This window comes from Podarcis muralis, chromosome W (genome assembly GCF_964188315.1).
Source record: "Podarcis muralis chromosome W, rPodMur119.hap1.1, whole genome shotgun sequence".
In the NCBI taxonomy this organism is placed as follows: Eukaryota; Metazoa; Chordata; class Lepidosauria; order Squamata; family Lacertidae; genus Podarcis; species Podarcis muralis.
In genome coordinates, this window is record NC_135674.1 from 14,762,115 (window position 1) to 14,834,203 (window position 72,089).

General features: G+C 44.7%; 1 protein-coding gene across 2 annotated transcripts; it reads right to left on the reverse strand.

Moving 5' to 3' along the window:
- Positions 1-3,426: 3,426 nt before the first annotated feature.
- Positions 3,427-38,707, reverse strand: LOC144324863 (NF-kappa-B-repressing factor-like). Of its 2 annotated transcripts, none has more exons than XM_077922929.1 (3): positions 38,043-38,707; positions 16,004-16,143; positions 3,427-9,915 (listed from the first exon to the last, which is right to left on the reverse strand). In XM_077922929.1, the coding sequence occupies exons 1-3, from the start codon at positions 38,333-38,335 to the stop codon at positions 7,943-7,945; spliced, it is 2,406 nt and encodes an 801-aa protein (XP_077779055.1). In that variant the 5' UTR covers positions 38,336-38,707; the 3' UTR covers positions 3,427-7,942. The 2 variants fall into 2 exon arrangements, with proteins under 2 accessions (XP_077779055.1, XP_077779057.1); XM_077922931.1 differs by lacking the exon at positions 38,043-38,707 and adding an exon at positions 10,125-10,194 and having other exon boundaries at positions 16,004-16,140.
- Between the last annotated feature and the right edge of the window lie 33,382 nt (positions 38,708-72,089).

A 72,089-nucleotide genomic window follows, 5' to 3' on the forward strand; every position in this document is an offset into this window, starting at 1 on the left:
TCAGGAACTTTACCATTTATCAATATATTATTCATTACTTCCTTTAAAGGGGTTGTCAGTTGTTCTGTTAAAGCTTTATAATATTTTGCTGTAAATCTGTCAGGTCCCAGAGCTTTTCCAATTTTCAGTTGCTTTATAGCCATCTGTACTTCTGCATTGGTTACCAAGCAATTCAACTGTTCTTTCTTTTCTTTCATAATCTTCTGCAGTCCATTTCTCCCAAGGTACTCTATTTTCTCTTTACTAAATTTCTCTGCTTTATATAAATTTTTATATTTTTTTAGAAATTCTTCCTGATCTCTCTGATTTTCTATTAATTTCTCCTCAATTTAGTTATTGTATTTTGCTTTGCTCTTTTTTTAATTGCCACGCTAGTAGTTTACCAGGTTTATTGGCAAATTCAAAATTCCTTTGTTTTAGAAATTTTATCTTCCATTCAACTTCTTGATTTATCATTATTGAAAATTGGGCTTGCAACATTTTTATATTCTGCTTAACTTTATTCCCAGTTCTTTTTTGCTAACTACTTTCCACTTTCCATAATTTGTTTTAAAATCTCCTTTCTTCTTCTCTCTTATATTCCTTTTAAAAACATTTTGTCGTATTAGGAAGCTTCTCATAGCCGCTTTACACAGTATTCAAGTCCGTACCTTTACTTAAATTTATCTCAAAGTAATCTGCAAGTGCTTTCAGGGCCTTCTTTGTAACCTCCTGATCATCTAGGAAGCCGTCATTCATTCTGCACCTGAAGGAAGTTTCCTCAATACCTTTCAACTCCCAAATTATTGAATTATGAGCTGAGAGAGTTCTCGGAAGAACTTCAACTTTCATAACTCTTGGTGTCAAGTCCTTGGAAGTCCACATATAATCAATTCTTCCTGAACTTTAATTTGGTTCTGTAAAGTGAGTGAATTGCTTTTCTAATGGGTGCTTTAACCGCCATATATCAATCAAATCATAATTTTCTGCTAACATAAAGAATGAGTTGGGTAATCTCCCTTGATTTGTATCCCTTTTCATTTCCGTCCTGTCCATTTCCATTGAGACCACCCCGTTAAAATCACCCATCAATATAATTTTTTGGTCCATATGTTCAAATTCTCCTCTAATGATTTATAAAATTCTGATTTCCCTTCATTAGGTGCATAGATTCCTACTACAATCAACTTCTCATCCTGTAATGTGACCTGTACCGCAATTATCCTCCCATCCTCATTCTTGAAGATTTGCTGCGGATCATAATTCTCCCTTATATACAAAACTACACCTCTACTTTTATTAACATCTGATGAAATAAATTCTTTACCCAATCTCTTTATTTGTCAGAATTATTCTATGTTTCCTTGCAACATGAGTTTCCTGTAAACAAATTATATCTAAATTTTGCTTTTTTAATAAATGTTCAGTTTTATTTCTTTTCACTTTATTATTTAGTCCATTCACATTCCATGTTAAAATTTTCAGCCCCATTGTGATGTTGCTTAAATTTAAAATAATTTTTAATTTTTATGATTCTTCTTTTTCTTCATCCAAATCTTTTTCTTCTTCTTCTCCCAGTGCTAGTGTTTCGTTCTGCTTTTCCCCAAGCTCCTTTGCATACTTCCTCCAAATTTTTGCAATGTCCTGTGGGTTTTTCATTTTGAATTTCTTGTCTTTATAAAAGGAGATCCCCTCCGGGAACTCCCACTTATACATAATTTTGTTCTTCCTTAGAACATCAACCAAGTCCTTGTAAGCTTGGTGTTTATTCCTAAATCTTTGGGGGACTTCTTTATAAATTATGATAATCTTTTCATCTATGCAGAGTTTTTTTCTCTTGATTTGTCCTTAGAATTAAATCTTCCATTTCTCTAGAATTGGAAAAAAAAATAGACAGTCTCCTGAGATTCCCCCCCCCTTTAGTCGATTTCATTTTAATTCTAAATATTTTATTTTATTTTATCAATTGTAAATGCCACATTTTCATTTCATTTTTTACCATTTTGCAATTTCAATGATTAATCTGCTTTTACTATCTTCCCCCTCCTGTTCTGGCACGCCTGTGAATCTCAAATTCAATTCATTTCAAGCATAGCAAGAGTGTCCAAGGTCTCTTCATGCAGTTTTGTCAACTCTGCTACTTCTTGTTTGGTTTTGTCCCTATCTCTCCTTGTCTCCTTGATTTCTTTCTGAACTTTTAAAACTGAGTCATCCAAAGACTGTTTCTTGGTCCTCACTTAATTTATTTGTCCTTTTAATTCTGCAATAAAAAGGTAAAGGGACCCCTGACCATTAGGTCCAGTCGTGACCGACTCTGGGGTTTCGGCGCTCATCTTGCTTTATTGGCCGAGGAAGCCGGCGTACAGCTTCCGGGTCATGTGGCCAGCATGACTAAGCCGCTTCTGGCGAACCAGAGCAGCGCACAGAAACGCCGTTTACCTTCCCGCTGGAGCGGTACCTATTTATCTACTTGCACTTTGACATGCTTTCAAACTGCTAATACGACTGGACCTAATGGTCAGGGCTACCTTTACCTTTAAGCACTTTGTTGGATAAAAAAAAAAACCTCTTAAGACCGCTTTACTCACATCCCTAACTGTTTTTATATCCGTTCCTTGATTTAAATTAAATTTAAAATATTCTTCTAAATTTAAAATATTCTTCTAAAGTTTGCTTGGCCTTCTGTACTATCTTTTCATCGTTCAGCATGCTCTCATTAAGTCACCATCTTTTAGTTCTTTCCTCCTCTTCTTTAAACTTAGCCCATACTGGATTGTGATCTGAGATTGTTCTTGGGTGGATTTCAACTTTTATAATATTACACAATAATTCTTTAGAAGCCCAGATTGCGTTTATTCTTCTGTCTACTCATTACTCGGATTCCTCGGAGTACTCGGATTCCCAGAAATCAAACTCTTTCTCTATTGGATGTTTAAACCTCCAGGTATCATTCAAATTCAGGAGGTCTATTAAATGAAAGAAGGAGGCTTGGAGTTTATCTTGTCTCAATGGTTTTTTCCTTTGCTGTTCTGTCCATGCCCGGATTGACTACTCCATTGAAGTCACCTAGTAAAATGATTTTGTCCCCAAGGTATACTGCTTTTTCTTCCAGAGAGTGATCAAATTCCGCTTTCCTTTCGTTTGGTGCATATATTCCAATAAGTTATCTTTTCAGTTTTGATCTTTATCTCAACAATCACTATTCTACCTTCTTCATCGTTATAAAGTAGTTTAGGTTCCAACTGTGGTCTTACATAGATCACCACCCCTCACTTCCTTATTTGATGATATAAAATCTAGTCCTAATCTTTTATTGATTAATACTTTTATGTTTTTTCGCAACATGAGTCTCTTGGAGGCAAATAAAATCATATGTTTGCTTTACCAAAATATGTTCTACCTTATTCCTGTTTGATTTTTCATTTAGGACATTCATGTTCCAAGTAATAATTTTAAGATCCATACTTTATTTCCAACCAATAATACAGCAATTTAAAAAGAAAATATCAACGCAACCAAAATCCCCCCCCCCGAGTTGTCTCTTTCCTCCAAGCTCTCTCTTCTAGTGCCGACAGGCACTTTCTTCGTTTACCTTTGAAGAAAAAGATGCCTTCGGGGTACTACCATCTATAGTCCACTGCCTTTGCTTTCAAGGCCTCAGCTAGAGGTTTATAATTGTCTCTTTTTATCAATCAATTTGGGATAATTTTGTGAATAATAATGTTTCCTTCAATATTTAGTTTCATCTTGTTACTAGTTTGAATAACTTTATTTCTAAAGTCCATAGAATTAAAGGAAACTAAATAATCTGCCGGCCAGTTGTTCACTTTGGCTACACTTGACTCTAAAGGCTTTTTCTATTTTTGGTTTTACTTCTGATTCCTCCAGTTCTAACCATGCTGCTAGTTCTTTAGGAAATTTTTGTTCAATTATTTCCTCTGCATTCTCCGGTACGCCTCTAAATATCAGTGCATTCTCTCTCCTCTGCATCTGCAGCATTGCTATGGAATCCAAAGTTGTTTCCTGGATTGCCCTCAAGTCTGCTGGTTCTTTCTTTATTTTATCACATTCCCTTTTTATCTGTTTTCATTCTGTATTTTTTTTTTTTTTTGTGAGCTTCATCTAAATTTTGTGTTTTTCCCTTAAGGTCCTGCACTGTTTTGGTTAATTCAGAGTTTTTTTGAATCAAATTTTTCACCTGGGTTGATAGTTTTGTGATTTTCATCAATTTTGACCCCCCATCGAGACAAGGTTTCTTCTGTCATTTTTGCATTCTCATTTACATTGTTTTTTAAATCTTGGCTTCAATATTACCAGATCAATGAACTATTTAAGTTGGACAAGAAAAATGGTTTTGCAAAGGAAAAAACAAACTGGAAATGCAGTTGTTAGATACTAATGCTAAAAATCTGTCTAAAATGTATAATTTATTGTTGGAGTGGCATACAAAGGATGAACAAGTGAAATCTGTGATGATAGATTCGGCAAGGGTTCTTGGCCATAATATAATGATGGAAGATTAGGAAAAGTTGTGGAAGAAAGGGGTCAAGTTCACTGCATGCACCGTGTTCAAGGAAAATATTATGATGTATAGATGGTACTTAACCCCAGGAAAATTAGCAAAGATTTATCAAATGAGTGATAATCTATGTTGGAAATGTAAAGAAAAAGGAGGTACCTTTTACCATATGTGGTGGACGTGCCCAAAGGTGAAAGACTTCTGGGGAAAGATATATAATGAATTGAAAAAAATGTTGAAATATACATTTATTAAGAAACCAGAAGCCTTTCTACTTGGGATAATAGGAATGGAATTGCCAAAAAAAGATGTTAGATTGTTTTTCTATGCCACAACTGCAGTGAGAATTTTAGTAGCCGAAAACTGGAAATCACAAGAAATACCTATGGTGGAAGATTGGCAGATGAAAATGTTGGACTTTCTGGAGCTGGCAGACCTTACTGGAAGAATCCGCGATCAGAGGGAGGAGAAATATCAAGAAGATTGGAATAAATTTAAGGATTATTTAGCTAAAAATAATATTTTATAAGTAGACATATTTGCAAGTATTAAATTGGCTTAGGATTAAGAGATATGGAATTGTATAATATTATGGTTTGAGTGATGTATGGAAGTGAGAGCTGGACCATAAAGAAGGCTGATCGCCGAAGAATTGATGCTTTTGAATTATGGTGCTGGAGGAGACACTTGAGAGTCCCATGGACTGCAAGAAGATCAAACCTATCCATTCTTAAGGAAATCAGCCCTGAGTACTCACTGGAAGGACAGATCATGAAGCTGAGGCTCCAATACTTTGGCCACCTCATGAGAAGAGACGACTCCCTGGAAAAGACCCTGATGTTGGGAAAGATGGAGGGCACAAGGAGAAGGGGACAACAGAGGACGAGATGGTTGGATAGTGTCTTCGAAGCTACAAACATGAGTCTGACCAAACTGCGGGAGGCAGTGGAAGACAGTGCCTGGCGTGCTCTGGTCCATGGGGTCACGAAGAGTTGGACACGACTAAACGACTAAACAACATGGTTTGAGAACATGATGAAAAGTAAGGAAGTTAGTAATCTGAACTAGTTAATTATATTAGAAAATGTTTATTGAAAAATTGCTAAAATGAGTCTTAATGAAAATCAGTCAGGAAGGCTCTGAGGAAGTCACCTAACAATGGATATTAGGTTAGATTTGGACTGGAAGACATTTTCTATGTTTGTTTGTTTGTTTTCTATATGTTTTGCCCTTTTGTGTTATGTTGTATTTGTCAAAAATTTGGAAAATTAATTTAAAAAATTGAAAAAAACACCATTGTTTTTTAAATCTTGAATATCTTAAGCCTAAAATTAATTCTAATATCTAGCGTCGAGTCCAGATCATTGGCAGAACGTCTCCTAATTTGAGATGCTGAAACTACTGAAGGGCCAGGATGTGAAGGCTTTTTATTATTCATTACTGTTAATTTTCCCTAATGATTCAAAATAGATTACCCCGATTCACTAATTAACCTTAAAAATTGATTGCACCCTGGGTTTCAATTGATTTCCACCATTTTTCAATAAAAAACACACCATCAACCCTCTCTAATAATTCAAATTAATACCAATCTTACAATCACTGATTCTGTCTTAATTTAAACATTAGTATCAATTCTAGGCTTCGATTAAATACATGTTAGTAACTCCATAAGATGACTTTCATTCAAATATATAGAATAACACGCACTCCGTAGGGAACACCCTCTCTCTCTCTCTCTCTCTCTCTCTCTCTCTCTCACACACACACACACACACACACACACACGAATAGAAGGAGAAAGAAAGGAAGGAAGAGAGGAAGGAAGAGAAGGAAGAGAAGGAAGAGGGGAATTATAATAAATAGAATAAGCTGAGAAAGAGGTAATGGAGGCAAGTGGGGAATGTGGTTAAGAGTGAGGAGTATGTAAGGGTAATAGAGTAATAGAGAGACAGCAGAGGAGCACGTTCAGTTTGAAAAAGCACAGTGTAGTACTCTTGAGCAGCCACTGGGTGTCACTCTTCCAATAAGCTCAGTCTTAGATGTCGGTGAGGTGCAGATTTTTGTTCGATAAATGTTGCCCTTGGAAAATCACTCACTTGTCTACGTTTTCAATTTAAGCTTTCAGTGTCTCTTGATCCAGTTCATTTCCGTTTCGCGATGCAAAAAAGATGTCGGACTGCATGAGTCAGCAAATACACAATCAGTCCAGCCTAAACTTCAAAGTGACCAACAAGAGGAAACTGGGAATAGGGACTGCCTTGCACAGTAACTCTTGAGAGGGTGGATAGATGTTTGGCAAATTCCGGCTTTATAAGCCGCTCCACCACTCAGCCGTCAGTGTATCTTTGTGCAACCACCACAGGCTGCAAACAGCTTCTTATTTTTTGTTGCCTGGTGGATGGAATCCTGACCTTACTACCTCTTCTTAGTTGCTTTGTCCCCTTTTTTCCTAGTCAGCTACCGAGGATATATAAAAATGAAACGAAATTATGTATGTTCTGCAGAGTCTCTCTGCTTCTTGCTGGTCTCTTTTTTCCCCTTGTTGGGAATGTCTCTTTATCTCTTTTTGTCTCAGTTTGTTCCTCTCTGCATCTCTGTCGCACCACTAATATTTATATAAATTCATAAAGTGTCCATAGCATCAGTATAAGGCACAAATAATTTGGGTTTTTTAATGGAGTAGACGTCCTTCATCTCAAATCATTCCGTTGTAGCTCATTGTCAAATAAAAAAAAATTCCGGAAAGCCTTCATTTCTTCTAAGCACATTGTACTGCATAAATTCATTTATTAATCACTAGGTAGCAAATTCATTGATTGTGTAGGCTAATCAGTTAGGTGTGCTTCAGTCTGTCGGAAGTAAAGCCTCTTACATACCCGCGTACTTGGGCTTCTCGGCAGCAGAGGATCACTGGATCTAGTGCCTGAGAAGTTCTCCCTCTCCCTGCCGTTCAAGGGTCCTCTTCTCTGCACCACAGCAATTCCATTTCATCTCGGGATCCCCTCCCAAGACTTTGGGGTTCCCGTAGCCTTGGTCCCCCCCTTCTTAGCTCCGCTACCAAATGTGTTCTCCCCCAGTGCGGAAGAGTGGAGGAGATGCGTCTGTTCGTGAGTAGCGATCAACCGGAAGTCCTCATGCTTTTGTTTTTAAATGGTGTATGAACTTTCCTTCTGACTTGATTTTCTGCCATTACCACAAGCCATTTCCAATAAATTGCATAAAACAGGTAAACTGTACTAAAGTTATCCAGATTGCACTACATATATTTGGAAAGAACTATGATTTTAAAAGTTAAAGTGTTTAAAATAAAGCTTAAAAACTAAATGAGCAAGTAAAATAGTTTATAATCATTTTTCACATAATATGCAGCCTTTGCTGTGTTTAATGGAGAATTCAGCCTCAGTTTGGACATCCTCAGAAGAAACGGATGGCCCTCAGGGCTTATTTCTCCTGTGGCATAATGAGTTCATAATGTCCGACTTGGCCATCTTGCTTTAGCTGGTCTAGCAATTCTTCTTTGCGCCTCTTTCGGCTAACCACCAGGTATCTATCACGACCCTGGCCATGGGATTTGCTCTTAAGACCATATTTTTGGGCTATCTGATGTATCTGTTTGCGTTCATCATTGGTCAATTCTGTCGAGAAAGTCAGATCAATTTTACTGTCTGAGAAGGCATAATTCTGGATGATCTGTTCAATATCTTTCTTTGTGATTTTCAACTCCCTTTCAATGTCCAGCCCAAGCCCTTCCCTTTTGAACTGTTCCTTCACAGCAATCGGCTCCCGGATCCCTTCTCCACTTTTGCCCAAGCCGCCACCCGTCCAGCCCATTTTCCTTAAAATCTGATTCCCAATGTTATCTTCCTTGATCTGCTGCTTCAACGCTTCTTCTGCTGATCGCCCACAGATCTCATTCCTTGAGATTACATCTTCAATAGTGCCTTTTTTCAGGTTGTTGACAACTGTTGGCTGGGTTTTTTTCAGGATTTTGACAGCCTCTTCAGCTGCAACATGCTTGACAGTCTTCTTGACTCCAATTGATTCAGCTATTAATTCATTTTCCAGCAATACCTTGCACTTCCACCGCATCCCTGTCATCCTTTCAAAGACGTACTCCACAGTCATCTTGTTGAACTGAGCTGTGTCATTCAGCGTGCACACAGGGTTCATGGAGTTCTCATATACAACAAGGTCCTTCAGATCCTTCTTCTTGGCAGAATCTCGGGCAGCCTCACCAACTTTCTGAACATGGACTGCTTTGGTGACCCCAGCATTGGACTGGGTCTTCTGGAGAATTTTCAGTGCCTCGTCTGCCGCAGCATGCTTGCTGGTTTTCTTTGTGCCATACCCTTCAGCTAAAAAGTGGTCCTGTAGATAGACACTGCAGTGCCACAAGCGGTTTGGCATCAGGACATATTTGTATTCAATGGTCATTTTGTTAAAGGAAGCTGAATTGTTCAGAATCCCAATGGCATCACTGGCATTTTCTGTGAGAACAAAGTTAGTCCAATGTTTGGCTGAACTGGGACCCTGCTGTGTGTTGGTGGTTGGCTGCCCAGGTGTGCATTCTTTCATGGCAGCAATAAAGTCATCTAGCTGCTTGAGAGCTGGCGGGAATTCAAGGGGAGATGTGCCACTCTCACACAGCACTAAATCCTCCTGGGTGGTGTTCTTGAACTTCCGCTGGGCAACTTTAACCTCCACGGGCTTTTGCAGCAGCATCACTGCTAGTTCCGTTGCTCGGTCCCTGGATCCATTTTTGCTGCCAGCATACCCTGTGGTCAGATACACATTCTGGCACCTCACCTCACAAGCAAAGCCATCTTTTAGGAGCTTCTTGTTTTTGGGAAAATCCCCAGGGGAAAGATCTTTCAAGGGAGAATAAGTATACTCAGGGTTTGTCTTGCAAGCCTGTATGGACCGTGTCAAGAGGTAAGTGTAGTTAATTTTGTCTGTCCCACTGCTAACATCAAAGCTAGCAAGACTCTTGTGGACTGCCATTACAAGTTTGTTAATGAAAGACTGCTTGGCTGTTAGAACTGACTTGGGAAACATTTCAGAGGTGGCCTGGAGAAGAGAAGCCCCCACCGAAACCGCTGCAACACCACTACCAGAAGAGTCTTTGTTTTTAGAAACTACTTTGGCTTGTGTCTGGCTAGCCTGGCTACTTCCGTAACCTAAACTCATTGAACTGGAACAATGAGTGCCCCCATCCAGCATGTTGAAGCTGCTGAAAACCCGATCGGCATAGTTTTGTATTTGCTGGGTTGTGATGTTCTCACTGGCCACCTGCACTTGGTTCTTTGAAGGTGGCTCCATTCCTCCATCTTGAGTGTTGCTAGCTACAAAGTGTATGGGTTCAAAACGAGGCCTGACCCAGAATTTCGGAGGCTGCTTTCTCAGAGGTTCAACACCTATGCAATGCAAGAAGTTAAAAGATAATTTTTAATAGAAAAAAATTAAAAACATTGGTGAAATATAGCTTTTCTCTGCAGGCATGAGGACTTGTAACTTTGTCCCCCCCCCCCCAATGTTTGTTTCCCCCTTAATAATACTTCTACAATTTAAAGTTAACAGAAGCACATCTTGTTTGTTACTCAAAAGAAAGTGAAGTCAGACACACCATTTATTGATGAGAGGTGGAATAATGTCACCAACGTGACTGGCATCCAAACATCCCACCACTTTCAACCCTACGATGAAAATCATATACTGGTTAGCAAAACAGCAAATGCTGAAGTGCCACAAGTTAGCATCACACTTAACGAGACATCTAGGACTAATGAACATATGTACAGTGACCCTTCTGAAGATGGTAGTTCATCAAATGATGATCCAAGGCCACCATAACTGCTTCCATTCACACTAAGTTTAAAATAAATGTAATTATATGTTTAAGATAAATGATTTTGAAATAATAAAAAATTTCCTCACTCGTTAGCTTACATCAGACAATATTTTATGGTTCATATTTTTGTCAGTGTTTAATGCAACTTTTACTCAGTTTTTCTTTAAGGATAACTTATCTCTTGTTTTACAATGAATATTGATTGCTTGAGTAATAATAAAAGGTGAAAACTGGTATATTGCTTGTCATATCCGTTACGTAACAGTGCCACATCCGTTATAGAAAACACAAGCATTTTTTAAATTATTAGAAATCATTTCCTTTGCAAACAGTTCACATTGAAAATTTTATCAATCCTGCTGTATGAAAAAAAAAATACACTTACCTGTACTTACCTGAGATTTTTAATAAAGCATCAACAAAACTCCTAAGTGCAAATCATGTCGCATCCATTACAAGCATGACTGCAGATAGAAAACTTGTTCATAAAATTGAACAAAAATTTGCAGAAGTGTAAATGAGATACTAAACTCATTTACAGTAAACAGCCTTGGCCCAGTATACCTGAAGGAGTGCCTCCACCCCCATTGTTCAGCCTGGACACTGAGGTCCTCCTCCAAGGGTCTTCTGCTGGTTCCCTCACTGCAAGAAGCAAAATAACAGGGAACCAGGCAGAGGGCCTTCTCGATAGTGGCACCCTCCCTGTGGAACACCCTCTCTTCAGATGTCAAATAAAGAACTACATTAACTTTTAGAAGACATCTGAAGGCAGCCCTGTATTAGGAAGTTTTTAATGTTTGATGTTTTAGTATGTGTTTATATATGCTGTAATGTATATGTATGTTCCCACCCATTGTGGAGAAGGCACACGAAGAAAAGCCTCAGATTGCAGGGTCCGGGTAGGTTCATATGGGGAGAGGCAGTCCTTGAGATATTGACGTCCTGAGCCTTTTAAGACTTTATAAGTCAAAACCAGCACTTTAAATGGGTTTGACTGCAGTGTAATGCTTGGTTACACACTGGCTAGGCAGCCAGGCAGCCATTCTGTTTGCTCAGGGCTGCTTGCTGCCTGCCCATAACACTTACTCAGAAGTAAGATCCATTAATGTGAATAGGACTTACTCCAAATTAAGTGGGCTTAGGACAGCAGCAAACAATTGCTGCCTATATTGAGTTCTGAAGGTAGTAAAACGTTTTCAGATTTATTTTCTGTACATTTGATTTCTTTTTTATTATTTTATTGTTAAAATAGTTTATCATTAATACACATATATTACAGATATACAAGCATACAAACATACATTTCATACAATCATTAAAAATGTTCAAACATACCTACACTCAATCCCACAGATAATTCCTTTTCCCATCACTATCCACCACCCCTCACCCCACCTTTGTGTTAGACTTCCAATCTACTCAATTGCAATTTCTTTCCACTTCTATTACTTTCTTTCACACACCTTTAGCCTAATTTCATACTTCTTTTTCTATTACACATTGTTATCCATCTTATTCAGTATTTCTAACAGAACTTGTTTATTCTAATAGGAGTTCTGATTTTTCGATATGGTTTTGCAAGTATCTTTTAAACACCTTCCAGTCCCTATCTATCTTCTCTTTTGAGATCCTTCCAATTTCTCCCATTGTTTTGGATATATTGTAGTACTCCAATAATTTGGCAAGCCACTCTTTGTCGGTACAATACCAGTTTCCAGTTTTTCACAATCAATAGTCTTGCGGCTACTGTTGCGTATAAATATAAGGTCTTGTCTTCTTCCTTTAGGCTTCCTGGTACTATTCCCAATAGAAAACCTTCTGGTGCTTTCCTAAATGAATATCTAAACATTTTTTTCATTTCGTTATATATTATTTCCCAAAATTGTTTGATGTTTAAACAATTCCACCATATATGTATCATAGTACCTTTTCCAGTGTTGCATCGCCAGCAGACATCGCTACAATTTTTATTCATTTTTGTTATTCTTTCAGGTGTACATCTATGTTGTATTTTGAGGTAATTTTCTTTCAGTATATAACACATAGTGAATTTCATATCTTTTTCCACAATTTTTCCCATTGTTCAAACATAATATTTTCCCCAATATCTTGCGCCCATTTAATCATTGATGCTTTAACCAATTCATCCTTTGTTTCCCACTCTAAGATCAGATTATACAATTTAGATATATTTTTTATTTTTCTTGTATTAAATATTTATCGAATTTTGATATTTCTTTTTCAAATCCTAACTTTTTGTCTTTCGCTAATCTATACTTAATTTGAATACAGTGGTGCCTCGCAAGACGAAATTAATTCGTTCCGCAAGTTTTTTCTTCTTGCGAGTTTTTCGTCTTGCGAAGCACGGTTTCCCATAGGAATGCATTGAAAATCAATTAATGCGTTCCTATGGAAACCGCTTGCCAGGCTGGCGGTGCGGAGAAGGGCTTTTCTCCCCACCGCAAGCCTTCAGGACAGGTACAGGAACAGAGGGGAAGGCGCGCAGCGCTTTTCCTCTGTTCCCGGGGCTTGCGTGGGAGGAGGGTTTTTCCTCCCCACCGCCAACATTCAGAACAGCATTCTGAATGTTGGCGGTGGGAAGGAAAACCCTTCTCCCACCCCAAGTCTTCAGGACAGCCTTCCGAAGCCTGGCGGCGGGAGGAGGTCTCTCCGCCCCCCCCCCGCCAGGCTTCGGAGCATCCTTCCGAAGCCGGGCGGCGGGAGGAGGTGTCCCCGCCCCGCCGCCCGGCTTCGGAGCAGCCTTCCGAAGCCGGGCGGCGGGAGGAGGTGTCCCCGCCCCGCCGCCCGGCTTCGGAGCAGCCTTCCGAAGCCGGGCGGCGGGAGGAGGTGTCCCCGCCCCGCCGCCAGGCTTCGGAGGAGGTCCGAGGACAGTGGGGAAGACGCGCTGCGCTTCCCCGCTGTCCCGGAGATTTCCCTATGGGCTTTCGTCTTGCGAAGGAAGCCCATAGGGAAATTCGTTTTGCGAAGCGCCTCCAAAACGGAAAACCCTTTCGTCTAGCGGGTTTTCTGTCTTGCGAGGCGTTCGTCTTGCGGGGCACCACTGTATATTAGAACCAATCACTAATATGAGCTTTAATTTCTGTATAATCCTTTAATTCCAATTCTCCGTTTTCTTCCTTTAATACAGTTTTATAGGTAACCCAATTTTCTTTCATATTTAATTTTTTCACTGCAACAATTTCTGCTGGCGATGCCCACCAAGGAGTTTTCGGTTCTAGGAGTCTTTTATGTTTCTCCCATATTTTATATATAGACTTTCTGACAATATGCCCTAGGAAGCCATTATGTACTTTGACTTTTTCATCTATTAGATAGGCATTGCATCCAAATCTCGTCTCTACTCCCTCTAAATCCAATACAGTGGTGCCCCGCAAGACTCAACTTGCCAGCTTCTGCCCTCCTTTAATCCTCTCTTTCACTATTTTGTCTTCGTCACTTCCTCCTTCTTCCTCCTTCTTGATGATTACTCAGCGTCTTCAGACCTTCAACACCATCTTATCTTATCTGTGAAATTCCCCTCCTTTCCCCCACAGCGTTCCTTATTCCTTTGTCCTTATCTTTCCTTCAAGGACATTCAATTTCAAAGCAGCTGCTCTACTCCACCCAGCTCCAACAGGCAGCCTGCACAGCTTTGCACTTTGTAGTAAGTCCATTTCAGATAGTGTGCTTTTCAAATAGTTTAATTGCAATCTGAGTGATTTCTTTACACTCTCTCCATATTTTTTCCCGTTCTTCTGTCTTCCCTTTACTTTTGTGGTAGCATTACTTCTCCTCCGCTATTTTTACTCTTTATCTTGTTTTGGGTTTTTTGGGTTTACTCACTCCGTGAGGGATTTCCCCCCCTGAGTTCCCTTTTTCCCCCTTGTCTTATTTCCTTTTAGGTTTTGTTACTGCTGCTACCACTTTACGTTTATTTTAATATAGAAATAGAGATTTTACCATCTTGTCGCTGCTTCAGTGATGTGAGGCTTTTCACCGGTCTGTTTGACGTTCTTCTCTGTGCCTGGATTCCCCCCCCCCCCCCACCTCAGCCGTTTTTTCTTCAGCGAGGGGTGTCGGGACTCCAAAGAGACACTGCCGAAGTTCCTTTGACTTGAGCTTCCTTCCAAGCCTTTTCAGGGGTCATTTAGCCAAACGTTGCCCCTCACAGTACCGGTGTATGCTCCGACCTGCTTACTGCAGTCAGAGCTCACACTGTTGCAGCTGTGGTAAAAGCGGAAGTCCCCTCCTGTACATTTGATTTCAAGTAAGTTAACACAATGAGAGGGCAGGAAAAGGAAAACAACTAGGAAAGGGAGAGTAGCCTTAGCTTCCCAGCGATGGAGACCCTTAGTTAATCTCAATTAAATGAATACTCAGATCCTATGGATGACTACTCAGAAGGTCCATTTATTTTAATGGGACTTACACTCGCGTAAGCACACACAGGACTGCAACTTTAACATTTATGTGTTGATTTGGAATGAAAATCAGTTTTATTTAGTTTCTTTTTTAAAAGATTTGTAACGTGGCAAGACTTTGTAAACGAAAATTAAAAAAAATAGCACTTTTTGTTTTGGAACTACACCTACTGCATATTGCAAACCACCCTGTGAATCTCTGATGAAGGGCAGTATAGAAATTTAATTAACAACAACTACTACTACAACAAGGGACGCGGGTGGCGCTGGGGGTAAAAGCCTCAGCGCCTAGGGCTTGCCGATCGAAAGGTCGGCGGTTTGAATCCCTGCGGCGGGGTGCGCTCCTGTTGTTCGGTCCCAGCGCCTGCCAACCTAGCAGTTCGAAAGCACTCCTGGGTGTAAGTAGATAAATAGGGACCGCTTACTAGCGGGAAGGTAAACGGCGTTTCCGTGTGCAGCTCTGGCTCGCCAGAGCAGCGATGTCACGCTGGCCACGTGACCCGGAAGTGTCTCCGGACAGCGCTGGCCCCCGGCCTCTTGAGATGGGCGCACAACCCTAGAGTCTGTCAAGACTGGCCCGTACGGGCAGGGGTACCTTTACCTTTACTTTACTACTACAACTGCAAGACAGGTGATGGAGGACAAAAAGTGCAAGAAGGTAGACATAGAAAAAGGCACCAGCAGGTGACAGAGAAAGGAAGGATGTGGTAAAAATTATGGAAAACAAGAAAGTGGCAAAGTCTTTTTTGGTAACAAAGTACAAACATAATTGGTGATGAAGACTTGCTGTCTTGGTCAGTATCAACCACAGGCTTCACTGAAGAGAGAAAAGCCAGAAATCAGAGAGAGGATATAAGGTTCAAAAGTTTGACCAATGTGTATTAAAAAGAATAGTATGCCTATACCTCAGTGTGTGTTGCGTGGTGAGATGCTAGCATGATTAAGTATAAATCAAAGTGAAAATCTGAGAGTGGGTCCCAGGTTCCTGGTTGGGAGTCAGAGGTGGGTCTTGGGTCTGGACTGGTTGAAGATCACTGTGCTAGTGCAACTGTTGCATTGGATTCCTATGTTGCATAGCATTAAAACTCACCTGTCTGCTAGCACAAGAGGATGCAGAACATTAGATACAACCCTTTATATTTTCATACATGACATTGCCTATTACTGTGACATACAATAATCATCATTAAAGAACCAACTCTGCTGCAAATGAGGGGAAATGGAAGTACTCACTGCAAGATGGAGAGTTGTCCAGCAGGGAATATGGCCTTTTGGTAGCCTTGGCATCAGGCACTAATTCAAATGATGGCATCTTGCCAATGTCAATCCCTTCGGCCATATGGAGAATTTTCTCCATAACTTTGGGGCCATACCTGCATTTAAGTGAAGGAAGGTTCGAGTAATAAATCATCATTACAAAACTCTCCTTACTGCTCTACTCCGACCTCTGGCTACTTAAGTGGGTGCCCTGTCATACCAAGAGTTGTGTGGGTACAACACCTTCCCACACCTTTTCCCAGTTGGAATGAAATATAATGTGAAATCCAAAAACACAGGAAACTGCCTTATTCAGAGTCAGCCCACAGGTCCACCTAGCTCAGTACTGTCCATACTTGGGATAGTCAAAGTGGTGCCCTCCAGATGCTGTTGGACTCCAGCTGGCTGGGACTCCTGGGAATTGTAGTCCTGCAACATCTGAAGGTTGACCGGCTGGGAAAGTCTGCCCTTGGCAAAAGAAGGGGAGCCATTACACTAAGAAGGGGAACCTTACACTATGATATAAAACTGGCACCTGCTTCCAGTTAAAATGCAAACAACATCCAGAATATCCAGATATGCTGGCATAGGTCCTGCCTTTGGCGCACATGTGTGCCAAAGAAACATGTGTCTGCACTGTCATTAATGCTTTACAGAACAATCCAAACTACAGGAAGCCAACCAGAGTAAATTATGCTGGTGCAAATTTTAGTGTAAATCCAAACTCCATACAGAAGCAGGGCTACTGCCAGCTGAGCTCACTCAAGTCTGGCAGCAGGCAAATGACCCTTTAAAATAATTTGATTGAAGGGGAAAACTTGCTCAGAGTTCCCTAGGACCCAAATCTCCCTGTCACGAGGCAGGGTCAGTCTGGAAAGAGTGGGGTTGCCCCTTTCCTAGGGAGGATCTGTGATTTGGACCTTCCTTGACCAGCCAGTGGGAGGGACAATCCAAGTCTAAGTGACTGCCCTCCAGGATCCCCAGGGAAGTTTGATTCAACACTACCCTTTTTGCTAGTGTAAGTACCACTGGGTTGTGAGGTCACATAACTGAGCTGAATGGGATTTGGAATAGGGGCAAGTCTCCTGAACCATCCTGCCCCCCCCCCAGAATGCTTCTTTTTGGGGACCTACCTGGGTCATTCCACATCAAGTGATTCAACTTTTTTACCTCATGTCATCCAATTTTCTTAATATCTTTCATATGCTAGTTTAACACCTGGACAGCAGGTGGGGATGTGGCAGCATTTGTTTGTTTGTTTTATTGAATTTATATCCCACCCTTCCTCCCAAAAGAGCTCAGGACGGCAAACAAGAAGAAACAAAACAATAAAAACAAAAATCTTAAAAACAATCCCAATACAGATGCAAGCTGTGAAAGATCTCAATTTAAAAGGCTTGCTGGAAGTGATAGGTCTTCTGTAGGTACCAAAAAGATAACAGAGAGAGCATTTGTCTAAGATTTAAAAGTTCAAAAGTCCTAATTCTTGTATTGTGTGAAACAGACCAGCTCTTTAAGACTGTATCTGCAGGAGGCCCTCACCTTCAAACCACCGTAATTGATGGGGGTGAGACAATCTTTCAGGTGTCCTGGTCCTAAGCTGTGTTGGTGGTAGAGTGTGTTGAACCAAAGTTGAACTGTTTCAGAAGCTTTGCTAACGCCATCTTGGTAGTCAAGATCAGAGTTAGAAACTGAGTTATGAAAGCTAGGAGCTTAATGGCACCTAAAACCTAGGTTATGGGCACAACGGAATGTCTAGGCATGCTTTTTTATAACAAGAATACAAAGCTGAAAATGAATGAACTAAAATATCATGCTCATTTTTCATATGGTCTAGTCCTTCCCCTGCCCACTGCCCTAATATTCTAAAGAGGGTCTCTTCTCCAGTCTTCAGAGAGTAGCTGGAAGTGGGGAGACAGAAAAAGTCCTCCTTTCCTTTGACTCTGCAGGGTTTTTTGTTTGTTTTTTAAAGAAATATTTATAATTTTCATTTATAACAAATAAACATTTCAACTATAATTATCACATTTCAAACCTCGACTTCCCTCCCTCTCTTTATATGGTTCCTTAAATTTATTTACATATTTCCTTGCATATCCCAGTTATCTCTACTTATTCCTTTATTCATCTGTTTTCATATATGTCACAGAATAACAACAGCAACAACAACAACAACAACAATTTATTATTTATACCCCGCCCATCTGGCTAGGTTTCCCAGAAGCTGCAAGCTTTTAACCTCTGCAGTTTTTATCTGAAATCTTAGGCACAGTACTGCGCCCAGAGCTCAGAAACTGCTCACCCTAATGAAATTCCCTGTCAGAAAATGCACCTAGAACAATGGGAGTTTTGAACACTGGTCAAGATAACCCCACAATTAATTGGTAGTTGTTGAAGCAATGAGCTCATATATGTATCATCATCATCATCATCATTATTATTATTAATATTATTATACAAAAACACAAGAGTACAAAGAAAGAAAATACAACAAAATAGAAACATATATAAACCAGAACTTAACATTACATACATAACACCCTTCACCCACCCATGACTCCCCTCTACCCCATCCCGATTTCTACTGTATATAATCACTCATTTTACATATCCAATCTTCTTTGGAAGGGATTGTTTCACTTTTCCATTTGCTAGCTAATACTGTTCTAGCTGCTGCCGTGGCATATAAAAAAAATACTTTCTTGTCTTGGGGGATATCTTTCCCCAGTAGACCCAGTAGATAGGCCTCAGGTTTCTTTTCTATAAGTGTTCTAAGTATCTTTTTTATTTCCTCATGTATAATGTCCCAAAAGCTTTTTACCTCTTTGCAGCTCCACCAAATGTGAAACATTGTCCCTTCCATTTTTTCACACTTCCAACATAAGTTGGATTTGAGTTTATAAATTTTGGCCAGTTTAGACGGTGTCAAGTATCATCTAAAGAGCATTTTCATCAAGTTCTCTCTAATTGTGTAACAGGCGGTGAACTTTATGTCCACATGCCAGAGTCTTTCCCACTGTTCCAAGTATATTGTATGCCCCATATCCTGGGCCCATCTGACCATGGTTTCCTTCACTTGTTCATCTTTCAAATCCCATTCTAAAATAATACATCATAAATTTTGGATAATAGCTTCCTTTTGTTATTTAATAACACCCTTTGTTGGGACGCGGGTGGCGCTGTGGGTAAAAGCCTCAGCGCCTAGGGCTTGCCGATCGAAAGGTCGGCGGTTCGAATCCCCGCGGCGGGGTGCGCTCCCGTTGCTCGGTCCCAGCGCCTGCCAACCTAGCAGTTCGAAAGCACCTCCGGGTGCAAGTAGATAAATAGGGACCGCTTACTGGCGGGAAGGTAAACGGCGTTTCCGTGCGCTGCCCTGGCTCGCCAGATGCGGCTTTGTCACGCTGGCCACGTGACCCGGAAGTGTCTCTGGACAGCGCTGGCCCCCGGCCTCTTAAGTGAGATGGGCGCACAACCCCAGAGTCTGTCAAGACTGGCCCGTACGGGCAGGGGTACCTTTACCTTTACCTTTAACACCCTTTGTAATTGTGATTCTTCTTCACCAAATCCTTTTTTTAGATCCTGATTAAAGACACTCTTTAACTGGTGGTATTGTAGCCAGCTGGATAGATATTGTTTGATCCCTTCGTATGGTTTTAGCCTCAGTTGTCCTTGATCGCCCCGTAGCAGTTGTTTATAAGTTGTCCAGTTATTATCCATATTTAGTTTTTTCACAGTCATAGAAACTGAGGCCAGAGACTATGGCTGATGTTTAAGACAAATGGAATTCTTGGGCTAGGGATAGGCAACTGAGACCCCAATCTGATCTCCATAGGCTTCCTATGTAAGCTTCAGCATAGCTCTTGATCACAAGGACACCCCTCTTCTTCATCACTGATTTTTCAGAGGTCTGGTGTGTCCATTGCTTTTATCACCTAGAGACCCTCTGAAAAGAGCCTCCTTGCTGAGATGACTCACACACTCCAACTGCAGTGTGTAGCTCAAGCGTGTGTGTGTGTGTGTGGCGGGGGAGAACTTTGATCCTACAGATGTTACTGAACTACAACTCCCATCAGCCCCAGGAAGCATGGCCAATGGGCTGGCAGAAGCTATATTTCAGTGACATCTGGAAGGCCAAAGGCTCCCCACACTAGGGCTGGGTACTATCTGGTTTTCAACATCATGATGTATCAGCAGCTAAATACCGCAATATGATGATATATCATGATGTCTGGAATGTATCTCGGCTGCTGCTTCTTCCTCCCCACCTTAGGGGAGGAAGAAGCAGCTGAGATACATTTGAAGTGTAGGTGGGTTCCCACGAGGCAAGACACCATGATAACAGCAATAATCTTCAATGAACTAACAGAACTGGACAACAGGAGCAAAGCAACTACTTATATACATTTCTGAAGGCCTGGGCCACTCCCACTCCCAACATGATTGGCTGTCTAAACTTCCAAGATGCAAATCATAACACAGAGTTTAAGGTCCAATGACAGAGGCCCAAATCCTGAAATGTTCTGTGATTGGATATCAAGTATTGAATCAGAACACAAGAGCTCAGAATCCTTAGTCCAGACTCAAGCTCAGGCAAACACAGACCACTGAATACATTGTTGCAAATTTTAGGCAGTGGTGCCCACTTATGTGAAGACAAAGGATTGACAGACACAGCAATTTGGAGAGAAAAAAGGTGAAGTTTATTGCTGAGCAATAATGGACCCAGTTGGAATCCTTTCCAAAAGACTGGGACCCCAAAGCATTCAAGTTCTGAGGTTAAATACCTGCGTGCAGCATCACAGATCATGAGACAATCATGAGACAATCACGAACGCCAGCAAAAATTAACCAATAAACGCATTCTGTCGGCTCCTGAGCGTGCGCAGAGTACAACTCCCAACTTCTGCTTTCTTTGACTGTACAGTCAAAGTACAGTCTGACCTTTTCCCTAGTTGATGGAACAGGGAATTGAAACTTCAGCTAGGAGGGGATCTCCTGATGATAACTCCCCTGTGCATCTGTTCATGTAGGGGTATTGTGGTTAGCTCTCCCTGTTTCGTGTCCAGAATTAGTCTGGACCAGAGGGGGGAGAGATGTACTAGCATCTTCTGATTTACAGCTTCCCCTTTCTCTAGGGTGCAAGAAAGCACTGGGGGAAAGGTCGAGCCACTTGCTGTCAGACTAGGCAGAAAGCTTTTTTATGATTCAAATGGATTATAAAAATCACTGTAAAGCCCTGGTGTTACGGAAGGGGGGGGGCATGTCTTCTTCACCTTCTTCGCTACAATATACTGTCAAATCACTCTGCCAAACCTTTCCTCCGGGCAATGCCAGGTGACAGACTATGCATACATGGACCATTGTCTTCCCATCACCGGCACTCAGGAAGCGCTTATCTGCGCATATCTCCAGCTCTGCATATTCCCCCCTCCCTCCTCCATATGTTAATCCGGTGTAACCCAACCTCTCCTTAATGTATACATGATGTAATCTGTGTAACCCAACCTTTCCTTAATGTATTCATGACGTAACTGGGATGTATTTTGCACTGTATTCTGGGACATGGAGGGAGTTTCAAAAGTCCATGTCACCCCTTTCTCGCTGTTCAATCTCGTCTTGAACCTGTTGCGCAATAAACTTGGATCTTCTGCAGTTTGCTCCTGTCTGGCTGAGCTCATTTTCTTCCGCAGGGACCCGCGGACTTACTTAGTCCGACGAGCTGGGTGGCAGAGTAGCCCCGCACCCAGATTTAGCCGTAACACATGGTTATGTGTGAGCATATGTGAATATATTGATAACTGATAACTGATTATATGAATAACTGATTATATGAAAAGCCTAAGGATAATAATCCTCTAGGGTCCTGCTTCAACATAACACCATCACCCAGCCCTAATGAGCAAGCCCCCATACCACTCTGGCAAATGAAAGCTGGAGGGGCATGGGGGCTTCCTTAAACTGCTTTGTTGGGGGGAGGGAAGCCTCCCCACCCCACCCCTCAGCTGAGCCAGCCCTCATACTGCACCAGCTGGTGTGAGCTGGAGGAGCGGGGACAGGGTCTTCCTCAAAGGCTCAGGCAGGCAGGCAGACGGAACCTTCTCAGGCTCCGTCTGCCTGCCTGTGCCTCTGCCATCTGCAGGCAATTTGAGCTGGGAATACATTGAGGTTCCCCAGCCATCATGATGTATTGCCAGCTCAAAATGTCTAAAATCAGTGTTAGAAACTCAAATATATAAGCTGGATGCCAAATTGCCCCTTAAACCAAGGTTATAGTTGCCAAAGCGGAATACCTAGTTGCCATTTTTTTGTAAGACAGATTTAAAGTTTTATTTTTCAAATGATGGATTGACTGTGATTGATTCTCTGTTAGTTCAGATGACAACCTTGCGCTAGGTTAAGAGCTTTGAGAATTTAAAGAGGAGAATGTTCCAAGCTTCCAAGGAAAACAACTGCTTTGCATACAAAATGGCCTCAGTGCAATCTCTGGTGTCTTCAGCAGCAGCAGGTAATGAGAAAATACCCTTTTCTGCCTGAATCCTTGTGAGTCAAAGTAGACAACATTGAGTTAGATGGCCAAATTTGCAAGGCATAAGACTATTTCCTATGTTCCTAAGCCTGGATAACTTCTGACCCAGCAAAGTGAATGGAGCCAGACAAGCAATGGTTATGACCAGCTTTATTCTTAGCAAATGCAACCTCTTCCCTTTCAGCACTCCTTTTTCCCCTCTTTTTTTTTTGAGTGGGGGGCACAGTTTATGGCTGGTAGTAAAACCAGGGACATTTACACTTAATACTTGAAGGGCTGTGTTCAATGGGTTGTACAGTTGCAATCAAAATTATTCAACCCCCATTGCAAATCAGGTTTATTATCAAAATTTACAAACTTTCAGCTGTTTGCTATCAGCAAATCAAACAAAAGCAATAAAACAAAATACTAAGATGCTGCAAACACAGTTTTCAATTATTATAAATCAGGAAGTGGAATGGAAAATAAAAATGTTAAGGCAAAGGAATTTTGAATTTGCTAATAAATCTGGGAAACTTTTAGCCTGGCAATTGAAAAAGAAACAGGGTCAAAATACCATAAATAAAATAAGAGTGGAGGACAAGATGATAGAGAACCCGAAGGAAATTTAAAAAAGCTTTCATAAATGTTATAGAGAATTATATAAAGTGGAGAAGGAGAACAAAGGAAGAATAGAGAGCTACTTGGAGAATCACAAATTACAGAAGATTCCAATGGAAAAACAAAATTAACTGAGCTCGTTAATAACGATAACTGAAATACAAACTGCAATAAAACAGTTGAAGTCAGGCAAGGCACCAGGACCTGATGGACTTACAGCTAAATACTATAAGATACTGAGTGAGCAACTGACATACCAGTTAAAAAATGTTATGAATAATATTTTGACAAATGGTTTGATCCCAAAGACATGGAGAGAGGCCTATATCACTTTGATTCCTAAACAAGATACAGATTTATTGAACGTACAGACCTATCTCTTTATTAAATAATGACTATAAGCTTTTTGTCTTTGTCCATGGAGTTTTCTTGGCAGGGATACTGGAGTGGCTTGCCGGTTCCTGCTCCAGGTGGATCACGTTTGGTCAAAACTCTCCACTATGAGAGTTATGGTGAATTATGGTGCTGGAGGAGACTCTTGAGAGTCCCATGGACTGCAAGAAGATCAAACCTCTCCATTCTTAAGGAAATCAGCCCTGAGTGCTCACTGGAAGGACAGATCCTGAAGCTGAGACTCCAATACTTTGGCCACCTCATGAGAAGAGAAGACTCCCTGGAAAAGACCCTGATGTTGGGAAAGATGGAGGGCACAAGGAGAAGGGGATGACAGATGATGAGATGGTTGGATAGTGTTCTCGAAGCTACCAGCATGAGTTTGACCAAACTGCGGGAGGCAGTGGAAGACAGTGCCTGGCGTGCTCTGGTCCATGGGGTCACGAAGAGTCAGACACGACTAAATGACTAAACAACAACATAAGCTTTTTGCTAATATATTAGCAAACAGATTGAAGGAAACCTTGAAGGAACAAATCCATCAAGACCAAGCTGGCTTTCTTCCTGGTCGACAATTGAAAGACAATGTGAGAAATATAAATGACATAATAGAATATTTGGAGACTAGGAACAATAAGCAAGCAGCTTTGATGTTTATTGATGCTGAAAAAGCTTTTGATAATATATCTTGGCATTTTATGAGGAAAAAATTGGAACTGATGGGTGTAGGGGATCTAGTCCTCAAAGGTATAGAAGCTGTATATTCAGAACAAAAGGCAAGATTGATAGTTAATAATGTGTTGACTGAAAATTTTGAAATTTCAAAAGGGACGAGACAGGGATGTCCCTTATCACAGTTATTGTTTATAACGGTCCAAGAGGTCCTGACAAGATTGCTAAGAGAAACACAAACTGTGAAAGGTATAAAGATTGGTGTAAAGGAATATAAATTAAAAGCCTTTGCTGATGACTTGGTTTTACCTTTAGAAGAACCACAGTCCAGTCTAAGTGAAGCACTGGGAAAAACTGAAGAATTTGGGAAACTAGCAGGATTTAAGCTTAATAAGGCTTATACAAAAATGATAGTTAAAGATTTAGAAGTGTGGGGAATATTGAAACTGTATTTTGGGGGAAGAATTTCAGCTGTGAAGATGAATGTGATACCTAAAATGTTATTTTTATTTCAGACGATCCCTGTGATCAGAGGGGTGGGACAATTCAAAGAGCTGATAAGGAGGGAGGGAGCAGGCTGGGACAAGCTGAAGACAAGCTGGAACAAGCTGAAGCTCGCAGAGCCAACAGGAATTATAAAAGTGCTCAGAGTCTTTAAAATGTTTTCCGTTTGTTAGGAATTGGCATCTGGAGGGCAATTAAGATAAGGTTTTAAAAGAATAAAAGTGAGCGCCGGAGAGCGTGACTTGCCTCGGCGCCATCTTGCCTCTCCCAGTCAGTGAAAGAAAGTTTTATCAAGATTTATCTGGCAAGGGAAGAAACCTAGGATAAAGTATAAACTTCTTATTGATAAAAAAGAGGGGGGGATTTTCCCTGCCAGGTTTGAAATTATACTATGAAGTGTCCTGCCTCTGCTGGTTGAGAGAGTGGATGATGTTGGAGAATACGGATCTATTAGATCTAGAGGTTTATGGCAATAGATTTGGGTGGCACGCATATTTATGGTATGATAAAGTCAAAGTACACAGAGGATTTTTGAACCACACGATAAGGAAATCCATATATGAAGTTTGGGTAAGATATAAAGATTTATTAGAACGAAAAACACCTTGGTTGCTATCTCCAGTGGAAGCAATTTCAGTTAAAAGATTAAATATGAAAGGAAAATGGGCCACCTATTGTCACGGGGCTGCCAGGGAATGCCCTAGAGCTGAGGGAGGGGGAAGAACAGGAGCCTTTAGAAAAGACAGGAGAGGGAGAGGAGGACAAGCAAGCGGAAGGAACTCAAGCGGCGAGGACGCTCCCGGATGCTGGAGAGCAGCAACACCACTCAAACAGTTCAGGGACAGGGGAAGATTTGATGCCTGTTCCTTCAGCACAGGACAGGAGGGGGTTAAAACGTAGGGAACAAAGAAGGCATTTGGGGCTTCCCAAGCTCCTCTGCTGGAGGAGGAGCTGAAAGCTCCCACTTCCTGGATCTGCTACCAAGGATTCGGACGCGTGAAGCTATATTCTGTACCTTGTATATATGTATGTAAATAAAGACTGTAAATACATCTCTGAGTGAGCAGAGGTATTTCTTGCGAAAGGCTTCCAGACCCATCACACCTATAGGGAGATTTTGATGGAAACCGATAAAGAGTTTAAAATGAAACCATTTGATGAAGTATGTGATGCTTTAACAGGTTGGTTACAATATCATCAAGTACTGTATTTTTTGCTCTATAAGACTCACTTTTTCCCTCCTAAAAAGTAAAGGGAAATGTGTGTGCGTCTTATGGAGTGAATGCACACTGCGCAGATACAGTGGTACCCCGCAAGACGAATGCCTCGCAAGACGGAAAACCCGCAAGACGAAAGGGTTTTCTGTTTCGGAGGTGCTTCGCAAGACGAATTTCCCTATGGGCTTGCTTCGCAAGACGAAAGCCCATAGGGAAATCTCCGGGGACCTGTTTTAAATTGCTGGCGGTCGGGAGCAAAGACTTTCGCCCACAGCCGGCCTTCAGAAGAGGTCCTGGACCTCTTCTGAAGGCCGGCGGGGGGCAAAAGTCTTTGCTCCCCCCCGCCTGCCTTCCCGGGACAGCGGAGACTTCTCCGCTGCCCCGGGCGATCTTAAAATGCTGGCGGGCGGGAGCGAAGCGTTCGCTGCCGACCCCCAGCATTTTAAAATCTCCCCGGGACAGCAGAGAAGTCCCGCCCCGCTCCAGATGGCCGCGCAAAGCTGCCTGCAGTCGCGGGACTGCAGGCAGATCTGCGCCACCATCCCAAGCGGGGCGCTAAGTCCCGCTCCGCTCGGGATGGCGGCGCAGAGCTGTCTGCCGTCCCGGGATCAGCGCAGCTCTGCGCGGCCATCGGGAGCCGGGGGCGAAGCCCGCCCCACTCCAGATGGCCGCGCAAAGCTGCCTGCAGTCGCGGGATTGCAGGCAGATCTGCGCCACCATCCCGAGCGGGGTGCTAAGTCCCGCCCCGCTCGGGATGGCGGCGCAGAGCTGTCTGCCGTCCCGGGATCAGCGCAGCTCTGCGCGGCCATCGGGAGCCGGGGGCGAAGCCCGCCCCGCTCCAGATGGCCGCGCAAAGCTGCCTGCAGTCGCGGGATTGCAGGCAGATCTGCGCCACCATCCCGAGCGGGGTGCTAAGTCCCGCCCCACTCGGGATGGCGGCGCAGAGCTGTCTGCCGTCCCGGGACTGCAGGCAGATCTGTGCCGCCATCCCGAGCGGGGCGCTAAGTCCCGCCCCGCTCTGGATGCCAGCGCAGAGCTGTCTGCCGTCCCGGGACTGCAGGCAGATCTGCGCCACCATCCCGAGCGGGGTGCTAAGTCCCGCCCCGCTCGGGATGGCGGCGCAGAGCTGTCTGCCGTCCCGGGACTGCAGGCAGATCTGCGCCACCATCCCGAGCGGGGTGCTAAGTCCCGCCCCGCTCGGGATGGCGGCGCAGAGCTGTCTGCCGTCCCGGGACTGCAGGCAGATCTGCGCCACCATCCCGAGCGGGGTGCTAAGTCCCGCCCCGCTCGGGATGGCGGCGCAGAGCTGTCTGCCGTCCCGGGACTGCAGGCAGATCTGCGCCACCATCCCGAGCGGGGTGCTAAGTCCCGCCCCGCTCGGGATGGCAGCGCAGAGCTGTCTGCCGTCCCGGGACTGCAGGCAGATCTGCGCCACCATCCCGAGCGGGGCGCTAAGTCCCGCCCTGCTCTGGATGCCAGGGCAGAGCTGTCTGCCGTCCCGGGACTGCAGGCAGATCTGTGCCGCCATCCCGAGCGGGGTGCTAAGTCCCGCCCCGCTCGGGATGGCGGCGCAGAGCTGTCTGCCGTCCCGGGACTGCAGGCAGATCTGCGCCACCATCCCGAGCGGGGTGCTAAGTCCCGCCCCGCTCGGGATGGCGGCGCAGAGCTGTCTGCCGTCCCAGGACTGCAGGCAGATCTGCGCCACCATCCCGAGCGGGGTGCTAAGTCCCGCCCCGCTCGGGATGGCGGCGCAGAGCTGTCTGCCGTCCCGGGACTGCAGGCAGATCTGCGCCACCATCCCGAGCGGGGTGCTAAGTCCCGCCCTGCTCGGGATGGCGGCGCAGAGCTGTCTGCCGTCCCGGGACTGCAGGCAGATCTGCGCCACCATCCCGAGCGGGGCGCTAAGTCCCGCCCTGCTCTGGATGCCAGGGCAGAGCTGTCTGCCGTCCCGGGACTGCAGGCAGATCTGTGCCGCCATCCCGAGCGGGGTGCTAAGTCCCGCCCCGCTCGGGATGGCGGCGCAGAGCTGTCTGCCGTCCCGGGACTGCAGGCAGATCTGCGCCACCATCCCGAGCGGGGTGCTAAGTCCCGCCCCGCTCGGGATGGCGGCGCAGAGCTGTCTGCCGTCCCGGGACTGCAGGCAGATCTGCGCCACCATCCCGAGCGGGGTGCTAAGTCCCGCCCCACTCGGGATGGCGGCGCAGAGCTGTCTGCCGTCCCGGGACTGCAGGCAGATCTGTGCCGCCATCCCGAGCGGGGCGCTAAGTCCCGCCCTGCTCTGGATGCCAGCGCAGAGCTGTCTGCCGTCCCGGGACTGCAGGCAGATCTGTGCCGCCATCCCGAGCGGGGCGCTAAGTCCCGCCCCGCTCTGGATGGCGGTGCAGATCTGCCTGCCATCCCGGGATCAGCGAAGCGTTCGCTGCCGACCCCCAGCATTTTAAAATCTCCCCGTGTCCCGGTGAGATTTTAAAATGCTGGGGGTCGGCAGCGAAGCCCTTGTTCCCCCCAGCCCCCGGCAGCCTTCAGAAGCCCTTGTCCCCCCCCCCCCCAGCCTTCAGAAGAGGTCGGGGGAGAGACTGTCCCCGGACCTGGTCTGAAGGCGGTTTCCCTTGGAACGCATTAATTGATTTTCAATGCATTCCTATGGGAAACCGTGCATCGCAAGACGAAAAACTCGCAAGAAGAAAAAACTTGCGGAACGAATTAATTTCGTCTTGCGAGGCACCACTGTATCCCAGAAGCTAGAACAGCAAGAGGGATTGCTGCTTTCGCTACGCAGTGATTCCTCTTGCTGTTCTGGCTTCTGGGATTCAGAATATTTTTTTTTCTTGTTTTCCTCCTCCAAAAACTAGGTGCGTTTTATGGCCTGGTGCGTCTTATAGGGAGAAATATACGGTAGATGACATACAGGGGTATTCAACAAAGAAAAAAGGAAAAATGGCTTTGATATTACAAGATCAAAGCTGGAAACCGAATTGTTGGGAGGTAAAAGTAAAATATTATCAAAAATGTACAATTTATTACTAGAATGGCACACAAAAGACGAAGAGGTAAAAGAGGTAATGATAAAATGGGCAAAAGATTTTGGGTATAATGTACAATTTGAATCCTGGTCAAAGTTATGAAATGAAGGAAATAACTTTACTGCATGTACGGCATTGAAAGAAAATATAATGAAAATGATGTATAGATGGTATCTAACCCCGACTAAATTAGCTAAAATGTATAGAATGAGAAATAAGAATTGCTGGGAATGTAATGTTAAAGACGGAGATTTTTATCATATGTGGTAAACATGCGATAAAGTCAAATTATTTTGGGGAAACTTTTCGTATACTTTTCCAAAATACACACACCCAGAAGTGTTCTTGTTGGGTATAATAGGAGGGGAAATACCAAAAATAGACCAGAGGCTATTTATGTATGACATTACGGCAGCCAGGACTTTATTAGCCCAAAAGTGGAAACAGCAAGAACTTCCAGCGGTAGAGGAATGGCAGACAAAGATGATGGACTATGCAGAATTAGCAAAGCTGAAGGGGAAAATCCGAAACCAGAGCGACTAAACATTCCAGAGAGAATGAAGTAAATTCATTCAATACATAAAAACACTAGCAGGACTGCAATAAATCTTGCAATGTTTATTAGAAGAATTTTTTTACATTTGATTAAAGTTTAAAAATATATTGGAATAAATGTAGAATTGTGACGATATAAATGTGCAGAAATACGATGTAAGCATGTGAAAACCAGATGACGAGATGGAGGGAAGTCAAGTGGCTCTGCAGAGCCAAAAGTTATGTAAAAGGGAATAAGATGTTATGTGAATGTTAAAAATGGAAAATCAATAAAATATATATTAAAAAAAGAAAAGAAAAAGAATTTCTGCAAAGCAAAGGGGGGTGGGAAAGCAATTGAAATAGAACAACACATTTTATTGCAAAACACTCACATCTTAGATCTGGAAGGTCATGATTTTAAATTTGGCTGGCATGCATGTCTTTAGTATGGGAAACCTAAAATATATGAGTTTTTTGAATCATGTTATCAGGAAGAATTTGTATAGAGTCTGGAAGAAATTGTCAGTACGCCTTTCAATCAATGTCAGCGACTGGGCTCAATAACTGGTTCTGTCCCAACTGGGCTAGGCGACTGGAGCACTTTCAGAGACCTTCCAATCCTGGAAAACAGGTCCCAGTGCACTGGACCCACAACTGTGCATTCTGAGCACCAGACTCAGCAGAGTATAAATAATGCAGAAGCTAGCTGTGAAGCATAACTCCTTTTATTTCTAACAGTTACTGCAAACTAAAGAACTACTGGCTTGCATGAGTGTTACATCTCCCACTCAGCCATCTGGTCACTACATAGATAAGACTCTCTCCACACACAGAGTCAGGCAGTCAGTCAGGAGCGGAAGACGAGAAGAGCAGTTTCCGCCCCCTCCTTTCTCAAAACATCAGATCAGGATATTCTTGCAATGGGTGGGGGTGAAAATATAAACAATCTCCCCCTTTTTATACCAACCATTGCAGAATCTAACACAAATTTATGTACACATACAGCGAGTTGTTCCCTGTTAACAACTTTGGTTAGTGCATCGGCAGGTATTTCTTTCCCTGGCATATAGGACACTTTCACAATTCCTTTCTGGATGCATTCTCTAGCTCGTTGAAGCTTAATTTGTAGATACTTTGTTCTCTGTTTGCATCCTTCAGAGTGGAGCAAAGCTATACAAGCTTTATTGTCCTGATAGACCTGAATAGGACAAGTAACTTTCACTTTTACATCCTCATACAGTTGTAATAACCACTCTATGTCCATGAGGGAAAGAGTTAAAGCATAAGTTCTGCTTCCCCAAGAACTCATGCTTACTGTCGCCTGCTTCCTACAAGATCAATCAAAAAGGCATTGATTATACAAGTAGCACACACCTGAAGTGCTTTTGCCATCAATTGCATCACTGCCAAAACTGGCATTGGCATAAATTTCAAGACCTCCAGATTTTTGGCTAGTAAGCTTCAACCTGTAATGCACAATGCCTTTTAAGTATCTCGCTATGCGTTTCAGCGCCTTCCAGTCTTAAACTGTGGGTTGGTTTGCATGTCTGCTGAGCAGATTTACACTGACAGCAATATTTGGTCTTGTGCACCTTGCTATAAAACTGAGTGAAAATATCAACAGAAATATAAGAACCTGCTGGAAAGGAAAACACCCCTATGGTTATCGCCAATGGAAGCTATTGCAATCAAGAGAATCAACATGGACAGACAGCGGACAACCTATACAGACTTACTGGACCTCTCAGGGAGGGAATCCAGATTGAAACCAAAGGAAGGAATAAGGAGCCAAGTAACAGACTATTTACAGTACCATCAATTGTATGATATGTTTAAACTAGGTAAGAAAAATGGATTTCTGGACCAAAGCTCACGAGAGATTTATTAGAAAATAATGAAAAACTATTGTCTAAATGTATAAGCTACTATTGGAGTGGGAAACAAAAGATGAGCTGGTAAAAGCTTCAATGACTCACTGGGCAACTGATATAGGGCATAATATAGAATTTGACCTCTGGGAGAAATTGTGGAAGAAAGATTTGAAATATGCCACAAGGTACACTTTGAAGGGAAATTATATGAAAATGATTAATAGATAATATTTAACACAGAGTAGATTACGTAGTTAAGATGTATAAATCTGAATCTGATTTGTGTTGGAAATGTAAGGAAACAGAATGAACTTTTTTCATATGTGGTGGGCATGCAAAAAAGTTAAAGAATATTAGGAAATGATATGATGAAATGGAAAAAAATGTTTTAAAACAACATTCCCAAAAAAGCCAGAGGCATTCCTGTTAGGAATGGTTCTGAAGGAGGTACCCAGGTGTCAGTAAAAAATATGTATGCGACAACAGCAACTTGGATCTTGTTAGCACCAAAAGGGATGGTCCCTAGTTAGGAGACTTGGCAACTTAAGGTGATAGAATATGCAGAGGTAGCAGGTCTTACAAGTAGAATAAGAGAAGAACAGGCATTTAAAGAGGAGAGGAAAATTTTTGTTGAGTATGTGGGAAATAATTGTACACAGTTGCAAAAGCAGGCAGTACTAAGGTAAATTCAACCGTATAACATATTTAAAAGGGATGTAAAATGGGGAAAACTGAAATAGATGAATATACAAGAATATGCAGGAATTATGGGTAAATTAAAAGAACCTTGGAAGGGGAAGGAGGGAAGTTGCTGAATGTATGGGTATAGTGAAATATGTTAATGTGGTAATGTAAAATCTGAAAACTTTAATAAAAATTATTATTATTTTTAAAAAATATGAAATAACTAACCACAACGGATGCTTCAAATGGTTTCCCCAAATTCAGCTGAAATTGCAACTTATACAGGCTTTTCCAGTCTCACTATTATTCAACCCTCTGAATAGAATCCCTCACAACAGCACAAATACAACAGGTGTTGTCTCAAGCACACCTGGTGCACCAGCTGTAACACATGAAATACCTGAGCTGACTAGGGGGTCACGGAGTGTCAAATTTGGCTGTATGTTAGAAATATGGCTAAGTCAAGAGAATGGTCCAAGAAGGTAAGAGATCGTTGGCCTTCACAAACAAGGAGCAGGATACAAAAAGATAGTGAAGGCACTGAATGTTCCTAGAGACACTATTGGAAGCATAGTTTGCAAGTTCAAAGTTAAAGGAACAGTGGTCACACTACTTGGATGGGGCAGAAAAAGGAAGCTATCTGCGGCAGCAACCAGATTTCTGAGAAGGCAGGCTGGGAAAAACCCTTGAGTGACTGCAAAAGAGCTGCAGCAAGACTTGGTGGCAGCAGGCCCTGAGGTTTCAGTGAGCAAAGTAAAGCACGTAGTAAATGCAGGTGGTTTCCATGCCAGAACTCCAAGACGTACACCACTACTGACCCAAAAACACAAGAAAAGTTGGCTCCAATATGCTCAAAATCATATACATAAGCCACAAAAGTTTTAGGATTCCTGTTTCCAGCGGTGAGAAATGGCTGACTCCCATATGATTGGATCCCAGCCGTGCCGGTAATTCAGAAGAAGAAGAAGAAGAGTTTGGATTTGATATCCCGCCTTTCACTCCCTTTAAGGAGTCTCAAAGCAGCTAACATTCTCCTTTCCCTTCCTCCCCCACAACAAACACTCTGTGAGGTGAGTGGGGCTGAGAGACCTCAAAGAAGTGTGACTGGCCCAAGGTCACCCAGCAGTTGCATGTGGAGGAGCGGAGACTTGAACCTGGTTCCCCAGATTACGAGACTACCGCTCTTAACCACTACACCACACTGGCTCTCAGGGCTGATATGGGGGTAATTAGCCCTGGCAGACTCCCCAGGGTGGGGGAGGACTGTCTCGTAGACCCGCAGATTGTCTGAGATTGTCAGCTTGCATCAAGGTGCAAGCGGCAGGACACTGGGTCCCAGAGCACGACACGGCTGGCACTCTCCGATGCCATTCTCATAGCCGGAAATATTTGCTTGATAAAATGATTGGATTTGGAGAATAAACAGACATAGTCTGGACTGAAGAAGACTAAGAAAAAACCTGCAGAACTGTACAGTCCCTGGTGTTTAAGCTTGGATTTCAAAGAGATTCTCATCATGACGTTTGGATTACGGAGGTGTTTGGTATGTCCTTTTTTTCTTCTTAATATCTACAATTGGTTTTCTATGCCAAGCCTCATCAAGAAACTTTTTTTAAAAAAAAGAGTACAAATGGACTTCTATTTATAATTAAGTATTCAACTGTGCAGCTTTACTCAGACTTGAAAGACTTGATGAAGATAAAAGAAGAAACAAGATGGCGCTTGTTACTATGACGCAGCACGGAAAAATGAGAATTCCTCCCTTTTTCGAGGGAAGCAGGACATATTTGCTAGCTGACTTTGTAATGACTTGAGATAACAATTTTGGACAACATATAGTGCAGCTGTTTGCAGAAGTTTTTCATTATGAGCGAGAGAGAAGGCTGAATGGATGTCTAGCAGCCCCCCTTGTAGGGCCCGAAGGGTGGGATTGTGTGGTCTCCGAGAGGCTGATCGATCGCCAAATGACTTATATCTGTGGAATACAGCGCATTTACATTGCAATATTGCAAACAGTATGCTCAACAATTTACAGTAACAACTTAACAACGTGGAAGCTACTATGTTATTAAATCTCAAACGAAAAGTTTGGACAACTTGGAATGATTTAACAATTTGGGAGTTGCTGCGTCATTAAACTTCAGACAATAGACTTGGACAACAGCCCGGATTGGAAGATTGGAATGGAGTCAGGGAAAGCTGCGCTGGCAAATAGACAGTTGAAAATATATATATACACAAATAAAGCTGTATTCGATGGACGAAAGGATATATGATTTCTGACATGACTGAGAATCGCAGAGCCAGGGGCGGAGAACTTTAAAGCGTTAAGATTGGGATGTGGAAAACATGAAAACAACAACAAGAGGCAGGATCGAAGATATTGGAGATACACTTCAAAGGTCCAGACTATGGGGAGCCCCCCCCCAAAAAAATTATTAGTAATAATTTGGATGGTAATTTGGTCATTTTTTATGTTAGTTTATTGTTTTTAATAGGCTTATGATATGGATATGTTAATTGGCTGTTTTTATTGGAAAATCAATAAAAATGATTTAAAAATAATAATAATACAACATTCCTTGTTTCCCTAGAGTGGACACAGACGGGGGGGGGGGGGTATTCCAGCCGCCATCCCTCCTCTCTTTTGCCACTCTCTTCCATTTTGGCCACTGCTCCTGATGCTGTCTGCTGGCTCTGTGCCAGCAGCACATCGGCCCATCCTTACAAGGATGTAAGCCACACTGTATCTGTAACTACAAGCTAAAGGCTGCCTTCAGGGATCATACTGTGAACTGAACGTGAGTAAACTTCATTACTTATAAGGAAAAAAGAAATAAAAGACACAAGTCTTTAAGGGATCTTACCAGGAATATACTCCAATCTGGGCATGCCAGATTGGATTGCTTAACTAAAGATATTCAAATGAATCTGCAAACTAGCTTTCTGCTGTGTGAAGGGGAATGAGCTCTGAGATCTATATCTATATCACTCACTAGCATGAGTGAGGAAGGATAATAATTAATCAATATATCCTCTCCTACTGTCCACAACATTCCCACAGAAATGTCATGCCATCTGTGAGTAAGCTGAAGCTTGGGCATCTTTGGATTTTCCAACAAGACAGTGATCCCAAGCATACCTCAAATTTCACCAAGGGTGGGTTGCAGAAGTAGTCCTGGAAGGTTCTATAGCGGCCATCACAGTCACCTAACTTGAACCCCATAGAAAATCTCTAGTGGGATCTGAAGAAGGCAGTTGCAGCACACAAACCCAAGAATATTACTGAAGTGGAGGCCATGAGGAATGGGCTGAGATTCCTCAGGAACGCTGCTGGAAGCTGCTGTCTGGCTATGCATCTCATTTGCAGCACATCATAGCAGCAAAAGGCTGCTCTACTAAGTACTAAAGATTCTTGTCATGAAGGGGTTGAATAATAGTGAGACTGGGGAAGCCCGTATAAGTTGCAATTTCAGCTGAATTTGGGAAAACCACTTGAAGCATCCATTGTGTTGAGCTATTTCAATCGCTTTTGTTTGATTTGCTTATTGCAGACAGCTGAAAGTCTGTAATTTTGACAATATACCTGATTCGCAATGAGGGTTGAATAATTTTGATTGCAACTGTATGCTATGCTGACTATGTCCAAATCCAGAATATACATTTAAAGCACTATGATACCCCTATTCCCCTCACAGAGCTGCTATTCTCAAAGTGGTTAAATAATCACAGGGAACTCTGGGAATTGTAGCTCTGTGAGTTAAACAGGATTGAAGCAATGACTTTTTAAAGTGGTATAACAATGATTTAAATGTTTGCTGCAGATGTGGCCCCAGTAGCCGATAAAAACCAGGGGCTCCATTCTAAATAGCTCAGTCAGTAGATCATGAGCCCATTTGGGCAAAAGGATTCCTGCATTGCAGGGGGTTGGACTAGATGGCCCTTGTGGTCCCTTCTAACCCTACAATTCTATGATTCTAAGACAACCTGCTCATCCTGCCCTCTGACCTGGAAGCACTGGCTTCTAGCTTCCTTGTTTGTGGGACGGGGAGTAAATAATGGAGGATGAATTATTCTGGAGAGAAGAAATTGGGCCCCAAATGATGCAAAGTTAAGGAAACGTGGGCTGCCTGCAGGTGCAAACCAAAGGCCCATCCATGCCACAACAGTGGACATGGCAGACTATTAAAGAGGTCCACAAGATTTATTGAACCACACAAATATTCAATACCTTAACATAGTCGGGGAAATATTACTTGTGAAGTAGAAGATGATCCAAGGATTGGTTTTGACCAATGACGGTGATACCAAGCCAATAAGCAAATATTCCCCTGAAGAAGACCTGTAGGGTCTCAAAGGTGTTGGGAACTTGGAATCGCTTTGTGGTTCAATGAAGACGGTAAACAGAACATTTAATATTCTGCCTTTCACTGGCAGAATATCAGGCTTTGTCGCTGCTCTATAATGGCAATCAGACAGGTGCTAATGGGGTGCTCACAAGAATAGAAACTGTGGAATATTCTTCCTGTAGAGATTTGCCCAGCTTCCTCTTTGCTGCCTTTTGAACCCAAAGCAAAAGTGTTTTTATTCAAGCAGTCTTTTCACGGTTAGTTCTGCTACTGTTTTTCCAAAAGGTTTTTCTTTACTATGCTCTTGATGTTTTTAAATGACTGCTTGCTTCAAGTGGATGGTTTTATCACAGGGTGCTCTTGTTTATTGCATTGTTACTGGTTTTCTGTCTGTAACCTATTCTTACTATTTATTGCTACAGCATGATATAAATATTAAATACTAACACTGAAAATCACTGAATGGAAAGGAAAATGAGTTGTGAACAAAGAATAATGAGAAGAGGAGGAAAAGGGAGCTAAGGTCAGTAGCAGAGCATCTGCTTTGTACGGAGGGCCCAGGTTCAATCCTTGGCACCTCCAGGTAAGGCTGGGAGAGATCCCTGTCAGAAATCCTTGAGAACTACAGGGATGGGAAACCTGTAGCCCTTCAGACCTAATTGGACTCCAACAACTCCTGTCATACCTGACCAATAACAATAATACTGGTCAAGACGAGTGGGGCTGGTGGAATTTGGCCTCCAACAACATTGGAGGGACACAGGTTCCCTGGCACTGTTGCAGACAATACTGAGCTAGAAAGAACAATGGCTGACTCAGTAAAAGGCAGCATTCTATGTCAAAATTATTGAACAGAAATGGATATAGCTCAATGATAAAGCATCTGCCTTGTTTACATGAGACCCCAGGTTCAATCTTTGACTCTTTTCCCCAGCCCTCCCAGGAGATGCCTTAGAAATCCAAAGTTGGAAGGGAGCCTGAGGGTCATCTAGTCCAACCCCATGTGATGCAGGAATCACATCTAAAGAATCACTAACAGAGGGCCAGCCAACCTCTGTTCAAAAACCTCCAGTGCAGAAGAGTCCACCACCTCCAGTGGTAGTCTGTTCCACTGTCAAACAGCTCCTACCATCCTAAAATTCTTCTTAATGTTCAGTTGGAATCTTCTTTCTTGTAACTCCAGAGCAGGAGAAAACAAGCTTGCTCCATTTTCCATGTGGCAACCCTTCAGATATTTGAAGATGGCTATCACATCACCTCTCAGTCTTCTCTTCTCCAGGCTAAATATACCCAACTCGCTCAATCATCCATCCCTGTCAAAAATCCTGGCGAGCCTCTACCCCTCAGCACAGACAATATTGAACTACACGGACCTGTATAAGACAGCTTCCTGTGTTCCTAAACAAACAACAGGAAATGCACTGAATGAATGGATGAAAGATATGCCCGCGCGCGCGCGCGCGTGTGTGTGTGTGTCCCCACCCCCACCCCACCTCCCTATTAACAATCCGAGCCTCTTCTTTGTTAACAAGGGTCTTTGGCTATATATCACAGTTATTACTTGCGCGACTGAGGACTTCATGTGTGCAGAGATGGGATGGGGAAGTGCATAATAAACGAAAAACGTTCCTCATCTCACCTGCATCCCATGAAGACGTGGTTGGTCCAAGCATGAGACAGTGCCAGAAGCTTCTGGAAGGCGGCAGCGTCCGAGTAGCCCCGCAGGTTGCGGAGGAGGAACTGCTTGCGCAGAACCCAGTACCTGTCGTTCTCCTGCTTCTCGCGCCACTGCTCTAGATCGTGCTCCACAGCGGCGGCTGCAGCATCGGCAGTAGGCTGAGGCGGCGGTGGCTGCTTCGTTTGGGAAGGAGGAGGCGGCGGCTGCGAGGATGGGAAATCCTCACCGGGTAGCGTCCACCCTCCGCTGGCCATGGGCTGGCCTTGTCGGGAGTAATGCCAAACGGACCCGGCTTGTGTGAGTGCCGAAGCTTAGCGGAGGGTCGTGGTAGGTAGGTAGAGGCAGGAAGGGGCTGCCTGTCAGCCAGATCCGGATTTCCCTTGATCCGGATCCAGAAAGGAGGAAGAGCGGCAGCAGCTACACAAGGGCACAAATTTATCTGTTCACACGTGCAAGCGACTGCTTCCTTTTCTCCCTCAAGCCCCCCTCTCTCTCTCGTTTCTTTCTCGTGTATGCGCGCACCTAGTGCTCTTCTTTCATTGCTACAATGTAACTCCCGTCGCGCACCCCCCCCCCCTCGCTTGTTACACTCGGCTCACGTGGGTGGAATACAACGTCCAAGGCCCGCGAGATCTCCGGAGAGACAAAAAAAAACAAAAACGCGCGAGAGGGTCAACTGGGCGGCCCAATAAGTAGTAAAGCAGTTCAGCGGGTTAAAAGGGATGCTTCGCTCCTCACAGCGACACCTCGAGACGTGGAGGGCCCCAGGAGCGGAGCTCTCGGATTATGTGAAGGTGGGAAGAGTGCAGATACAGTACTGAGTGGCAGCCATAAGAGTTAAGACTCTAGAGCACAGGTCCAGAGACTCACTGAGCAGAATGAGCCCGAGGGCCCCCCAATCCAGCATAGCTGCCTTGCCACATTTTGAAGTAAAGTTGGCACCTAAAAGGGTTGGAGGAAAGACCATGAAGTCCAGAAACTAAAATTGCTTATTACATTTCTATCCCACCTTTCAAGGTGGCATGCATGGGTCTCTCCCCTCTCCGTTTTACCTTCACATTGGTATAAGAAAAAATGGGCTTGACTTTTAAAGTCCAACTTCCCATCAAGGGACCCAGTATCTCAGATCCTCCAAGTGTCCCTATTTCCTAGGGACAGTTCCAGATTTACAGAAGCCATCCTGGTTTCTGATTTGATCCCAGAATGTCAGGCTTTTCCTTAGGATGTCCCTGTTTTCCTTGGAGAAATGTTAGAGGGTACAGTGGTACCTCGCAAGACGAATGCCTCGCAAGACGAAAAACTTGCAAGACGAAAGGGTTTTTGGTTTTTTGAGTTGCTTCGCAAGACGATTTTCCCTATGGGCTTGCTTCGCAAGATGAAAACGTCTTGCAAGTTTGTTTCCTTTTTCTTAAAACCGTTAATACAGTTGCGACTTGACTTTGAGGAGCAACTCATAGAATGCAGTGTGGTAGCCTTTTTTGAGGTTTTTGAAGACTTTGGTGATTTTTGAAGCTTTTCCAAAACTTTTCCGAAACCGTGCTTCGCAAGACGAAAAAATCGCAAGACGAAAAAACTCGCGGAACGAATTAATTTCGTCTTGCGAGGCACCACTGTATAGAGTTATGCAACCCCCAAGCATAGGCAGCCCTATATGGCAGTCACCCCCCAAACTCGGCCCTCCAGCTATTTTGGGACTACAACTCCCATCATCCCTTGCTAACAGGACCAGTGGTTAGGGATGATGGGAATTGTAGTCCCAAAACAACTGGAGGACCGAGTTTGGGGAAGCCAGCTATATGGGGAAGTTTTTTAATGTTTAATGTTTTATTATATTTTATATATGTTGGAAGCCGTCCAGCATGGCTGGGGCAACCCAGTCAGATATGTTACCAGAAAATGGGGGGTGCCTTTTAACATCCCCCAAGTTCGTTATCTGTCAGAGAATAATGAGCTGAGGCAGGATCCAGCAAAAGCAAGGTACAGTATTGCACTGGCCCGAATATAAACCACACTCCCCCCCCCCCATTCCAATTGTGAAAAGTTAAAGTGCGGCTTATATTCGTGACCTTACGGTATCGCTGCTTAAACAGCTCCCCACGAGGGCCTTCAGGGTGTGTGAGACAACTGCACCCATCCTGACTGCGTCTCCCAAGCTACCGTAAGGAAGGGGGAAGGGGGAGAGGCCTCTGGCAAAGCGACGCGGCTCCCCCCCACCGGAAGCAGCTGGGGAGTGTGGGGCAACGGTGCGCAGCCCGCCCGCCCGCTGCTCCCCAGCCTCCCCCCGGTGTCGGCTTGGGGAGGGAGTACTGGGAGACAGTAGTGTCAGGAGGCGGGCACACAGCATGCTTGAAACAAGTGCTGGCTTGGGGAACGGGGCACCGAGTGCCAGCCACCCCCTGCCCCCGTTCAGGGCGGTAGTGTCGAGAGGCGGGCCGCACCCACAAATAAACCTTGAATTTTAAAGGTGCAGCTTATTTGCAGGTGCATCTTCTATTCGGGCCAATATGTATATCTTTATTTCCTGTTGCAACAGAGGCCCTTCCCATTTGCAAGGAGGTCAGGAACCCAGGACAAAGGAGTGCAGACCCTTTTAAAAACTTTTGGCTTTGCCCAACCACTTAGCCAAAGACTACCCAAAAAGCATCATACGTATGTCACAGAAGGAGGCGATTTCCCACAAAAATATGAGTCTGTGGCACCATCCATCCTCCAACAGCCTCCAGATACTCGCACAGAACATTCACTGGCTTCACTGGTTCTGATTTAAAGGAGAGGTAGAGCTGGGTATCATATGCATACTGGTGAACACACAGCCCAAACCCCCTGATGACCTCTACCAGTGGCTTCATGTAAAAGAACATGGGGGAGAGGATGGAGCCCTGAGGCACCCACAAGTGAGAGCCCAGGGGTGTGAACACTCATCCCCCAACACCAGAAGGAAGAAGCGGAACTACTGCAAACAGTATCTCCAGCTCCCAACTCCTCTAGACAGACCAGAAGGATACCATGGTCAATGGTATCAAAAGCAGCTGAGAGATCCAGCAGAACCAGGAAACAGCTTTGACCTTTGTCCCTAGCCCTCCGGAGATCATCAACCAGCGCAACCAAGGCAGTTTCAGTCCCATAATAGGGTCTGAATTGTGATTGGAAGGGATCCAAATGGTCCACATGGGGGTGGGGGGCTGAGGTAAGCGCGCTATTCCTGTCAGCCCTGGAGAGCGTGTGTGCATGTGTGGATGAAGGGGAAAGCCATTGGCCACACTATCAGGCGGGCGCCGCTCAAGCAAAAACGTTCTTTTCCCCCTGTGAGGGAAGACGAGGTGGCAATGGCTATTTACCTTTCCATGGCTCGCACTGTGTAGCTAACGAGCGGCCTCCCCAGCAGAGCACAGAACTGCTTCGGAGTGCAGCCACCCAGGCACTCCTCGCTTCCTCTGGAGGGGAGCACTGCCAATACAGACACGGGCGGGCGTCGCTCCCGAGGCGCCTCCAAGCCCCTGCCGCTGCAACTGCCCTTCCTGAGGTCAGTCACCGTCAGCTTCATGATGGAAATCCAAACTCTGGCTCCTTTTCCCTCTTCCCCACCCCGGAAGAAAATATTGCTGCGCGTGCAACAGACAGAGAAGGGACTTGTCTCAAGCAGCCACCCACCTCACTTTTGACCCCCAAGCCTGGCTGAGTCACAAAAACCATCACGCGTGCACACTATGCTGGCTGCCTGGATTCTCGGACCATCCGCAGGCCAGATCTAGAAGGCAAGTGGGCCTGATCTGGCCCATGGGCCTTAGTTAGCCGACGCATTCTCTGAGGTAACAGATTGGAATTGAGCCCATACAACTGGACTAAACAAAACTCTAGCACTCTCCTGCCCCATCCCTACTACCTTAGTAAAAGGTACCCCCTCCTATACTTCCTCCTAATAAGAGAAACATTTGAGGTCATTGGGGGAGAGTCAAAATGGCTTCAGGATTGCTCACCTATACCATTTCAGAATGTGGTTTGTGCCTGTGTACCCATCCTGTTCATTTTGAACATTTATCCTATGATCTGACACCTTAGAATTTGGGGGGAGGGGAGCACACACAATGGCCATTCCCCTGGTAACAATCCTCCTTTGGGAGCATGGTTCTTCACAGGATAACAAGTGTCCCCACCACTAATAAACTTTTAGATGTCCCATTCGGTGACATCATACTCCCCTAAGTGCTGTAACTTTATGCATGTGGGGTGATGTCCTGGTGTGTGCATGTGAGTACGAAGAGGGCCTCAAACTGCAGGCTTCTGAGACTATTTGTTGTTGCACATGAGCTAACATTACACAATGGCATTATATAGAAATTAGCTGGGATGAATAGATGAGCTCCCTCTTTCAAAACTTTAGTTTTATTTATCAGTTGTTAATGGCATCTTTCTTTTCCATTTCTTAATCTGAAGGTTTATGCTTTACACTCAGCAGGAAGGAGTATATTGACCATAAGCATTTTTCCAACTGACACAGGTGTTGACATGTCATGAGAGATGCCTTCACCTGGGCCTTTCTATGCAATTTTATTTGTATTTGTATTATCTTGGCTCTGGTCTTACACTTAAGGGTGGGTTGTTAGCTCGCTCTCCAAAAAGAATGCAAAAGGCTAAGTTGCACCTTGGGAACATTGTCCAATTTACAGGGGAGATCCAATTGAAATTTTATGTGACCCCATGGGTTTCAAAGTGTTGAAACACCATACTATGGGCCACTGTCCAAATTAGTTATTTTTACTATATAGGGCAAATACAGACTTACATATGTGCATGGATAATTTCCTGCTCAATCACAGCATACATACCTGTTGATCTGTTTTGCAGTGTTCCCGAAGCTTATTCTGGGTAAAAGAGAACATACACACTAGAATAACAAGTGTAGTGACAGGCGAAAACAAATAAATAATAAAATTACTAAGGAACCTGTTTAAACCTTTGGAAGGGATGAAGAGGATGTGGAACTCAATCCCACCCTCATATGTATGCAAGAATAATTGGGTACAAGTCAGTGTCCCCTTAAGTTCCAAGGTTAACTGGATGCTCTCAGGCAGAAACCAAAGATACACATATGGGTGTTCACCATACAACAAACATACAGACAATATATACTAATATATACACAAATAATTACACAAAAATGAAGAGACATTTGATCACCTCTTTTTGTGGGACTCTCGAACACATTTTAGGAACCTAGTCTATATTTCTAATCGTCCTAATGTGTTTCCCATACTAATAATTTGGGATCCAGTTATTTTGAAGCCATCCGTTGGAGCACTTTGTACTCCTGGTTTATAGTTCATAGCTTCTGAGTCCTTATTGTCTCAGGTGGTGTCAAAAAGAGGGGGATATGTCCTTACAATTTGCCTCCTCCCTTTCCCCACCCCTCCGGTTCTTGATGGCAAGAAATTGTTGCAGTTTTTGGTGTCCCCTGGATGACAACAGCATTGCAGGACATGTGAGTTGTGTGTCAAGTGATGTGATTGGGGTGGGCTGTAGATCTTCTCCATCCTTTATGGCCTGCAGAAGGAAAACTGCTTTGGGGTCTAGAAAGCACAAATAAGTAAGTGAGGGAGTAAAATCTAGGGAACTTTACAAATGTGTGTGAAGAGGAGGATATCTTTAATTTTTTCTTCTTGGCAAGCTGCCAACAATATGAAACTTAAAAATTTAGAGAATGTGGGAGCGGAAAGGAGGAGAAGAAGAGAGAAAGGACAGACAAAATGGAGATCCACAGGGCATGAGTCAGCTTCTTGATTGACATCAACAGAGGAAGCAGGAAGAGGAAACAAAGAGAACTGAGCTGGAATTGAACAGGAGAGGGCTGAGATTGCCAGGAAAGGGGAGTAACTGCATCGAGAGCCATCTGGTGGAGATAAGCGAAACTGCACTTTACAAGATCTCTCTCTGCCTACTTTAACCTTCAGAACTCCTCTATCTTACATTAATAAATCTTTCATGAATTGATTTTGTGCACAGACAAGTAATATTAATTTGTGACAGAGTTAATTGTGGGTAATATATTGAATATAATTGAAGCTCACAAATTAAAAATTTGGTACTAGGGTTAAAAACTGAAGCAAAGAAAGCAGGAAGAAGGTAAAGGAAAACAAGAAGGGAACAGAATAGGAATTGGAGGTTTTGGAAAAAATAAGGAAATTATAGTAACAGAAATGAGAAAGGTGGGGCATGATAAAAATTAGTATGAAATATTAAAAAAACAATTACTCTCAGGGAATAACCAATCAAAGGAAAATTCTAGATAATACAATAAAGACAAAAACAAGGTATAAAAATAAGTTATTGGAAAGCTTGAACATATGTGGCAAAGATAAAAAGAATCAATAAGGAACTCAAAACGACTACAAAAAAAAATAAAAATTACAAGCCACAATAGGACTGACATCTGCCTCTGGAACACAAGTTAGAAGAAAATCAATAGCAGAGGTAGACCCAAATGCTGACATTAAAGAATTGATATTAGGAATGAGAAAAGACTTAAGCGACAACATTAAAGCTCTGGATGAAAAATTAGACGCAATGGGGAAGAAAATAGAACAAAACTCCAAACTACTAATAGATCTCTCAGGTCAAATTAAAGACCTGACTGTTAAAAGTAAAGAGTTGGACAAATCTGTGCAGGAGGAGCAGGTCAATTCAGTGTCCAGGACAGCTGTTTACCAGCACCATCTGGTACGCAGGCTGAGACCCTCTCTGCCCACCAGAGTGGTGCATGCTCTGGTTATTTCTCGCTTTGACTACTGCAATGCACTCTATGTGGGGCTAACTTTGAAGGTGACCTGGAAACTACAACTAATCCAGAATGCGGCAGCTAGACTGGTGACTGGGAGCGGCCGCCGAGACCACATAACACCGGTCTTGAAAACCTATATTGGCTCCCAGTATGTTTCTGAGCACAATTCAAAGTGTTAGTGCTGACCTTTAAAGCCCTAAACGGCCTTGGTCCAGTATACCTGAAGGAGTGTCTCCACCTCCATCGTTCTGTCCAGACACTGGGGTCCAACGCCGAGGGCCTTCTGGTGGTTCCCTCAGTGCGAGAAGCCAAGTTACAGGGAACCAGGCAGAGGGCCTTCTCAGTAGTGGCACCCGCCCTGTGGAATGCCCTCCCACCAGATGTCAAAGAGAACAACAACTACCAGACTTTTAGAAGACCTCTGAAGGCAGCCCTGTTTATGGAAGCTTTTAATGTTTGATAGACTACTGTATTTTAATATTTTGTTGGAAGCTGCCCAGAGTGGCTGGGGAAACCCAGCCAGATGGGTGGGGTATAAATAAATTAATAATAATAATAATAATAATAATAATAATAATAATAATAATAATATATAATTCCCTGAGGGGATATCATTCACATTTAAGGAGAGAAGAAAGCAATTTAGGTCCGTGGAGGAGGCGAATAAGTTCTGGAGGAAGTACTGGAAGGCGCTGGGAGGGGAAAGTGTGCAGGAAATAGAGAAATAAAAAGAAGATCCTAGAAGGGATTAGGAAGAAATAGAAAGGAGAAATATAGAAGTAGAATAGAAAGAGATTTTTTTATTGGCGTATTTACATTGTTGTGTATATGAAGAGTTTATAGAAAAAAATAATTATGGATTTAAAACATTTCATGGAATGTAAATGGTTTGAATAATAAGTCAAAAAGAAATAGAATAGAGTACATACTAAGGGAAAAGAAGAAGAAGAAGAGTTTGGATTTGATATCCCACTTTATCACTACCCTAAGGAGTCTCAAGGCAGCTAACATTCTCCTTTACCTTCCTCCCCCACAACAAACACTCTGTGAGGTGAGTGAGGCTGAGAGACTTCAAAGAAAAAGAAATGGAACACTACCTGTTTAGAAGAAACTCATGTTGCCAGGAAACATAAAAGGGTTCTGATCAATAAAAAATTAGGTACAAACTTTATCTCGTCAGACATATCCAAAAAAAGAGGAATGGTAATCTATGCCGATCCAAAATTAGATCCGAAAGAAATCAATATGAAAGAAAGGCAGAATTTTATAAAATATTGAAGGAAAGAATGCTGAACTATAGCAATGAAAAGATAGTACTATTAGGCGACTTTAATGGGGTAACCTCATTAGAATTAAATAGAACAGTTAGAGAGAAAGAATCAAAAGAAATAAGACTACCACTGACCTTCTTTCAACTGGTGGAGAACCTTAACTTACAGGATGTCTGGAGATTTAAACACCCAAATGAGAAAGAATTCATGCACTTCTCAGATACAAAACAATCATCAGGGAGAATAGATGCAGTATGGATGTCAAGTAATTTAATATTGAAAACAAAAAAATAGAAATACAACCAAGACTAATCTTGTACCATAATTTTCAGGAACTTGCCTTCTCCAAGTGCCAGCATGCATTCTCCAAGTGCCAGCGAAACCTCAGAGGGAGAAGGGGGGCAGGCTTTCTTTCCACAGGGAGAGTGATGATAGCCCCTCTCGCTCAGGAATGCTAGCTGCAGATTCCCGAGATAACACAAGGCAGACAAAGTCTGAGTCGGCTCAAGAGGAGGAAGAAGGGGAGAGGGAAGCCCTCCCAGAATCCCCTCTCAGCCGACGCATGAGCAGACTCCAGGATTGACGCCAGCCCCGCAGGAGGTGGGGTCAGGGTTGGAAGATATCCTGTTGGAGATGGAGGGGCCAGCCACTGGGTCTATCTGACTCTTCTGGGGAGGATTGACCGTGGGGACTCGGACTGAGCTACTGTGTAATTACCCAATAAATCCAAAACAAAAAAAATTCCTTCCAGTAGCACCTTAAAGACCAACTAAGTTAGTTCTTGGTATGAGCTTTCGTGTGCATGCACACTTCTTCAGATAGTGTTGGTCTTTAAGGTGCTAAAGTTGGTCTTTAAGGTGCTACTGGAAGGAATTTTTTTTGTTTTGACCATGGCAGACCAACACGGCTACCTATCTGTAACCAATAAATCCAAGAAGCTATAAACCTGCCGGCTTGCTGTGTATTGGTGTGAGAGAGACATCATAAATCCTAATCCAGTTACCTTAGAATTGAGAAACAACAGAACAAGATGGAGATGGAGAATGAAGGAAGACATTTTGAATGATGAAAAAGTATTTTAAAAAGCACAAGAGACCTTAAAAGATTTTTCTGAAATAAACACAAATCAGGAAACCTTCATCAAGGTGATCTGGGATGCCAGCAAGGCTTTTATGCGAGGCTTCTGTATTCAACAAAATGCCATTCAGAAGAAAATTAGAGAAAATAAAATGGAACAAATTAGGAAAGAGGTAAGTATAAATGAAAAAGAACTATCAAAAACCCCAAAGAAGAAGACTGCAAAGCAAAATATTAAAATGTTGCAAACCCAATTTTCCACATTCTTAAATTATGAAATCGAAAATAAAATAAAATGGTTAAAACAAAAGAGTTTTCAATTTGCTAATAAACTGGGTAGAATGCTGGCTTGGCAACTAAAGAAGAAACAAAAAGAAAAGATAATAGAAAAACTTATAGAAGGGGGGAAAACAATTGACGAATCCGAGGAAAAAAATAAAAGTTTTACAAAATACTTTAAAGAGCTCTACCAATCAGGAAAGGAAGACAATGAGAAAATAGAAAGATATCGAAATCAAAGTAAATTCTCAAAAAACACAAATGATAAAATTGAACATTTAAATTCACCTATAACAATGATGGAGATTCATCAAGCAATAGCAAAGGCGAAGTTAGGAAAATCTCCAGGACTGGATGGACTGTCAGCAATCTACTATAAGGGAACAGACTTAACATCAGTCAAAAATTACAGATCAGTATCACTCCTGAACAATGATTACAAACTATTTGCAGATGTGATGGCAAATAGATTTAAAAAATATTGACTTTATCAATGAAGACCAAGCAGGGTTTTTACCAGGAAGACAGATGAGTAACAACATGAGAATAGTGATCAATATTATAGAATATTTAGAGATGAGACCAGATAAGCAAGCGGCTTTGATGTTCATAGATGCCGAAAAAGTGCTTGATAATGTTTCATGGTAATTTATGGAAAGAACTATAGAAGCAATGGGAGCAGGGGAAATATTTGGAAGGGGAATAAAAGCAATCTATAAGAACAAAGAAGACAGGAGTGCCTGGCGTGCTCTGGTCCATGGGGTCACGAAGAGTCAGACACGACTAAACGACTAAACAACAACAATAAGAACAAAAAAGCCAAATTAATCATAAATAATGAGTTAGAAATCCCCCATCTCTTCCTGATTCATGAGTAGTGACAGATGCAATTTTAGGACACCCTGCGAGGTGGGGTGGTCTCTGGCTCACAAGCAGCTCTGTCTTTGCAGAGGAAGTAAAGATTTTTTTTTTTTTATGAAAAAGATGCCATTCACCAGGAAAAGCAAAAGCCCAAGTGCATCCCTGCTCATTTCCCTGGGACCGGGTGTCCTTGTTGGGTCTCCTTAAACATGCATAAATCTGTGTTGAGTACAGTTGTGAGTGTCTAATGATGGCTCCAGAACAGGGACTACCAAGCTTTCCCAAAAGGAGATGCTTCAGTTGTTGCTGGCTTCAGGTTTCTTGCTCTTCTTATGCAACACTAGTTAAAGGCAAGTGACTGAAGGAAGCCAAGTAGGACACTCAAAATAAATAATAATAATAATAATAATAATAATAATAATAATAATAATAATAATAATAATAATAATAATAATAATTATTATTATTATTATTATTATTATTATTTATTTGTACCCCGCCCATCTGGCTGGGTTTCCCCAGGCACTCTGGGCGGCTTCCAACAAAGATTTAAAATACATCAAAGTGTCACACATTAAAAACTTCCCTGAATAGGGCTGCCTTCAGATGTCTTCTAAATGTTAGGTAGTTGTTTATCTCTTTGACATTTGATGGGAGGGCGTTCCACAGGGCGGGAGCCACTACCGAGAAGGCCTTCTGCCTGGTTCCCTGTAACTTGGCTTCTTGCAGTGAGGGAAAAGCAAAAGCAAGGGACTTACTCTGCTTTCACAGAAGCTGAAGAAGATAAACACTTTTTACTACCTGCTATTCACTTATTGGTGTGCACAGGTTGGGGCAATCAAAGAGATGGGGGCAGGGGGTACCTGGCTTTGCTGCAATCAAAAAAAAATGGAGCTACATTCTGTGAAGCAGTTAAGAGCCTGCCAAGTTCCAATCTAACATGCAAGATTGTCTCTTGAATAGTTGTTTTTTAAAAATGGATTTTAATGAATTTTATCAGGTTTTGTTTGTGTGTGTATAGGAATTATAGGAACAGCATTCCTGACAGATTTTCACAGGAAATAATTTTCCCTTTCAAATGGGATACGTGAACCTCTAAGAGAATTCAGACCCACATAAGTAAAATGTTTAATAACTTGCCAATTGTGTCCAAATTAACAAAAAAATTGTCCTTTCGTTTCTTCCACAGCCAAACTAAGTGAAGGAAATTAAACAGACTGAGAAGAAAATAACAGTAGTAATTATATGGAAAAGTGATAATAATATTGAAATTTTTTTTAAAAAAACATTCAAGATTTTGTATTGTTTACAGCTTCCCAAGAAGAAATTTCTAGCATATTCTCCTCTTTCTTGGCTATTTATAATCATACTCCTTCCCTTATCTAACTGACTGTGTCTTCAGACTGAGGGAACGAGACGAAATGAGAGCTGAGGATGCAGGTGGACTGTGCGGGAAAAAGCTGCTTCTAGGATCCCCGCAGAGCCCTTTTATTAGCAATATGCAAAACATTCAGAGACATAAAGAACTTCGTGCTTCAGTACTTTTCCATCATGAACTGTCTACATGACCCAGGTATTACCTTGTTTATTCAGACAAAGCCACCCGTTCCACCACGTCATGTTCCTATCAAAGGGGATTTTTAGCCATGCTTCTTCCAAGGATTCAAAGGTTAGAGATAGAGCAATGCTCTTGCCAAGGAGGCAAAAGAGTCAGGTATAGAGTGTGGCGTACTGGACAAGCTGTGGCATGTCCGTATCAGACGAGCTGTGCCTGAGGTGGAACGGAAATATCCTAACAGTATCCCAACAACAGGTTTCGGGCCCAGATTCACGGCACTTACAGGAGAGTAAGACTGCGAAAGAGACTGGAAAGGTATGTGGGGGAAAAGCGAAAGTGAGGCTTTTCGTTGCCGCGGCAAGAGACTTTGATGTCCGACTGGCTTAATTGGCCTGGGAGTCTAGCCAAACAGAGGCTTCGTGATTAATGAGCTGCCGAGATAATAAGTCTCTGAAGGGTATAAGACTCACGGCTCAAGTGAAGAGCTGGAATGGAGTTTTTCCAAGCTTCTGAAGCTGCTGAGTGCCCAAAGCTAAATCGACACAATTACAAAACCTGGGCTGTGTGGTGTGAGAGTTTACTATGGCAGTTTGGAGTGTGGCATACTGTGTGTGAGGCTGGCTGGCAATGCTACAGCTCATCTGCCGGTCATCCCAGCCCAGAGTTTGACTGCATCGGAGGTCCTGGCTGTTTCCCAGAATGAGAGTGTATGCAGGGATGCTGAGGGCACCGGTTGCAAGCTGCAGGGGGAGCTGACTGTGATGTCATCCCAGGCAGCATTCCAGCCTCCAGGGGGAGCCAAGGAGTCGGCAGCTGAGAGCTCTGTTTCTCATGGGAGCCAAGGTCATCCTCACAGATACCGGAAGGCCAGAAGTAAACAGAGACAGATGCCTGCAGATGGCCAGAAGCAGAGGGAGGGTGAAGAGCCCACACCAGTGGAAAACAAGGCTTTGTTTGCTGGCACAGCTTCACCAAAGGCTAAAGGCAAGTCTGATGGCCAGGAGCAGGGGGGCAAGCAGCAAAAGCCCACGCCGGTGAAAAACAAGGTTTTGCTTGCTGCAAAAGCTGCTCCAAAGGCCAAGGCCAGATTTATTGTGGATTCAGGATGCACCCGCCATCTCGCAAAAGATAAGCATCTTTTTATCTCCTTCAAGCCTCAAGATGGAGAGATCCACCTGGCCGATGGAAAGACGTTGTGAATTGCAGGAGAAGGGACTGTGAAACTGGCAAGTCTGCACACTACCATCAAAGATGTACTTTATGTTCCAGGTGCTGCAGACAATTTGCTCAGTGTCCCACAGCTGACTGGGCGTGGCTTTGAGATTTCCTTCAAGAGGAGCGTCTGTGTCATCAGAAAAGGCAAAGAGGACATTTTGCATGCAAAGTTTATAGATGGCTTGTTCTGTATAACTTATGATGACAATAGTGCTGTTGCTATGTCTAATGTTGATTCTTGTTGTGTTGCAGAAACTAACAAAGTGATGATGCACACAGAAGATTTTGTCACCTGTCTTGGCAGGCACTGGCCAAGATGCCTGAGTTGGTTGAGGGTTTGAACATCAAACCCTGTAAGTTTCACATGAAATGTGTATCTTGTGCCGAGAACAAGGTGAAGGTTGCTCCAAAAGGCAAGGAGTCTAGCAGGCAGGCTTCCAAACCCTAGCAGCTAGTCCACGCAGACCTGGTTGGTCCACTTGCGCCCTCTTTGGGTGGAGCAAGGTACTTCATGGTTCTAATTGATTCTTTTTCCAGGTACATTCATGTGTTTATGCTCGAGCAGAAATCACAAGCATTTCCTAGGTTCAAGGCATTCTGTGCTTGGTTGGAGAATGTTCACAGTAAACGTATCGGCTGTCTCTTTACTGATCGGGGCGGGGAATTCACTTCTCAGCAGTTTGAAGCTTTCCTGACTGAGAAGGGAATGCAGCATGACTTGTCAACACCTAGATCACCATGGATGAATGGGCTTGCGGAGCGAGCAAATCAAACTTTACTTCAAGGCCTGAAAACCTTGTTGCATGATGCCAATCTCCCTGAGAAGTTTTGGGGGGAGGCTCTGTCGAATTTTGTTTACACTTTTAATCGCAGATTGTCATCACCTATTGGTTGTACTCCCTATGAGAAGATGTTTGATAAGAAACCTTGCGTCAAGCACATGAGAATCTTTGGTTCTGACATGAAGCGTGAGGCACATGATTTGTTCATGGGGTACGAAAAAGGTGCATACAGGGTATGTGTCAGGGGTTCAGGGAGAGAGGCACAGATGAGGGAGGAGACTGAGAGCGAGGGGGAAGAATCCCGGAACGAGGAGGAGGAGGATGACAATGACTTGAGGGTTTCCATGAGTCTTTCAAGTGAATCGGAGGATTCCCAAAAGGGGGCGCCCCTGGTCAGGCCAAGGGGAGCCACAGGGGGGACTCGTCAGGAGCAGGGGAGCAGCAGGGAAACCCCGAGTGGGAGTTGGAGATCGGGGCCGGCTTCCCCGCCGGAACGGAGTGAAGAGGGTGGAGTTCCCAGTGTGACAGACGAAGCAGAGCAGGAAGCAGAGAGGGGAAGGAGATCGGGGCAAGACGTCCTGCCGGAAGGGGCGGAGAGTAGCACAGAGAGTAGTGTAGCTGTCAAGAGGAAGGTCAGAGGTAGCGAACGCGCGCCAAGTTCAAATGTGGAGGCGCGCGGAAATGCGGAGAGCCCGGAGGAGGAGCCTGGTCCCAAAGCACGGAGGAGGGGGGAGCAGGCGTCTGGGGACTCAGCGTCAGGGGAAAGCAGGAGGGAAGGAACCCAGGGGGGCAGAAAGACCCTGCGGAAAAGGAAGGACAGGAAGAGGTGGACCAGCAGAAGCCTCTTAAACTGGTGTGGAGGCGGGACTGATTCAGAGGGGACTTCAGCGGTCTAAGCGTAACAGACGTGGGGCTGCGCGCCTCGGCTGTGGAACAAACAATGTACTTCAATAAAGACTTTTGTAAATAAAGTGGACTTGGCGTTGGTCTCTTGTGAGCTGGGACCTGAGGCGGCCCTGACAGTAAGTCCCCTCTCAAAAAGAACGCAAAATTTTTTTTGCAAAGCTCACGAAGTGTGGCAGCCATGAGTGCGGAGGAGCAGTTGACAGCACTACGGAACGCAGTCACCGAGCTCTCCACTGCCGTAATAGGCTCTCAGAAGAAGAGTGATGATGCAGAGAAGCGATGCCAGGATCTGCAAGCCAGGTGGGAGCGTGCATGCAGAGAGGGGTTCCCAGGGTCCAGATCAGAGGGAATTGGACTTGGAAGGCGGGGGGGCAGTTTGGTCGCCCACTTCGATGGGAACCTGAAGCACTACCCCAGTTTCAGAGCAGACGTCCTATATGCACTGCATTTGCTTCGCAATGACTTTAAAGATGAGGAGGAGAAAGTGGGTTTTATTGTGTCTCATTTGCATGGAGACGCCAGAGCGTGGCTGCGCAATTTGTGGCGTGAAGATGGTCCTGTCCGCCGCGATTCTGATGAATTTATCAAAGCTATGGACGCTTGTTTCCAGTCCACCGTGGATGTTGATGTTGCGCGCCGAGAGATGCACGGACTCAGACAAGGCAAAGCCACTGTGCGTCAGTACCATTCGCGCTTTTTTGCATTGCTGACTGTATTGGGCTGGGAGAAAGACTCCAAACCAGTGAGAGATTTGTTCTGGGAGGGACTCCACGGCTCCATAAAAGATGAATTGGCCAGGGGTGACAGACCTCAAACCCTAGCAGAAGTAGTACAGAGGGCTCTTGCGATTGGAATACGACACGAAGAACGTCCTTGGCACAGTGAGGAGGGTCGCCAGGTGCGTGCGCCAGCCAGGGCACCTCCTTTTATCCCCAGGGAGTTCGGCCAGGCGCATCCTTCGCCTCTAATGCGGCAGGGGGAGGAACCAATGGAGCTTGGCGGTGCTAGAGCTCAGACAGCAGCCAGAGCCCCAACGTCCGGTGCAGTCAAGGCGAAGCCTCCTAGAGGGAACAGGAAATGTTACATCTGTGACAGTGCACAGCACATGGCTAAAGAGTGTCCCCAGAGGCTCCAGAAACACACTGCAGCTTTAGCAACGGTCGCAGCAGACGTACTTCACGAAGAGCAGTTTCAGGGAAACGACAGTGCCTGGCTGGAGACAGCGATGCTGGGGCTCAGCCAGGCGAGTCTGTAGAGCAGTCCCCAGCGATTTTGCAGCACACAGACCCCTTACCGCCCAAGCCAGCGGTGCAGCTCACTGCAACACTCCAGTTGCCGAATGGAACCACCCTGGAAGTCCCCATTACAATCGACTCTGGGAGCAACGCGGACTTTGTGGGGGTGCAGTTCGTCAAGCAGCATCGCATAGCGCTTCTGCCAGCTACGACGCCCCTGAACGTAGTCACGGTCGATGGCAGAAAATTGCTAGGAGGGCAAGTTGTGCAACAGACGCCTCCCATGGTGATGCAGATTGGAAATCATCGAGAAGTCATTAGCTTCAACGTCACCCGCCTATCAGACACGCCTATAGTGTTAGGCATGAGCTGGCTAGAGAGACACAGTCCAGCAGTGGCGTGGTACCAGCGACAGCTCACCTTTTGCTCATCGTACTGTGCTCAACATTGCATCCAGTCCAGCCAAGGGGAGGAAGCTGGGCAGCAACTGCAACTAGGCATGGTGCAGGCAGTCCCCCGCAAGTACGAGGGATTTTTGGAGGTTTTCTGCGAGAAGGAAGCTGACCAGCTGCCACCCCACAGGCCTTACGACTGTGCGATTGACCTGTTGCCGGGGGCGAAGCTGCCGACTGCAAAGCTGTATTCCATGTCTGAAGATGAGATGCAAGAACTCAGGGAGTTCATAGAGCACAATTTGAAGCGCGGATTCATTCGGGAATCCAAAGCGGTGGGAGGCAGTCCTGTGTTTTTTGTGAAGAAGAAGGACACGCCCCAGAAGAGACTCATTGTGGACTATCGAGCCATAAACTCGATGACAAAGCCCAAGGCCTTTCCCATGCCCAAGATTGACGACCTCCTAGCGACCGTGCGGAAGGGGAGGATCTTCACCAAGTTGGATCTGCGCGGAGCGTACAATCTCATACGCATGCGTGAGGGCGATGAGTGGAAGACGGCCATGTTCACGCCTCTGGGCACGTATGAATACAGAGTTATGCCTTTTGGTCTCCAAAATGGATCCCACTGCTTCCAAGCCTTTATGCATCACGTGCTAGCGGGACTCCTCTGCAAGAAGTGTGTGTGCTTCCTCGACGACATCCTGATCTTCTCAGAATCGCCGGAGGCTCACGAGAGAGACGTAAAGGAGGTCCTGCAGAGACTAAGGGAACACAGACTCTACGCCAAGTTGGAGAAGTGCCAGTTCGATGTGACGGAGGTGGATTTCCTGGGCTACAAGCTGTCCGACAAGGGACTGGCCATGGACAGCGTCAAGGTCCGCGCGGTGTTGGACTGGAAGAGCCCGCGCAATCGGAAGGAGGTACAGAGGTTCGTCGGTTTCGCCAACTTTTACTGCAAGTTCATCAGAGGTTTCGCGAAGGAGACAGCAGCAATCACGGACACTCTCAGTTCCAAGAAGAAGAAGTTCACTTGGACGGACCAGGCGGAGCGCTCTTTTCAGAAGCTTAAAAGCCTCTTCGCCTCCGAGGAACAGCTGCTGCACGTGAATCCCGGCAGGCCCATGCGGGTCGAGACTGACGCATCAGACAGAGCGGTAGGGGCCGTCCTTTTGCAGGAAGATCCGCAAGGGCACTGGAGGCCCTGTGCTTTCTACTCCCGGAAGCTCAGCAAGGCGGAACAAAACTACACCATCTGGGACAGGGAGTTGTTGGCCATTCACGCGGCTTTCAAAGCGTGGCGGCACTTCCTCATAGGAGCCAAGCACACCGTGCAGGTCCGCACGGACCACAAGAACTTAGAGTATTGGCGCACGGCGAAGCTCCAGAGCCAGAGGCACATGCGCTGGGCGGAATTCTTCGCGGATTTCGACTTCCGAATAGAGTACATCCCGGGGGACTCCAATGTCATAGCCGATGCGCTCTCAAGGAAACCGCAATATCTCGAGGAAGCGGCAACAGTAGCAGCCAAGCACATTTTCGCACCGCAGGCGTGGGCGTGCGCTTCAGTCGCCGTCGACCTGGACGCGGTGCGACGCGCGCTGCAGACGGATCACTTTGCACAATCCAAGATGGAAGAGCTGCGCAGAGGTACAACGAGAGACGACGAGTTCCAGGTACGCGACGGGCTGTTAACTCGCAAAGGTGCCCTCTACGTGCCAGGGGACGATCTCCGCGCAAAGGTTCTGCACCAGTTGCACGACGCACCCAGCGCGGGCCATTTCGGCAAGGAGAAGACAGCGGAACTGGTAGCCAGGGACTTTTGGTGGCCCCAAATGCGAGGAGAGGTTGCGGATTACGTCGCCAGATGTGACACCTGTCAGAGGTCCAAGCCAGTGCACCAGAAGCCAGCCGGACTACTGGAACCGCTGGAGACGCCACTGCAACCGTGGGAGCGGGTAGCGCTGGACTTTGTTACTGATCTGCCCAGCTCCCGAGGCAAGACGGCGGTACTGGTGGTGGTGGGCCTGTTCACCAAGATGGCGCACTTCATTCCTTGCGCGAAGGTGGCGACAGCGGAACAGACCGCCAAACTCTTCATCGACCACGTGTTCAGAGTGCATGGGCTGCCACGGTCCATTCTGTCCGACAGGGGGCGCCAGTTTGTCTCCAGTTTCTGGCAGAAGCTCCTAGGTATCCTGCACGTCAAGATCAACCTATCGTCGGCGAGACATCCACAGACCAACGGCCAAGCAGAGAGGGTCAACGCTATCATGCAGCAGTACCTGAGATGTTACGCCAATCAGCGACCCGCAGCTTGGGTGGATTACCTGCCGATGGCTGAGTTTGCCTACAACAACACGAAGCACGCGTCGACGGGGGTGACGCCGTTCTTCGCTAACAATGGACGACATCCCAGAACCTTCCCGGGGTTCGTAACGACGGGGGAGGGGGCGCCGCAGGGGGCCGACCATTTCGCAGCAGAACTGCAAGAGGTGCACGAGGAGCTGCGGAGACATTTGGAACTAGCTAAACAAGCCTATAAGGTGCAGGCGGACAAACACAGGAGGGCGGGAGAAGACATCCAGGTGGGGGACTGGGTATGGTTAGCGGCCCAAGCGGTGCCGGCCAAGTCGTTAGCTAAGAAGAAGCTAGGACACAGGCAGCTAGGGCCATACCAAGTTGAGGCCAGGATCAATCCCGTAGCGTTTCGACTGGCCCTCCCCGAAGGTTCCAGAATGCACCCAGTCTTTCATAGGTCGGTGCTCACCCCCTACAAGGCCCCACACAGATTTCAGGAGTCAGGGACGGCACCAGAACCACGCAGAGAGTCACCCGAGAGGGGGAGGTCACCTAGGGCCGAACCACTCAACGAGGTCACAGAGATTCTGGACTCGAGATGGGGGGAAGAGGGAGTAGAATATTTTCTCGCCAGAGAGGGTACCCCAGCCAGCGCCAACAGTTGGGTGCCGGACTACGCTTTGGACGAGCCTCTTCTCAAGGACGAGTTCCATGCTCTTTTCCCACACAGGCCCATGCCAGCCGAGTACTTTGACGACTGGCTTTTTACGCCCACACTTTCAGCCAGCACTTTCTGGGGGTTTTCTTCCACGGAGGAGGGAACGCCAGAATCGAGCCCTCCCAGGGGATCGTGCTCGGGGATGGAGACGGAACCCTCTTATTGGTGGGACGAGCAACCAGAGGAGGACTGGCGCAGGAGGTGGAGGGAGGGGCCTTGGCCAACAGCACCGGACGAAGTAACAATGGGAGAGGAGACCGAGAACACTTTGGGAGACGAACCCGAGTTCGAGCACACATACACTGAGCTGGAAGCAGAGGAAATCGAAGTAGACGAACTGTATCCAGCATCTACCCCCGCAGAGACGCGGCTCCCAATACCTGCGCCCGACGGGCGGGAGGGGGGAAGGGGGGGCTTCGAGGGGGGGTGGATGTCAGGGGTTCAGGGAGAGAGGCACAGATGAGGGAGGAGACTGAGAGCGAGGGGGAAGAATCCCGGAACGAGGAGGAGGAGGATGACAATGACTTGAGGGTTTCCATGAGTCTTTCAAGTGAATCGGAGGATTCCTGGTCAGGCCAAGGGGAGCCACAGGGGGGACTCGTCAGGAGCAGGGGAGCAGCAGGGAAACCCCGAGTGGGAGTTGGAGATCGGGGCCGGCTTCCCCGCCGGAACGGAGTGAAGAGGGTGGAGTTCCCAGTGTGACAGACGAAGCAGAGCAGGAAGCAGAGAGGGGAAGGAGATCAGGGCAAGACGTCCTGCCGGAAGGGGCGGAGAGTAGCACAGAGAGTAGTGTAGCTGTCAAGAGGAAGGTCAGAGGTAGCGAACGCGTGCCAAGTTCAAATGTGGAGGCGCGCGGAAATGCGGAGGGCCCGGAGGAGGAGCCTGGTCCCAAAGCACGGAGGAGGGGGGAGCAGGCGTCTGGGGACTCAGCGTCAGGGGAAAGCAGGAGGGAAGGAACCCAGGGGGGCAGAAAGACCCTGCGGAAAAGGAAGGACAGGAAGAGGTGGACCAGCAGAAGCCTCTTAAACTGGTGTGGAGGCGGGACTGATTCAGAGGGGACTTCAGCGGTCTAAGCGTAACAGACGTGGGGCTGCGCGCCTCGGCTGTGGAACAATCAATGTACTTCAATAAAGACTTTTGTAAATAAAGTGGACTTGGCGTTGGTCTCTTGTGAGCTGGGACCTGAGGCGGCCCTGACAGTATGGATGACTGACTCTTAAGTCCATTAAGTTGACAAAGAGTGTTGAGTACAATCCTAAGTGGGGGGAAACTGTGGGAATTTTCCAGAGTTACCCAGAGGAAGATGAAGGTGATGTGAAAAAAACAGATGATGCTGAGGAAGCTGAGGATGATGATGATGATGATCAGAGTTCGGATTCCAGCTCAGTGGGCGGTGCTGCTGCTGATGTCAGCGACAGTGATGACACAGCAGACTACAAGAGCGCAAAGGCCTCAGTCAGACCATCTGATGCGTCTGACAATGAACTGGAAGAACCACTGTTCACCATTGGTCACTTTTCTCCTAAGAAAGAGGAGATGAGTCCAGAAGACTTGCGTCTAGTACGCAGATCTGAGAGAGCCACGAAGGGCAAACCTCCAAAGAGATTTGCTGATGAGTTTGCTAAGACGGCAACTGCTGTTCTTAGTAGCTCAGAGAAGGTGTGGGAACCTTCAAGCTTCAAAGAGGTTCAGGAGTTAACCTCTAAAGATGCTGAGCCTTGGCTTAATGCCATGAAGGCTGAAGTTGATTCCTTGAATAGGAACCAAACTTGGGAACTGGTACCGGTAGTCCCAGGGATGAGACTGGTTGGCAGCAAATGGGTCTTCAAGGCCAAGACAGACCAGAATGACAAGGCTGTCAGACACAAAGCCATATTGGTTGCCAGAGGTTTTTCACAGGTACCAGGACAGGATTACCACGAGACCTACTCTCCCACCGTCAAATATGAGAGCATTCGGCTGATGCTCAAGATTGCTGCGGAGGAGAAACTGCATGTTTCCCATCATGACATTAATACAGCTTTTTTGTACGGGGTTTTGGGGGAGGAGCTGTTTATGCTTCCACCTGATGGAATGCAGATACAGAAGGGAATGGTCTGTAAACTTCGGAAGTCCTTATATGGTCTCAAGCAGAGTGCCAGGTGTTGTAACACAAAACTCACTGAGACGTTGCTTTCTCTAGGTTTTCACCAGGGCAAAGCTGATCCATGTGTGTTTGTCAAGGAGGAGGGGCAAAACAAACTGTATTGTTTATGTTTTGTTGATGATCTTCTGATGTTTTGGAAGAATCAGGCTTTGTACCAAAGCACCCTAGCTAAGCTGAAGGAGCACTTTGACATGAAGGATCTTGGTGAGGTATCCAACTATCTTTCTCTGCAGGTGGAGAGGGACCAAGCAGGTAATTTTCTGGTACACCAAACACAGAAAATTGCTGATGTATTAACCAGGTTGAATTTGGTTGATGCAAACCCAGCAGACACACCGATGGTGACAGGTTACCAGGTAGATAGTACTGCTGAAGCGTTTTCTGACACTACGCTGTACAGATGCATTCTAGGCAAGTTGAATTTCATTGCTAGATGTTCAAGACCCGACATAGCTGTAAGCACTAACCTGCTTAGCAGACATGCTAACAATCCTACCGTTCAGGATTGGAAAGCTCTGAAGCGCATAGCCCGCTATCTGAAAGGGACTTTGCACTACAGGCTGAGGTTCACCAGTCAGAAGACTGGAGGTCTTGAAATCTTTGCAGATGCTAGTTTTGGAAGTGACACCACGGATGGTACAAGCACTTCTGGAGTATGCTACATGTACAACCACTGCCTGTTTTACTGGTTGTGCAAAAAGCAGACGACAGTTAGCCTAAGTTCCTGTGAAGCAGAACTCAATGCTCTGTCATTTTCACTCATGGATTGTGAATGGTTGATGCAACTGTTTAAGGACATCAGAGTTTCTGTGAAATGTCCTATACAAGAGTATCAAGACAAGAGATCCTGTTTGGCTTTGCTGAACTCAGAGAGTTGCAAGCAAAGAACCAAGTACTTGCAGATTAAGCTACATCGTGCAAGAGAGTGTATTCAGAAAGGACTCATTCAGGTGTCCTACATGGCAGGAAATGAAATTCCTGCTGATCTGTTTCCTAAGGTTGTTAACAGAGAACAACTTAAGGTTTACGTACAAAGGTTGTAATTGGGTTGAACCACAGGTACTACAGGTTATACAGAAAGGGGGAGGATGTTAGGATATTTCCGTTCCACCTTAAAAGGGAGCAGGCTTTGTGCGTATTTCCTGTTCACAGGATGTTTATGTTTTCTATTGCTTTCGTTTCTCTCTCTCGGTGCCTGAACGCTGAAGCAGGCGGTCATGTTTTTTCTCTGTTCTGACTAACGCAGAATAAACTTATAAATAATGCTCTCCTGCGTGCATCTTTCGCTGTGCATTATCTGCTGATAAGAGCGTGCATCAGCTCTGGAATGTGGCAAGCTATTTCTGGAGCTCGTGTCGCTAATTGCTGATACTGCGTGTCTACGGGAGATCGATGGACGTCTGGAGGCGACGTGGGGCCATGATGGACTTTGTCTCCCTGGCAGTATCCCAACACCTCGCACCATGCGAATGCCGTCCCTACATCTCCCCTTTCTGATTATTATTTGTTGTTGTTGTTGTTTAGTCATTTAGTCGTGTCCGACTCTTCGTGACTCCATGGACCAGAGCACGCCAGGCACTCCTGTCTTCCACTGCCTCCCACAGTTTGGTCAAACTCATGCTGGTAGCTTCAAAAACACTGTCCAACCATCTCGTCCTCTGTCGTCCCCTTCTCCTTGTGTCCTCAATCTTTCCCAACATCAGGGTCTTTTCCAGGGAGTCTTCTCTTCTCATGAGGTGGCCAAAGTAATGGAGCCTCAGCTTCAGGATTTACAGCTTCTGATTTACATTTCCATAATTCTCATGATAGCTCATGAGCCGTACTTCAAGACAGGCATAATCTGGATTGGAGAGGGTCATGACATGGGGATCAGGGCGAGCCTTGCAAAGTTGAAATAATGAGGGGACACATTGGATAAAACAGAAGCTACAGACAAGGGAGGAAACCATCAGAACTGCATAACCGAAGGCTTGCCTGAGTCTGGAAAGATTGGGTAGCCAACTGGTCAGCTAGTTCCAAAATCCCTCAAAGCTTACATCACGAGTGATATGTGCAGTGAGATTGGCTAAGTCACTTGAACGTTTCTCGATGGACCGGCTATTATCAGTCAGATTAAAACAGCACATATGCAATAGGATTGCGCAGCCGTGGTGAAGTTTCAAGAGGAGGCAGTCTATGGCTGCACAATTATCAATAATCGCGTCCGAAGCTTGTGTTGTTCAGCATTAAGTAAGGGAATAATAATAATAATAATAATAATAATAATAATAATAATAATATCTGGGCAGCTTCCAACAAAATATTAAAATACAGTAGTCCATCAAATATTAAAAGCTTCCCTAAACAGGGCTGCCTTCAAATGTCTTCTAAAAGTCTGGTAGTTGTTCTCTTTGACATCTGATGGGAGGGCGTTCCACAGGGCGGACGCCACTACCGAGAAGGCCTTCTGCCTGGTTCCCTGTAACTTGGCTTCTTGCAGTGAGGGAACCACCAGAAGGCCCTCGGCGCTGAACCTCAGTGTCTGGATAGAAAGATGGGGGTGGAGATGCTTCTTCAGGTATACTGGACCGAGGCCGTTTAGGGTTTTAAAGGTCAGCATCAACACTTTGAATTGTGCTCAGAAACGTACTGGGAGCCAATATAGGTCTTTCAAGACCGGTGTTATGTGGTCTCGGTGGCCGCTCCCAGTCACCAGTCTAGCTGCCGCATTCTCGCCCCCCCCCCCCAATTTTTTTATTGGCTTTCCAAATTTGTAATAAACACAAAAGAAAAACAATACAATAGACAAACAAACATAACTGTTAAAATCCCAATTTAGATAACATTGTTAAGTGACTTCCTCAGATCCCCCCTAACTGTGTTTCCATAAAACCCATTTTAGCAGTTTTCCAATATCCACTTTCAAATAAAATTAACTTATTCCATTAACATCTTTCTTTCTTTTCATAATGTTCTCAATCCATAGTGTTCTACAATCAATCTATTTTATTCCTAGGCCAATTTGGTACTTACACGTAGTTCTACTTAAATTATGTTAGAATATATAGCCAAATAGTCCTTAAATTTCTTACATTCTTCTTGTTCCTCTTCCTCCTTCTGATCGTGGATTCTTCCAGTCAGGTCAGCCAGCTCCAAAAAGTCCATCATCTTAATCTGCCATTCCTCCACAGTTGGTATTTCTTGTAGCTTCCAGTTTTTGAATAACAAAATTATTGCTGCAGTTGTGGCATACAAAAAATAATCTATCATCTTTTGGGGGCAGTTCCAAACCTATTATTCCAAGTAGAAAGGCTTCTGGTTTCTTAATAAATGTATATTTCAACATTTTTTTCAGCTCATTATATATCTTTTCCCAGAAGTCTTTCACCTTTGGACACGTCCACCACATATGGTAAAAGGTACCTTCTTTTTCTTTACATTTCCAACATAAATTATCAATCGTATGGTAGATCTTTGCTAGTTTTACAGGGGCTAAGTACCATCTATACATCATTTTAATAATATTTTCCTTCAGCATCGTACACTTAACCCCTTTCTTCCACAACCTTTCCCAACCCCTTTCTTCCACAACCTTTCCCAATCTTCAAACATTATATTGTGTCCAACATTTCTTGCCCAATATATCATGACAGATTTAACTTGTTAATCCTTTGTATGCCACTCCAACAGTAGATTGTACATTTTAGATAAGTATCTAACAACTCCATTTCCAATTTGTTTTTCCCCGATGCAAAACCATTTTTCTTATCAAGCTTGTACAATTCATTGATCTGGTAATATTGTAACCAATCTAATTTATCTTTGATTTGGTCAAATGGTCTTAATTTAAATCCTTCATTATCTTCCAACAATAAATCAGAGTATCTCAACCATTTGCTCTCCATATTTAACTTTTTCTGGGCCTTTGCTTCCATTGGCGAAAGCCATCTGGGTGTTTTCCTTTCTAATAAATCTTTATATTTTATCCAGACATTATATAGAGATTTTCTAATTACATGATGTTTAAAACTTTTATGGGCCTTTATCTTATCATACCATAAATAAGCGTGCCAGCCAAATACTTTGTCAAACCCCTCCAAATCAATAACATCAGCACTGTCTAGTTGGATCTATTCCTTAACCCAACAAAGGGCTGCGGCTTCAAAATATATATTCAAATCCGGCAGGGAAAATCCCCTTTTTTCTTTTGAGTCTGTTAATAATTTATATTTTATTCTGTGTTTTTCCCCCTGCCAGATAAATTTAGACAAAGCTTTCTGCCACTCTTCAATAATCGGTAGGGCTTGGAACAAAAAAAACATCTTTGGCAATACATTCATATTGACCACAGATATTCGGCCCATTAATGACAATTTTAAATTTGACCAACTCTCAAGATCTCTCTTGGTTTCATTCCATAATTTCACATAGTATATAAATTCAAATTTTTCACCAACAAATTTACCCCCAGATATTTAACTTTTTTCACAAAAACTAGGCCCGTTTTTTCTTGAAGAGTTTTCCTCTCTTCGTTATCCAGATTTTTCTCCAATACTTTGGTTTTGCTCTTGTTTAACTTAAATCCTGCTACCTGCCCGAACTCCTGTATCAATTCCAGTGCTTTTACTGCACTGGAGTCTGGGTCCTGAAGTGTTAACACCAAATCCTCAGCAAAGGCTTTTAATTTATATTGTTTAGATCCTACTGTTATACCTTTAACTTGATCCTCCTTCCTTAGCATACTTAACAAAACCTCCTGAACCGATATACCGTATTTTTTGCTCTATAGGACGCACCGGACAATAGGACGCACCTTGTTTTAGAGGGGGGAAAACAAGAAAAAAAATTCTCCCCCTCTCTGCCCAGCGCCCCTTCAGCGAAGCGGCAGGAGGCGCTGCGCAGAGAGGGGGAGAATTTCCCCCCTCTTGTTTCCCCCCTCTAAAACAAGGTGCCGTTTAAGGTGCGTTCAGTCGCCTTCAGGCGGCTACCTTGGAAGCCTGGAGAGCGAGAGGGGTCGACCGCTCTCGCTCTCCAGGCTTCAGGTTCCTTTCGACCTGCTCTTTGGGGCTGGCAGGGGGAAGCCCACCACCAGCCCCAAAGAGCAGGTCGGGGAGCGGGGAAAGGCGCGCAGCGGAGAGGCTCCTGCCACAGTCGCGCATCACCTCTCCAGCTGGGAGAGGGTTGCGGGGGGCTGCTTGAGGTGACGCGTGACTATGGCAGGGGCCTCTTTAGCCGCACACCACCTCTCCAGCCGGCAGAGCGCGCGCGCGGCTAAAGCAACCCCCCGCGACCCTCTCCCAGCTGGAGAGGTGACGCGCGGCTATGGCAGGAGCCTGCTTTAGCCGTGCGCGCTCTCTCCCGGCTGGAGAGGTGGTGCGCGGCTAAAGAGGCTCCTGCCATAGTCACGCGTCACCTCTCCAGCTGGGAGAGGGTCGCGGGGGGCTGCTTTAGCCGCGCGCGCGTTCTCCCGGCTGGAGAGGTGGTGCGCGGCTAAAGAGACTTCTGCCATAGTCGCACATCACCTCTCCAGCTGGGAGAGGGTTGCGGGGGGCTCTCCAGCTGGGAGAGGGTCGCGGGGTCTGCTTTAGCCGCGCGCGCGTTCTCCCGGCTGGAGAGGTGGTGCGCGGCTAAAGAGACTTCTGCCATAGTCGCGCGTCACCTCTCCAGCTGGGAGAGGGTCGCGGGGGGCTGCTTTAGCCGCGTGCGCGTTCTCCCGGCTGGAGAGGTGGTGCGCAGCTAAAGAGGCTCCTGCCATAGTCGCGTGTCACCTCTCCAGCTGGGAGAGGGTCGCGGGGGGCTGCTTTAGCCGCACGCGCGCTCTCCCGGCTGGAGAGGTGGTGCGCGGCTAAAGAGACTTCTGCCATAGTCGCGTGTCACCTCTCCAGCTGGGAGAGCGCGTTCTCCCGGCTGGAGAGGTGGTGCGCGGCTAAAGAGACTTCTGCCATAGCCACGCGCCACCTCTCCAGCAGGGAGAGGGTCGCGGGGCTATGGCTTCTTCGCTCCATAGGACGCACACACATTTCCCCTTCATTTTTGAAGGGGAAAAAGTGCGTCCTATAGAGCGAAAAATACGGTAAATAGCACAGGGGAAAGTGGGCACCCTTGTCTGGTACCCTTCTCAATTCTAATTTCCTCTGATACCACATTATTAATTATGATTTTTGCTTTTTGTTTGTGATAGATTGCATTAATACCATTTAAAAAGTCCTGTCCAACCCCAATACTTTCTAAATTTTGTATCATAAATCTCCAAGACACATTATCAAAGGCCTTCTCCACATCAATAAACATTAACATGGTTTTACAGGTTTTTTTTAACTTCCAACCTTTCCAAAATGTCGATTATATTCCTAATGTTATCTTTCATATGTCTTCCAGGCAGAAATCCTGCCTGGTCCTTGTGGATATAATCTGACAATACCTTTTTCAACTTATTGGCCAAAATGTTAGCAAAAAATTTGTAATCCACATTAAGTAATGAGATTGGTCTATAGTTTTTTACATTGGATCTATCTTGATCCTGTTTTGGTATCAGGGTTATAAAGGCTTCCTTCCAGGTTTCGGGTGCTTTGTCCCCTCTTATTATCTTGTTGCAAACTTCTACCAATGGCTGAATAAACCAATCTTTCATAGTCTTATAGTACTTTGCTGATAATCCATCTGGTCCCAGGGCTTTGCCAAGTTGCATCTGGTTTATTGTATTATCAGCCTCCTGTCATGTAATTAATCCATTTAGTAGGATCCTTTTATTTTTGGGATTTTTTTGCAGTTCATTAGTTTTAATAAATTGCTCGATTTTATCCTTATCTTCTTTGCCATTTTTATACAGTTGTTTATAATATTTCTGGAAGCATCTTCTTATCTCCGTAGGGTTCTCCACAGACTTTCCTTCTGATACAATGTTTGTGATGGTGCTTTGTTTCTGCCTCTTTTTAAGCTGCCAAGCTAGGAGTTTTCCACATTTGTTTGCAGATTCAAAATTCCTTTGTCTCATCATTCTTAATTTCCGTTCTATTTCTTGGTTTATGATCTGTGAAGACTGCGAGATCCAGAGGTATGTGGGAGAAAAGTGAGGATTTTCTGTGCTGCGGCAGATAGTCTTTGAAGTCCAAGCCAAGTAATTTAATTAGGAAGGCAGAGACAAGCAAGCTATGTCTGATTTACGACCTGCCAAAGATAAGGAGCCTTTGAAGGGAATAAGGCTCACGGCTGAAGTAAAGAGCTGAAATGGAGCTTTTACAAGCCTCAGATGGGGTTCCGTGCTCAAAGCTTAATGGCCACAACTATCAGACTTGGGCAAGGTACTGCGAGGGCCAGATGAGACAGTTTAGAGTGTGGCACACTGTTTCTGAAGCCCCTCCTGTTCCTCTGAGAGATAGATGGAGGGCCGATGATTCAAGGGCCATAGACGTGATCGTCTTGTCCGTCTCTCTGGAGGAAATTGTAACATTGGCTGGCAACACGACAGCACGTCAGATGTGGAATGCTTTGAAAGTAGCCCATCTGGCAGCACAGAGTTTGACAGCGTCGGAGGCCCTGTTTCCCAGATTGCGCGTGATCGCAGGGATGCCGAGGGCGCCAGTTGCAAGCTGCAGGGGGAGCTGACTGTGACATCATCCCAGACAGCATTCCAGCCACCAGGGGGAGCTGCAGAGTCAGCTGAGAGCTCTGTTTCCTGTGAGAATCAAGGTCATCTTCGCAGAGGCCGGAAGGCGAAAGGTAAACAGAGACAGAAGCCTGCAGATGGCCAGGAGCAGGGGGGCAAGCAGAAACCCAGGCCAGTGAAAAACAAGGCTTTGTTTGCTGGCACTGCTTCTCCAAAGGACAAAGGCAGATTTACAGTGGTACCTCGGGTTACATACGCTTCAGGTTACAGACTCTGCTAACCCAGAAATAGTGCTTCAGGTTAAGAACTTTGCTTCAGGATGAGAACAGAAATCGTGCTCCGGCGGTGCGGCAGCAGCAGGAGGCCCCATTAGCTAAAGTGGTGCTTCAGGTTAAGAACAGTTTCAGGTTAAGTACGGACCTCCGGAACGAATTAAGTACTTAACCCAAGGTACCACTGTATTGTGGATTATGGAGCCACGAGGCACATTACGAAGGATCGGCACTTGTTTGTTTCCTTCACGCCTCAAGATGGAGAGCTCCAACAGGCTGATGGAAAGACGTTGAGAATTGCAGGAGTCGGGACAGTGAAACTGGTAAGTCTGCACACAACCATCAGCGAAGTACTTTTTGTTCCAGATTCTGCAGACAATTTGCTCAGGGTCCCACAGCTGACTGGGCGAGGCTTTGAGATTTCCTTCAAGAAAAGCGTCTGTGTCATCAGGAAGGGCAAAGAGTATATTTTGCATGCAAAGTTTATAGATGGCTTGCTCTTGATAACTTATGATGACAATGCTGTTGATGTGTCTAATGTTGAATCTCGTTGTGTTGCACAAACTAACAAAGTTCTTCATGCAGGCTGTATTCACGAGGCGCACCAAAAATTTGGTCACATGTCTTTGCAGGCACTGGCCAAGATGCCTGGGTTGGTTCAGGGTTTGAGCATCAAGCCCTGTAAGTTTCACATGAAATGTGTATCTTGTGCAGAGAACAAGGTGAAGGTTGCTCCGAAAGGCAAGGTGTCTAGCAGACAGGCTTCCAAATCCTATCAGCTACTCCATGCAGACCTGGTTGGTCCACTTGCGCCCTCTATGGGTGGAGCAAGGTACTTCATGGTTTTAATTGATTCTTTTTCCAGGTACATTCATGTGTTTATGCTCCAGCAGAAGTCAGAAGTGTTTCCTAAGTTCAAGGCGTTCTGTGCTTGGTTGGAGAATGCTCACAACAAACGCATTGGCTGTTTGTTTTCTGATCGAGGCGGTGAATTTACTTCTCAGCAGTTTTTTTCAAAAAAAAATATTGGTTTTCCAACAAATTTTAAACAAACAAACAAACAAACAAACATTCAGAGACATAAAGAACTTCGTGCTTCAGTACTTTTCCATCATGAACTGTCTACATGACCCAGGTATTACCTTGTTTATTCAGACAAAGCCACCCGTTCCACCACGTCATGTTCCTATCAAAGGGGATTTTTAGCCATGCTTCTTCCAAGGATTCAAAGGTTAGAGATAGAGCAATGCTCTTGCCAAGGAGGCAAAAGAGTCAGGTATAGAGTGTGGCGTACTGGACAAGCTGTGGCATGTCCGTATCAGACGAGCTGTGCCTGAGGTGGAACGGAAATATCCTAACAGTATCCCAACAACAGGTTTCGGGCCCAGATTCACGGCACTTACAGGAGAGTAAGACTGCGAAAGAGACTGGAAAGTTATGTGGGGGAAAAGCGAAAGTGAGGCTTTTCGTTGCCGCGGCAAGAGACTTTGATGTCCGGCTGGCTTAATTGGCCTGGGAGTCGAGCCAAACAGAGGCTTCGTGATTAATGAGCTGCCGAGATAATAAGTCTCTGAAGGGTATAAGACTCACGGCTCAAGTGAAGAGCTGGAATGGAGTTTTTCCAAGCTTCTGAAGCTGCTGAGTGCCCAAAGCTAAATCGACACAATTACAAAACCTGGGCTGTGTGGTGTGAGAGTTTACTATGGCAGTTTGGAGTGTGGCATACTGTGTGTGAGGCTGGCTGGCAATGCTACAGCTCATCTGCCGGTCATCCCAGCCCAGAGTTTGACTGCATCGGAGGTCCTGGCTGTTTCCCAGAATGAGAGTGTATGCAGGGATGCTGAGGGCACCGGTTGCAAGCTGCAGGGGGAGCTGACTGTGATGTCATCCCAGGCAGCATTCCAGCCTCCAGGGGGAGCCAAGGAGTCGGCAGCTGAGAGCTCTGTTTCTCATGGGAGCCAAGGTCATCCTCACAGATACCGGAAGGCCAGAAGTAAACAGAGACAGATGCCTGCAGATGGCCAGAAGCAGAGGGAGGGTGAAGAGCCCACACCAGTGGAAAACAAGGCTTTGTTTGCTGGCACAGCTTCACCAAAGGCTAAAGGCAAGTCTGATGGCCAGGAGCAGGGGGGCAAGCAGCAAAAGCCCACGCCGGTGAAAAACAAGGTTTTGCTTGCTGCAAAAGCTGCTCCAAAGGCCAAGGCCAGATTTATTGTGGATTCAGGATGCACCCGCCATCTCGCAAAAGATAAGCATCTTTTTATCTCCTTCAAGCCTCAAGATGGAGAGATCCACCTGGCCGATGGAAAGACGTTGTGAATTGCAGGAGAAGGGACTGTGAAACTGGCAAGTCTGCACACTACCATCAAAGATGTACTTTATGTTCCAGGTGCTGCAGACAATTTGCTCAGTGTCCCACAGCTGACTGGGCGTGGCTTTGAGATTTCCTTCAAGAGGAGCGTCTGTGTCATCAGAAAAGGCAAAGAGGACATTTTGCATGCAAAGTTTATAGATGGCTTGTTCTGTATAACTTATGATGACAATAGTGCTGTTGCTATGTCTAATGTTGATTCTTGTTGTGTTGCACAAACTAACAAAGTGATGATGCACACAGAAGATTTTGTCACCTGTCTTGGCAGGCCCTGGCCAAGATGCCTGAGTTGGTTGAGGGTTTCAACATCAAACCCTGTAAGTTTCACATGAAATGTGTATCTTGTGCCGAGAACAAGGTGAAGGTTGCTCCAAAAGGCAAGGAGTCTAGCAGGCAGGCTTCCAAATCCTATCAGCTACTCCATGCAGACCTGGTTGGTCCACTTGCGCCCTCTTTGGGTGGAGCAAGGTACTTCATGGTTTTAATTGATTCTTTTTCCAGGTACATTCATGTGTTTATGCTCCAGCAGAAGTCAGAAGTGTTTCCTAAGTTCAAGGCGTTCTGTGCTTGGTTGGAGAATGCTCACAACAAACGCATTGGCTGTTTGTTTTCTGATCGAGGCGGTGAATTTACTTCTCAGCAGTTTTTTTCAAAAAAAAATATTGGTTTTCCAACAAATTTTAAACAAACAAACAAACAAACATACATACATACATACATACATACATGCATACATCCTAACCTTAATTAAACCAATTTTATTGACATTCTTAAGTGACTTCTTCGTATCCCCCTGGTTGAATTTCAGTGTATATTGTTTTAACGGTTTCCAAAACCAATATTCTCATAAAGTTAACTTAATCACTTAACATCATTCTTTCATTCCCATATGGCATTTCAACATATTAATTCATCACATTACATATTTAATTCCTAAGCCTATCTGGTATTTGCAAGCTTTTTCAATTAGTTTATCTTAACATATTTAGCTAAATAGTCTTTAAATTTCCTCCATTCTTCCTGGTGGTCCTCCTCCTTCTGGTCACGGACTCTTCCAGTCAAGTCGGGTAGCTCCGAAAAATCCATCATCTTCATCTGCCAATCTTCCACAGTTGGTATTTCTTGAGTTTTCCAATTCTTCGCTAACAAAATTCTTGCTGCAGTTGTGGCATACAAAAACAATTTAACATCTTTTTTGGGCAATTCCAAACCTGTTATCCCAAGCAGAAAGGCCTCTGGTTTCTTAATAAATGTATATTTCAACATTTTTTTCAATTCATTATAAATCTTCTCCCAGAAGTCTTTCACCTTGGGCAGGTCCACCACATGTGATAAAAAGTACCCTCTTTTTCTTTACATTTCCAACATAGATTATCACTGTTATGATAAATCTGCTAATTTTACAGGAGTCAAATACCATCTATACATCATTTTCATTATATTTTCCTTTAACACCGTACATGCAGTGAACTTGACCCTTTCCCCTCACAATCTTTCCCAGTCTTCAAACATTATGTTATGTCCCACATCTCTTGCCCAATCTATCATCACTGATTTAACTTGTTCATCCTTTGTATGCCATTCCAACAATAAATTATACATTTTAGACAATTTTTTTACTTTAGAATCCAACAGCTCCGTTTCCAACTTAGATTTTTCTGAAGCAAAACCATTTTTCTTATCCAGTTTATACAATTCATTAATCTAGTGTTAATGTAACCAATTTATCTTATCTTAATTTGATCAAATGGTTTTAATTTATAACCTTCTTTGTCCTCCAATAACAAATCTTAGTATCTCAACCACTTGATATCCATATTTAACCTTTTCTGGACCTTCATCTCCATTGGGGAGAGCCATCTGGGTGTCTTTCTTTCTAAGAGATCTTTATATTTCATCCATACATTATACAGAGATTTCCTTATTACATGGTTTTTGAAAGCATTATGGGCCTTTACTTTGTCATAACATAAATATGCGTGCCATCCAAACACATTGTCAAATCCCTCCAAATCTAGAAAATTGGTATCTTCTAGTTGTATCCATTCCTTAATCCAACAAAGCGCAGCCACTTCAAAATAGATTTTTAAGTCTGGCAGGGAAAATCCCCCTCTTTCTTTAGAATCCATAAGTAGTTTATATTTAATTCTAGGTTTCCCCCCTGCCAGATAAATCTAGATAAAGCTTTCTGCCATTCTTTAAAACATTTCACATTATCTATAATTGGGAGGGCTTGAAACAGAAATAACATCTTTGGCAGCACA

Excerpts from the sequence above, each read along its gene's own strand:
- LOC144324863 (XM_077922929.1), bottom strand. The coding sequence starts at position 38,335 with ATGGCCAGCGGAGGGTGGACGCTACCCGGTGAGGATTTCCCATCCTCG. Across the intron at positions 16,144-38,042 it reads CACGTCTTCATGGGATGCAG|GTATGGCCCCAAAGTTATGG; the intron begins GTGAGATGAGGA and ends ACTTAAATGCAG. Across the intron at positions 9,916-16,003 it reads GGACAACTCTCCATCTTGCA|GTGTTGAACCTCTGAGAAAG; the intron begins GTGAGTACTTCC and ends TGCATTGCATAG.